Raw genomic sequence first — 72089 nt, 5'->3', positions numbered from 1 at the left:
TCGATTTCTGAGTAGGTAATGACAAAATCTCTTCTCTGGACTCGCTTCAAGTCTGGAAACTGATGGCTTGGGCCATCATTCCTGCTTCCTAAAAATATATCTTCCAGCTCTAACCCAAGTAATACCCGCTGAGGGGCCAATCCTTCAGGATCAGGCTCTAGAGAATTGCCGAGCACTATGATGAGAAATGGGAAGCCATTACAGCTCTAGGTAGCAAAATGGACATTTTCAACACATGAATACCCTAGGGCCATGTTAGGCTTGAACATTCAACTATTCACACTGATGTAGCTGCTGAAAACAAAGCAGGAAGCCGCCTGTGGGTTCCAAACAATATAATCTTTAATGACTGAGAACAAACTTCTCAGCACATGCAGAGAACAGACAGAATCTGTTGACATTATATATGTGGATCTTGGCTCCCAGAAAGATTTTTCACTGAACATTTACAGTGTGTAGTCAGCACCAGGCAAACTCTGGATGTTGCAGAACTGCCATTGTCTAGCTAATGACCTAAAATGTAAAGAAAAAATCTTATAGCAAGGCAGGTCCCTGGAAAAATATTATCAGCAGAGCCTCATCTCACCAACCCCTTTTTCCCTATTCACTGGTGAAAAGAAGACTCTTGGTCAAACAGAAGCTTACCAAAAGCAGTGTGGAAGTGACAATATCATATCTCACAAAACAGAGAACCTTAATGCAAAAGCAAGGTGCACCCTCTTTCTGACACTGGTTCATCCAAGGACTTGTAAACTTTGGAGACAGATGATTGCAAGGCAAACTCATTGAAACATTTGCCTCTGAAGATACTATTTACAGTAGCTTTGCCCAGCTTTAATCACTGCCATAATACTGTAATTACCATAGTAGACACTCGCATATTGCCATTATGGGAGACAAAAGTAGAGAAGGACAAAATTTTTCAGATGAATAGTTTATTCAACAACAAAAACACTTTCATTTGACCCAAAACTATTTGTGAATTTCACACAAATAGTTTTGGCCATTTACAAAACTATCAGAAGACATGGAGGTGCTGCCGCCACTGCCTTCTCTACTCCACCTTTATAACCTTTTATCCAGGGATTAGGGTATTCACCTTGGACATAGAAAACCCAGGTTCAAATACCTGCTCTGGAACAGACCCAAAATGAATTTCATTTTTTTGGAATTGCCACCAAACTGAAAAATCAGTTATTCAGCCTGCTCTACTTGTAAGAACTTAGTGAACCATGGAAGATATCTATCTATTATTTTCTTGATCAGATTGTACAACTTGTTTCAGAATTGTGTTAACAAATAATGTATAGATTTGTATCTATATTCTTTGTCCTCTTTGACTTTGCTGTTGTGCAGTATTTTTGCCCACTCATTGCATCCCAAACAATATATTTTATATTCCTAGAAATGTTGGTAACAGTTGAAATATTATAAATGGGCACGTGATTATAAGTCTGGGCACAGCAGCTCTAGAACATAAGAACAGCAATACTGTGTCAGATCAATGGTCCATCTAGTCCAGTATCCTGTCTCTGACAGTGGCTAGTGCTAAATGCTTCAGAGGGAGTAAACAGAAGGGCAATTGTGAGTGATCCATCTCGCGTAAATCAGTCCCAGCTTCTGGCAGTTGGAGGTTTCGGGAGACCCAGAGCATAGGGCTATGTCCCTTACCATCTTGTCTAATACACATTGATGGGCCTATTTCCCTGAACTTATCTAATCCTTTAACTCAGTTATACTTTTGGCCGCCACAATGGCCCCTGACAATGAGTTCCACAGGTTGTCTGCACATTGTGTGTAGAAGTATCAGAGGGCTAGCCACGTTAGTCTGGATCTGTAAAAAGCGACAGAGAGTCCTGTGGCACCTTTAAGACTAACAGATGTATTGGAGCATAAGCTTTCATGGGTGGCAATTACAGAAGCAATTACATGCATCTGACGAAGTGGGTATTCACTCACGAAAGCTTATGCTCCAATACAACTGTTAGTCTTAAAGGTGCCACAGGACTCTCCATTGTGTGTAGAAATACTTCCTTTTGTTTGTTTTTCAGCCTGCTCCATGTTAATTTAATTGGGTGACCGCTAATTCTTGTGTTATGTGAATAAGTAAATAACACTTCCCTATTAACTTTCTCCATACCATTCATGATTTTATAGAACTTTATCATATCTCCTTTCATCGTCTCTTTCCAAAGCTGAATAGTCCCAGTCTTTTTAATCTCTCCTCATATGGAAGCTGTTCCATATCTCTAATAATTTTTGTTGCTCTTCTCCATGCTTTTTGCAATTCTAATATATTTTTTGAGATAGGGTCACCAGAACTGCATTCAGTATTCAAGGTGTGGGCATACAATGGACTTATATAGTGGCAGTATGATATTTTCTGTCTTATTATCTATCCCTTTCTTGATTGCTCCTAACATACTGTTAGTATTTTTGAGGACTGTTGCACATTGAGAAGCTGTTTTTAGAGAACTATTCACAATGACTCCAAGCTATCTTTCTTGAGTGGTAACAACTAATTAAGGCCCCATCATTTGTATGTATACTGGTATTATGTTTTCCAGTGTTCATTACTTTGCATTTTCAACATTGAATTTCATCTGCCATGTTCTTGCCCAGTCACTGTGAGATCCCTTTGTAACTCTTATTTAAGTCCAAAGATGACTGCAGTCTTGAGTAATTTTGTATGATCTGCAAACTTTGCCACATCACTGTTTAATCCTTTTCCCAGATCATTTATGAATATGTGAAAAGATGCATCCGAAGAAGTGGGCTGTAGCCCACAAAAGCTTATGCTCAAATAAATTTGTTAGTCTCTAAGGTGCCACAAGTACTCCTGTTCTTTTTGTGGATACAGACTAACATGGCTGCTACTCTGAAACCTAGGAATATGTGAACAGCACTGGTCCCAGTTCAGATCCTGCAGGGACTCCACTATTTAACTCTCTCTGCTGTGAAAACTTCTTACTCTTTGTTTCCTATTTTTTAACCAATTATTGATCCATGAGAGAACTTCCCCTCCTCTCCCAAATCTGTTCAGCTTGCTTAAGAGCCTTTGGCGAGGGCCATTGACAAAGGCTTTCTTAAAGTCCAAGTATACTCTATCAGCTGGATCATCCTTGTCCACATGCTGGTTGACACCTTCAAAGAATTCTAATAGATTGCTGAGGCATGATTTCCCTTTATCAAAGCGATGTTGACTCTTCCCCAACATATTGCATTTATCTATGTGTCTGATAATTCTGTTCTTTACTGTTGTTTCAGACAATTTGCCTGGTTAGGTTTACTGGCCTGTAATTGCTAGTATTACCTCTGGAGCCATTTTTAGAAATCGATGTTACATTAGCTATCCTCCAGTCATCTGGTACGGAGTCTGATTTAAGTGATAGGTTACATACCACAGTCAATAGTTCTGAAATTTCACATGTGAGTTCTTTCAGAATTCTTGGGTGAATATCATCCTGTCCTGGTGACTTATTACTGTTTAATTTCTCAATTTGTTCCAAAAGCTCCTCTAACGACATGTCACTATGGGACAGTTCCTCAGATCTGTCACCGAAAAAAGAATGGCTCAGGTGTGGGGATCTCCCCACACAGCCTCTGCAGGAAAGACTGATGCAAAGAATTCATTTAGCTTCTCTGCAATGGTTTTGTCTTCCTTAAGTGCTCCTTTGGCACCTTGATCATCCAGTTGCCCCACTGATTGTTTGGCAGGTTTCCTGCTTCTGATGTTCTTAAACAATATTTTGCAGATAGTTTTTGTCTTTAGCTGATTGCGCCTCAAATTCTTTTTTGGCCTGCCTTATTATGCTTTTACAATTGACCTGCTAGAGTTCATGCTCCTTTCTATTTTCCTCGCTAGGATTTGACTTCCAATTTTTATCTTTTTTTGCTTCCAACCACCTCTTTACTCAACTGTTGAGCCATGGTGACATTTTTTATTTTTTATTTTTTTTCGTCCTTGTACTTTTTTTTTTATTTGGTGTATACATTTAGCTTGAGCCTCTATTATGGTGTTCTTAAATAGTCTCTGTGTAGTTGGCAGGCATTTCACCCATGTGAGTGTTCTTTTAATTTCCATTTAACTTGCTCCATCCTTTTTGTGTAGTCTGTCTTTTTTAAGTTAAATGCAGTTACACAGGGAACAAACCAGCTGCTGGTGCTAGTTAGTCCAATCCCTGATACTCAGTCAATATGAAGACAGATGAAATCCACCATTATTATTTTGGTTTCTGCCTTCGTACCCTCTGTAATCTCCCTGAGCAGTTCACAGTCACTATCATCATCCTGGTCAGGTGGTTGGTAATATATTCCTGCTACTATACTCTTACTGTTCAAGCATGGAATTTCTACCCATAGCGATTCTATGATATAGCTGAGTCATTTAGATTTTACTCCATGGAACTCTATGCTTTTTTTTTCACTTCCCCAGCAGTGTGACCAATTTCTTTCCTATCCTTTTCACTAGGATATAGAGTTCCCTCCCTTAAAAGATCACCCCTAAAGGATGTCTTTTCCCAAACCAAGTGCCCCTCCGCATCTGTTGGCATGCCTCTAGTTTAAAAATTCTTGACAACTTTTTAAATTTTACATACTGGCAGTCTGGTTTTGATTGAAGTGAAGCCCATCCTTCCTGTATAGACACTTGCCTTCCCCAAAGGTTACCCAGTTCATAATAAATTGAAAACCCTCCTCCCAATACCATCATCTACATGTTCAGACCCTGTTCCACGCGCAGGGCCAGAAAGATAGGCAGAACTGCAGGAAGCATTTCAGAGAATGCTACCATGTTGGTTCTGGACTTTAATCTGTTACCTACCAGCCTACATGTGGCCTCCAGAAACTCTATTCTATCTTTTGCTATGTCACTGGTAGCTATGTGTACCATGACCACCGGCTCTTTCACAGCATTGAACATCCACCTGTCTAGATGTCTTTTCAGATCCACAACCTTTAAACCCAGCAGGCAATTCACCATGCAGTTCTCTGGTCATCACATACCCAACTATCATATTCTAATAATCAAATCCCCCACCATTATCACCTGTCTCTTCCTAATAAATGGGGTCAATCCCGCTTGGGGTATTCTCAGTGCACAAGGGTATTGTGACATCATTGGGAAAGGCGGTCTTAACTATGGGATTGTTTCCATTGGCTCCAGCTTGATGTTCTCCTTCCTTAGACTGTCATCCTCTTTAGCAGCACAGAGGCTGGCACACTAGGAGTGGGGCCACTGAATTTTGTCCCTGAAAGTCTCCTCTGTGTCACCTTTTTGGCTGAAGTGGAGGAGCTAAGGGAGACAATCTGGCCTCAAGAGCCTGTACTGTGTCTCCATGGGCCATGAGCTGCTTTCACTGAATGCACACGTATACCACCAACCATACATACCACATTCAGTGCAATACCTGGGTAGCCCCCGCTCTGCTGCTGGACTCATGCTTGCATTATTTTTACTCTTACAGGGTTTTTGTTTTGTGGGGGGTTATTGGCCTAAGTTTAGGCGTATCTGGCTCTCACATGCCTTCCTTCACCTGGAGAACTCCTTCACAAAACTCTCCTCTGTACTCCTTCTGTTCGCTAGCTTCTCTCATCACTTAGGAGTTGGTGTTTCAAACCCCTGTTCAAGCTGAGTTAGCCCCCCTCAAAAATTATTTTCAATCAGAAAAAAGCAGGATTAATTAGCTTTCAAATGACCTAGCTAGATTTTTCTGAGAATCTGATTGCTATCAGGCATCCAAGAAACGAGCTAACCAGCTACACAATAATCTCATAGAGTGAAGGATGTAAAAGAGTGCATAATCTGTGGGGGGGAATATAACTTGCTAAGAGGTCAAATAGACTATTGAAATCTGGAAAGTCATTTAAATTTAGCCAAAAAATGTATTAGCAAAAATTAGACCCTAGAACAGAGCCTGAGTAGCAGAAACGCAGCAGAATAAGCTAAGGCTGTTGACAGTTGCGCAGTTATTGGCAACAGTATTGTAGAAGACTTCAGCGTCCAGTACAGGATATGATGCTGTTGGAATACCTGATACTTGTGTCAGTGATAGCATTACCTTGGCTCGCTATCCAAAAGTTCAGAATGTTCCGTGGTTAGTATTTTTATATCTTTAAAGTATCTTTAACATTAAAGGTTTCAGAGTAGCAGCTGTGTTGGTCTGTATCCGCAAAAAGAACAGGAGTACTTGTGGCACCTTAGAGACTAACAATTTATTTCAGCATAAGCTTTCATGGGCTAGTAAGCTGTAGCCCACGAAAGCTTATGCTGAGATAAATTTGTTAGTCTCTAAGGTGCCACAAGTACTACTGTTCTTTTAACATTAAAGTTATATATTTAAATTACAAAGGCCAGGAAATGAGAATATTCTATTTCTCACACTAGCATTATCTGTTTCGCATTGTGCACTCAGCACGTGTTCGCCTTACCAGAGTTAGCTTTAGTAACCATGGTTTCTTCCTATCCTCACAAAATGAGATGCTGCGGGACTTTCACTGACTGTCTATGGAGTTGCTTGTGTGTAGTGGTTTATATTAGTATATAGATTCAATCCTAGAGCTGGTGGGAACATTTATGGAAAAAATTCCATTTAATCAAAACTGAAACATTTGGGGAGGAGAGGCTCCCAGACTCTGTAGTCTGATGATTGGGGCACTGGCCTAGTATGTGGGAGACCTAGGTGCAAGTCTCTGCTCTGCCAGATTCAGAGTGAGCTGGGATGAAAAACTCCACTCTGAACCAGACAGATCAGGGACTTGAACATAGGTTCCCACATCCTACGCCAGTTTCCTACCGCTAGGCTAAGCACACTTCCCAAGTCAGAAAGCTCAGGTGTTAGTCTGAAAATGGACATTTCAACACAATTTTGGTTTTGTGATATCATTGGAAAGGTTTTATTTTCATTCTAATATGTAATAAAAACCACTTTCAAAACCTCAAACAGAGCTGTCATACGCCCGTCAAACCCCATTTGCCTGCTTCTCCACAACCATTTCCAGGCTCTCTCATCTCACTCTGTAAGCACAGAACACCCTGCCTGAGCTGATCAGCAAGGTCACTCTTCTCTCGGTGTTCAAGTCCTGCCTTAAGACAAACTTCTGTAACAGCAGCGAGAAAGAAGAGCGCTCTTTATTTAAATAAGCTACAAACCCCACTTCCTTACTCCCTCCCAGCTTGCCCAAGCCTCCACTGTGTATCCATGGAATCTCCTCAGTGTTACTCCATGTTCCCTCCCCTCGTACTTCCCTAGTACCTTGTTCCCCCTTCTTTGTCATATCTGATGTAAGAGCCTTGAGAAGGACTACATCTTGCTGCAGTTTTGGAAGGCATTACTCACTACTTTGGGTACTCTTAAAAATAATAATAATAATTAATAATGCCTGAAAAGTGTAATATTTATATATTAAGAATGTGCCTGGTACATCTTACTAGGCCAGATGCTGGGGATTTTACTCAAGTCTTACTCAGTGGGAGTTTGCCTGAGTAAACACTGAATAAAAGTGGAGTCAGAACTTCAAGATATGGTCCATTTTTGAGTCGCTAAAGAGTCTCTGTACATGGCTACCTCTTTGCCCAAGCCTCGCCATTTTTTCTACATGTGTTTCTTAGATACTTGGCTCAGCCACTGACTGTACTAATGTGTGACTTTTCATAAGTCACATCATCTTTCCTGGCATCAGTTCCTCCAGCTGTAAAATGGGGATGATGATATTTTGTTTTCCTTTGTAAATCTATGGATGGAAAGTACTACATAAAAGCTAACTTATTCTTATTTCTTATTTATTTAATTCTGCTGAAAAGCATGCGCCTTCTGAAGGTTAAAACAGAGGGACTTGAGCATTTTGCATTGGTACCCTAAGTAATCCTCCATTGAAATATGAAGTTCATGGAGAATAGGTCCATCAATGGCTATCAGCCAGGATGGGCAGGGAAGCAAAACCATGCTCTGAAGTGTCCCTAACCTCTTTTTGCCAGAAGCCAGGAATGGGAATAGGAGGTAGATCACTTGATGATTACCTGTTCTGTTCATTTCCTCTGGGGCACCTGGCATTGGCCACTGTCGGAAGACAGGATACTGGGCTAGATGGACCATTGGTCTGACCCAGTATGGCCATTCTTATGAAGTTTTATGGGACTTTACTGGTGTCTGAATCATCCATAATGACTGTTTTCTGGTCTATCTCAACTGGTGGTGAGGAGTATGGCTGTGCTATTCCTCTAACTACACCATAGGATACTGATTATGCCAAATCTCGAGGAAGGAAATTGAGGACCAGAATCTGGATCACCTTACTGTAGCCTCTTAGCTCCCAGTCCGCCACTCATACAGCACGAGCTGTTTGTGTCTGCTGCCATGTGAAATAGGACCTTAGAGTGGGAAATCCTTGCTGACAGCCACAACAGCAAAGGATCAACCCATGCCTCTCCTTCTAGGCCACATCAGTCCATCTGCCCTTCTGCTCTCGCTCCCCACCACTCATGGCCACTTTTTCAGCATCTTCATCCATTTCAGGATCTACCAAGGATTCTTTCTCTCTACAATTTGAGAGATAGATATTCAGAGGGGAGCTTTCAGAGCTCTGTCCTTGACAGTGCTTGGCAATGAGGCAGCCCAATAGCTAACACAGAATGCAGAGAAGAAGCCTTGTCTAGTGGTCAAATCACAATGCTGGGAATCTCTTGTCCTGGCTTTGCCACAGACTTGCTTCCTGACTGTGAGGAAAATCCCTTAACTACTGGATGCCTCAGCTTTAAAATAGGACTAATACCCTCCCCTCCCCCACACACACACAGGGATGTCAGAAGACTTCATTCATTAATATTTTCGGAATACTGGGAGAAGCCTCAACTGGAAAATAATCTCAAACTGTGAAGTGGTAGTATTATGACAGGTAGATGCTCCCAAAGCAGCCAGGTAGTTAGAGAGCAGAGCAAGTGGAAAGTTGCTCTGAGTCACTGAGCAGCAAGCTGAAAAAGTCAAGGTCAGAGGAGATTCATCAGGAAAATGGGTCAGTACACTGTCTGCTCTCAGTAAGTACAAAATTCATTGTATACCATGACTGAGTGGATTAAGAGATTGGCCTTTTTTTCCTGGGCTAGATAGTGCCTTTAGGCACAGGCCTCTTATGAGAGGAGTCTAAAAGAGCTTGACTTGTTTAGTCTAGCAAAATGAAGGCTGAAAGGGGATACTGTTCTCCAGAAGTACATCAAGGGGTAAACACCAAAAAGAGAGAAGAGCTATTTTAGTTAAGGACAATGTTGGCACACACAAAAAAACAGGGATAAACTGGCCATGAAAAATTTAGGCTGGAAACTGTAACGTTTGTAACTGTTAGTGGAGTGAGGTTGGGAAAATAGGAGCAGTGGGAGTAAACACCCTAACAAGTTCTAAGGTGGAACTTGATGTGTTTGTAAGCTCCTTGGGAAGGAACCATGCATTGCTTCAGTTCTGGAAGGTACTAATCACTACTTTGGTGCACTTAGGAATAATAATAACTATGTCTGTGAAGTGTAACCTTAATCTATTAGTATGTGCAAGGGGGATGAACTAGTTCTAAGATGGAGCTTGATAAATTTATGAATGGGATTATATGACAGGTGGCCTGTGCTAGCAGGGAACTGGACTTCATTACCCAGAAAGTCACTTTCATTTCTATGTTCCTAAGTTGAACCACTCCAGAAGTAGACCCAAGAGCATTGTGATTGACTTCTTCCCAGCTTGTTCCTAGGAGCAGTTAGGGAAGGGTGGTAATTTACTGCTTGTATATCTCTGCTTTGGGGCCATTAGAAATGGAGGGGCAATGTTCTGCAACAAAATAGAATTTGGAAAGACAGAATTCATGCAGACCAGCAGTAAATTACTAACTTCTGCCAGGGAACAAAGAGTTGCCCTTCTATTTTAAACACCCTCAAATAGGGTGTACAAACAATAAATTACAGTACTACCAGCCAACCACTAACTATACAGGGCTGGGAAGTAGCTCATCCTATGGACCTGTTATTTTATCAGTGGAATATCATGCACCTTCTTGTGAATCATCAGCTGCTTGCCATGGTTAGAGACAGAATACTGGACTACATGGACCATTGGTTTAGTCCACTATGGCAATTCCTATGTTCATAAGTTCCCAATGTAAAGTTGAAAAGGTTTAAATTTATAATAGGTCTTGAAAAGTCACGGGTAGAAATTTCACAGGGAGTATGGCCCTTCTTGAAGGTCCCAGTTTCACTGGTAAGGAGAGACTTGGCAACAGCACCATCAGGGTGCAGACAGATGGATCTTAAAAAGCTCCTCCTGGTCCTCCCACCCAAGCTACCCACCAGAGTGAGGCTATAGCTCTAGAAACATAAGCGAGTTACTCTTTGGTAGCCTCAGGAATCATGATGTCAACAGTGCCAGACCTTGATTAGTTTTTTGGGGGTTAGGAGATTCATTGTTGGGTGGGAGCTGTGTAAGAATGGAGGGAGAGAGAATTGAGAGGGGGGCTAAGTTAACAGGCTGGTTCTGGTTACACTTTCATAGTCCCAGACTGCAGAGAGATACCTGATTAATGGACTTTCTGCCTCTTTTGCCTGACAACTACAGGGAACCATTACTGCCCCCTGAACAGCAGCCAAGAGGGTGCGAGGACGCATGGAGCTGCAATGGTCTCTCGAGCCTATGGGGGTCAAGTGCCTGTGAGTGAGGGAGGCTTGTCTTAGCATCTGAGGCGGTTGTGGGGATTGCAGGTATTTTTTAATTATTAATAACGGCAGGTAGAAGGCCTTCTGGGACTAGTTCATACTGAAGAAGGGAATGAACTAAGCTAACAAAATAAAACAATAGGCAGCAAGCCCAGGGTTTTCATTTTTGCGGGGACTCAGAGAACAGGGCTGTTCAGGGGTTATAGTTCTAGGGAGCATTTTAAAATAACTATTAAAAACAACATTTCAGTTCTTTGAAACTACCCAGTTTGTGCATGTTTTTTGTGCCTGTGTGGGCTCATGATATGGTTAACATGATGACATTCCTCCATCCTCACTACTCCCCTGTTTGTTCCCTTCACTTATTGTCTCTGGTCTTTAATTAGACTTTACACAAATTGGGATGGTGACAATGTCTTCCTATATATTTGTACAGTTCCTACCACAATGGGGCCCTGATCCAGCCTGAGACCTTTAGACACTACCATCACAGTAAATCAATTAACTCAAATGATGACCTATGCCCTGTCTTGAGCAACGTGTGTTCATCAGCTTCACAACAAACAGACACAATGGATCCTTGTGAATGACATTGATGTAGTTCAGTCACAAATTGCTAGGAGAGATGCAAAAATTCCTTGGATGAAATTACATGACCTGAGTAATGCAGGAAGTGAGACTTGATGACCACAGTGGTGCCTTCTGGCATTAAAATCTATGAATCTCTGAAGTGGTTGAAATATCAAAAGTCGTTTCCTTTGCTTTGGGGACCATGAGTTGGCTGAGCTATCTGATCTGAACCAGTTCACCCATCCCCACTATTTGAAGCAGCAGAATTACACAGTTAACTCCCTTTTAATCCCATGGGGCAGTCCTTACTCTGACAAAACTCCCATTGACTTGCAGTTGAATGGAGCCGTATGGAATATCTGTTTGCTCTCTGTTTGGATTTGCCACATAACATCTGTGTTGAATTTTACAAGTTCCCCATATTTAATAACCCAAAAGAAACCCTCAACACACTGCAAATTAAGAACAAATACATACTGTACATCATTCAGATACATCCCTCATCCTGTGGCTTTGCAATGCTTTGGAATTCATTGGCTGCAATGGAAATACTGCCTGAGTAAGGGCTTCAGAATCACAACTGTTGTCAATAACTGCAGTCACCAAATATACTCCCCATGCATGGATTCTAAATATCTCAGACAGGTTTCCTGCTATGCTCCCCATGCATGGATTCTAAATAACTCAGACAGGTTTCCTACAACTTGATGGGGATATTAAAAATTAAATATTAATATTAAAATCTCCAGACAGTTTACTGAGACTGAAAATCTAGATCCAAAATTGTTTCTGTTTGAATATTGTAATACAATATGAGTTTCACAAATCTATGCCACATATAATGGAGACAGCCCTGATTGTGCTCCCACTGAGCTTAGTGGGGGACTTTTGCTATTGACATCAACAGGAGATGACATGAAATGTCTTAATTTCAGCTTTTTTGACACTTAGAAATGCAGAGAGGAAAGAATTATTCTACAATCCATAAGGTTCTGACACTAGAAACAGTGTAGCTAAGTAGCAAAGGAAACAATACACTGTAATTCTTCAACTGTTTTGTATACACTGACCATTCACCCATATCAAATGTCAAGTGCTGTCCACATTTCAATGTCAAGGTTGACCTTATGAGAAAAGTATACTGACTATTTAGTTAGAAGCTATGGAACTCAATCCTCCTCAGGTCAGCTGGAGGAATACTGCAAAAGAGAGTTCAAAGGTTATTTTTTCCAACAAACCTCTGTATTTTCACTTTGGACAGTGTTTGTTGTCTGTGAATATTCAGATGAGTTGTGGTGTTCATGGAAAGTAAAAGCCTTGTGTTTGTGTGTGACAGTTCATGGCAGAAGCATTTGTGTGGGCATCTTGCAAGCTCTTTCAAAAGTTTGTCATCCAGTCAGAGAGTAGAAACTATAGCATGTGACTAAGTTATCCAATCAAACACCATTACAAATATTTTGCATAACAAAGATGAATAATTCCTGAACAGCCAATATTCTCCTGATTTAGCTATGAGGCAGCGTGGATTTGGCCCTGGACTAGGGGGTGCTGGAACAATTTGTATAGTGGGGGTGCTGAGAGCCATTGAACCAAACTGTAAACCCTGTATATGATGGAAACCACTTCAAGCCAGGGGGTTCTGCAGCACTCCCAGCTCCCCTAGTTCCAGCATCTATTCCTGGACTGGAACTCAAGACACCTGATTTTGCTTCCCAGCTGTGCAGCATTGGGCAAGTCACCCTCTGCTTCTGTTAACCTTCCTTGCCCTTGTCTATTTACATTGTAAATGCTTTGTCATTCCCAATGTGTTTGTACAGTGACTAGGGGCCCTGATCTTGGGTGGGGCCTATTGCTAACCAAATACTAAATCAAATGTTTTCAGTAATTAACGCTTTTGTACAAATCATGGTTTGATTGGAGATAATTTGTGTACAGAAAAAAAAAAGATTAAATTTGTCAAATTATTCATTACTCATGTGAGCAGTCCCACCCACATGAATGACAATGGGCAGGAGTGGACCCTAAATCCTAAAAATCCCTGTATACATAATCTAAGGGAAAATTTCCCTTCTAAATAAATACATAGTTCACCAAACTAACCAGCAGAGAGCAGCACTACTTAAGTTTGGGTTCATCTTGACAAATGTTAGTTATTGGCTTACTGTGCATAAAACTGTAATATACTGTACATTAAATGTATGACTGTTACTGTAGTCACTATGATTCACTGCCAATGCATTTTAATGTAAATGCAACACCAAAATGAAATGTATTTGAATGATTTACGTATTTGTTTTTAATTTGCGTATGTTGAGGGTTTCTTTTGGGCTGTGATATATGGGGAACTTGTAAAAATTCAACACAGATGTTGTATAATTTCAAACAGAGAATTTAATTATGTGTCTTTAACAAAGAACTCATTCAATTAAATATTTCCCTCTTGCCACCTAAAATGGTATTTCACTCGGCCAGCAGATTCAGACTTAAATCAGCCAACCTGCAGAGATCATTTCATGCGAATGAGAATACCTTTATCTGAGAGCCATTATTATTGATAGAAAAATAATTGACTATCCCCTTTACAAGGCAGCTCAGGGGGCGACCAGGGGGCTGTGGACAGGGAAGTTTGAGAAGGAGAGCAAGAGATCTCGCTGCAGAACAGGCTACCAGGTGAGAGTGAGAGTACTAGCTGTTGGTGTAAGTGAGTTTGCTCAACTGTTTGAATTTTAATTTTGATTCTGATTTCAGGTGACTTCAGTTTCAGTTACAGCTGCTGTGGCAGTTGGGACTGAGTGCCTGACCTTGTTCCCTTGATTGTTCCCTTGATTGCCTTTAATTGGCCTTCCCCAGTGTGATTCACGAGGGGATGGGACTAACCTAGGCAAGCAGGCTTTAAAAGCCAGAGGCACAGTGACCAGGGGACCGAAGCAGACAGGGGGCTGCAGGCAGGAGAGTTTGAGAGAGAATTTGACAGAGGGAGGCCTACGATGGGTAGAAAGACCCACAACACCTGTGCCAGCACTACATCTGTCTCCTCCACCTGCACCTGTAGCCAGACAGCGTGCCTGAGCCTGGACGCTTCTACCCACATCCTGGTGTGATTTTGCAGAGACTGTGATTTGCAATTCCCACTTACTAATATCCAGGCTGGGGGGACCATCCAATGTGAAAGATGCCTGCTGGTGAAATCCCTCAGGCAGCAGGTGGGGGAGCTACCGGAGGAGATGGCTAGGTTGAGGAGCATCCAAAACCACGAGCAATTCCTGGACAGTATCCATGTGGAGACAGTTGAGGTAGCTGTCCCAGTACACAGGACTGCTGACACACCACTGGTGGAGGAGGAGATGGCTCAGGGTGGACACTGGCAGCTGGTTACTTCTGGCAGCAAGCAGTGCTCCACCCCTGCTCCAAACCCTCCCACCATGGTGATAGGTAACTGTTATGCTCTTCGTGATATAGGAGAGAAGGAATCACCCCCTACAGTAGAGGAGAAGAAGCCTTGTACACCTAAGGCTGGGAGATCTGCTGCCACCACTGCGAATAGGAAACGTAGGGTGGTGGTGGTCAGAGACTCTCTTCTGAAGGGGACGGAGGCGCCCATCTATCACCCTAACATTTCATCTCGGGAGGTATGCTGCCTGCCAGGGGCCCGTATCCGAGATGTTACAGAGGCATTGTCAAGGATTATCCGGCCTTCTGACTACTACCCTATGCTACATCCATGTGAGCACAAAATGATACTGCGAGGTGTGACACTGAGCGGATCAAGAGTGACTATAGGGCTCTGGGAGTACGGGTGAAGGAGTTTGGAATGCAGGTGGTATTCTCTTCGATTCTTCCTGTCAAAGGTAGGGGCCCAGGCAGAAACAGATGCATCGTGGAGGTGAATGCCTGGCTCAGAAGATGGTGTCGCCAGAAGGGCTTTGGCTTTCTTGACCACAAGATGCTATTCCAAGAAGGACTGGTAGGCAGAGATGGCGTTCACCTTTTGAGGAGGGGAAAGACCCTATTTGGACACAGAATGGCTAACCTAGTGAGGAGGGCTTTAAACTAGGTTCGACGGGGACAGGTGAGCAAAGCCCACAGGTAAGTGGGGAACATGGAGACCTGGGAGATGGGTCATAAATAGGAGGGAGAGTGGGTCAAAATGGCAGAAAGAAAGGAGGGTCAGGAAAAAACTGGAAGGCAAGATCAAATCAGTATCTTAGATGCCTATATACAAATGCGAGAAGTATGGGTAATAAGCAGGAAGAACTGGAAGTGCTAATAAATAAATACAACTATGACATTGTTGGCATCACCAAAACTTGGTGGGATAATACATATGATTGGAATGTTGGTGTGGATGGGAACAGCTTGCTCAGGAAGGACAGACGGGGGAAAAGGGAGGAGGTGTTGTCCTATATATTAAAAATGTACACACTTGGACTGAGGTGGAGATGGACATAGGAGACAGGAGTGTTGAGAGTCTCTGGGTTAGGATAAAGAAGGTAAAAAACAAGGGTGATGTCGTGCTAGGAGTCTACTACAGGCCACTTAACCAGGTGGAAGAGGTGGATGAAGCTTTTTTTAAACAACTAACAAAATCATCCAAAGCCCAAGATTTGGTGCTGATGAGGGACTTCAACTATCCAGATACATATTGGGAAAATAACACAGCGGGGCACAGACCATACAATAAGTTCTTGGTCTGCATTGCAGACAACTTTTTATTACATAAGGTTGAAGCTGTTCTAAATTTGATTTTAACAAATAGGGAGGAACTCGTTGAGAATTTGAAAGTAGAAGGCAGCTTGGGTGAAAGTGATCATGAAATCATAGAGTTCACAATTCTAAGGAAGGGTAGAAAGGAGTACAGCAAAATAGAAACAATGGATTTCAGAAAGGTGGATTTTGGTAAGCTCAGGGAGCTGATAGGTAAGGTCCCATGAGAAGCAAAACTGAGGGGAAAAACAACTGAGGAGAATTGGCAGTTTTTCAAAGGGACACTACTAAGGGCCCAAAAGCAAGCTATTCCGCTGGGTAGAAAAGATAGAAAGTGTGGCAAAAGACCACCTTGGCTTAACCGTGAGATCTTGCATGATCTAAAAAATAAAAAGGAGTCATATAAAAAATGGAAACTAGGACAGATTACAAAGGATGAATATAGGCAAACAACACAGGAATGCAGGGGCAAGATTAGAAAGGCAAAGGCACAAAATGAGCTCATACCAGCTACAGGAATAAAGGGAAACAAGAAGACTTTTTATCAATACATTAGAAGGAAGAGGAAGATCAAGGTCAGGGTAGGCCCACTGCTCAGTGAGGAGGGAGAAACAGTAACAGGAAACTTGGAAATGGCAGAGATGCTTAATGACTTCTTTGTTTCGGTCTTCACCGAGAAGTATGAAGGAATGCCGATCATAGTGAATGCTAATGGGAAGTGGGTAGGTTTAGAAGATAAAATAAAAAAAGAACAAGTTAAAAATCACTTAGAAAAGTTAGATGCCTGCAAGGCACCAGGGCCTGATGAAATGCATCCTAGAATACTCAAGGAGCTAACAGAGGAGGTATCTGAGCCTCTGGCTATTATCTTTGGAAAATCATGGGAGACAGGACAGATTCCAGAAGATTGGAAAAGGGCAAATATAGTGCCCATCTATAGAAAGGGAAATAAAAACAACCCAGGAAACTACGGTTTAACTTCTGTGCCAGGGAAGATAATGGAGCAAGTAATTAAGGAAATCATCTGCAAACACTTGGAAGATGGTAAGGTGATAGGGAATAGCCAGCATGGATTTGTAAAGAACAAATCACGTCAAATAAATCTGATAGCTTTCTTTGGTAGGATAACGAGTCTTGTGGATAAGGGAGAAGCAGTGGATGTGGTATACCTAGACTTTAGTAAGGCATTTGATACTGTCTCACATGATATTCTTATCAATAAACTAGGCAAATACAATTTAGATGGGGCTACTATAAGGGGGGTGCATAACTGGCTGGATAACCATACTCAGAGAGGAGTTATTAATAGTTCCCAATCCTGCTGGAAAGGTATAACAAGTGGGGTTCCGCAGGGGTCTGTTTTGGGACCAGCTCTGTTCAATATCTTCATCAACAACTTAGATATTGGCATAGAAAGTACGCTTATTAAGTTTGCAGATGATATCAACCTGGGAGGGATTGCAACTGCTTTGGAGGATAGGGTCATAATTCACAATGATCTGGACAAATTGGAGAAATAGTCTGAGGTAAACAGGATGAAGTTTAATAAAGACAAATGCAAAGTGCTCCACTTAGGAAGGAACAATCAGTTTCACACATAGAGAATGGGAAGAGACTGTCTAGGAAGGAGTATGGCAGAAAGGGATCTAGGGGTTATAGTGGACCACAAGCTAAATATGAGTCAACAGTGTGATGCTGTTGCAAAAAAAGCAAACGTGATTCTGGGATGCATTCACAGGTGTGTTGTGAGCAAGACACAAGAAGTCATTCTTCCGCTCTACTCTGCGCTGGTTAGGCCTCAACTGGAGTATCGTGTCCAGTTCTGGGCACTGCATTTCAAGAAAGATGTGGAGAAATTGGAGAGGGTCCAGAGAAGAGCAACAAGAATAACTAAAGGTCTTGAGAACATGACCTATGAAGGAAGGCTGAAAGAATTGGGTTTGTTTAGTTTGGAAAAGAGAAGACTGAGAGGGGACATGATAGCAGTTTTCAGGTATTTAAAAGGATGTCATAGGGAGGAGGGAGAAAACTTGTTCACCTTAGCCTCTAAGGCTAGAACAAGAAGCAATGGGCTTAAACTGCAGCAAGGGAGGTTTAGGTTGGACATTAGGAAAAAGTTCCTAACTGTCAGGGTGGTTAAACACTGAAATAAATTGTCTAGGGACGTTGTGGAATCTCCATCTCTGAAGATATTTAAGAGTAGGTTAAATAAATGTCTATCCAAATGGTCTAGACAGTATTTGGTCCTGCCATGAGGGCAGGGGACTGGACTCGATGACCTCTCGAGGTCCCTTCCAGCCCTAGAATCTATGAATCATGAGGTTTTTTTCAGTCTAGCATTACTCCAGCTCATCTTTTTCTGGTGACCACTGCTCTATTGTATTGGATTTAAGCAGTCCTCCTGTTTTAAGCAAGTTGACTGACATGGCTGTGGTGAGGATAACCAGGAGAGCAAGGAGACTCTTCTTATCCATGACATCATGGCAATTATCCCTCAGATTGTAGTCCTTCCTCATTACCCCTCCTGCAACCTCCAGTGGAGGGATCAGCTTCAAGTGAGGTCCTTAAGCTGTCCTGAGCATGGCACCTACTCCATGCTCATGATCCCTGGGCAACAAGCATCCCCAAATCAGGTAGGGAAGATACAAGGTCATAACTCACATACTCTCATCTCCACACTGGCCAGCAGAGATAGTTGGTCATGGAGAGGAGGTCATGCTGTGCCCTACTATGATGTGATACAGCCAATGTAGTCCCCTGCTGTTCCGAGAAGATTAGGCATATAGTATCTTTCAGTGTTCTCATTAAGGTAGAGCATATCTGCACCACACCCTACTCAAGATTGTGCCTGGATGGCATAATCTGGCCCTCAGTAAATCTGATGTCCTGCACTAGAGAGATCATGGGACGTGTTCTCTTGGGAAAATATTCCAACTGGTGATGGATCATGTTATAAGGTGGTATTTTTTGCAGTGGTATCTTGTAAGTGAAAGTGAGTCATGAATGGTTGTACAGGAGAATTTCTGCACATGCAATATTTGTACCACAATGGATTTTTCCAATCCCTGTTCCAATCTCTGTTAGTTTAACATTGTGCCTCTAATGAGAGCTTATCAAAGTGATGCCATGGGCTGAAAATAAAAATTGGATTCGTAGCTCATACTCCATCAAAGAGCAAGAAGTAAAAAAGTAAAAATCTTGCCCCTGCTCGCTCTACCTAAAAAGCCACCAGATGGGCCATAATGTAAAGCACAACCAAGTAAAATGAAAACAAACATGGAAATCTTTTACTATATATACTGTAAAACCTTATTTCTTTCTTCATTTGACCCCTGGGAATTGCCTTAGCTTTGAGCACATCTGGTTCCTTGGTAAATGCATTACTACAAGTTAGAACTAGGTGAGTTCTGCAACACATTTTCCATGAGTATTCTTTTTCCTATTTAAATGAAATGGTTTTGAATGAGCTCATGCTCCTGTAGTGCTAGCTTTCTTGTGAATATTCTAGCAATCACATGAATAAGTAGGAAAGTTTCACATCAAAATAGCAGGTTTTAATTAAATGTTGCTGAAGTTTGAATTTGAAATCAACTTTTTGTGAGTATTCAAGGAGTTATGCTCATCTAGGTAAGGAAGAGGAGCAATACTATGTGTGCAGATAAAACATGGCAAATTACAAATATCCAGTGCTGACAATGAACCTCATGCAGAAGATTTGCAGATCAAGAGCCAGTCGTTGATTATCTGTGGAATAAATCTGAATAACAAATCAATCTAAGAGAATCCCAGCCTATTCATGGACAACTTGCAAAACAGAATTTCATTGAATAAATGGTTTGTTACAAACAAGTTCTGCTGCTAATAATTCTCCTCCCAGGTCCACAGATGTGCATGACAATGGAGGGAATCTGGTGTCATGAGTAGAGCAGGGGACTGGGACTCAAAATTCCCGGAGTTTCATGGTGATCTACCATTCAGCTAATGCAGAATGCAATAACATAGGGAGTAGACAAAAGGGCTACTGCCAACCCAGGGCCATTGTGTTCTCATGGCTGGCTGCCTATGTGAGCATAGACTAAGACTGAGAAAACAACTTCATAAGGTTCTTCTGGCCTAAGGTTAACTGGATGATCTTGAGTGATAAGTTACTGTTCAAGTAATATGTTCTGGTTGTTTGGCTTCAAATGTGGCAGCTCAGTAATGTATTGTCTCTCACAATGTAGAGAAACTTCATTATGTATACACAGACACAGGGGTGCTGAGAGCCACTGAACCAAGCTTTAAACCCTATATATGATGGAAACAGCTTCAAGCCTGGGGGGTGCTGCTGCACTCCCCAGCACCCCTAGTTGTAGCACCTATGCACGGACAATATGTATAAACAGCTTCTGCTTCATTTCCATATTACATGCAACTCATCTCTTCTCTATAACAATATCCTCATCCTCTTTTTCCCCACCCCTCTTTCCTCCACCATTGTATCTTCAGCCACTGGAATGGGACATTGCAGGGCATGCATGTACAGATGGGGCTTGAATCTGCACAGCACAGTGGTAGGATGCTGCAAATAGAAACTCAAGCTAAAAAGTGGTGAGTGTTGAGGCAGGACAGGGAGTGCAAAGGAATCTGCAATAATGAGCACTTTTGCACGGCAGACCAAGTTGAAAGGCCTAAGGGAGACACAAAGTTAAGCACCTCATTAGCCTGAGGACAAGAATGCTTATGGTGTGTGTCATAAACAGATAGCTAAGGGTTAATGTCTCTTTCACCTGAAGCACCTGACCAGAGGACCAATCAGGAAACCGGATTTTTTCAACTTTGGGTGGAGGGAATTGTGTGTCTGAGGTCTTTGTTTTCTGGCTGCCTGCTTCCTCTGAGCTTTGGAGAAGTAGTTCTGCTTTCTAATCTTTTGTTTCTAAGTGTAAGGACAAAGAGATCAGATAGTAAGTTATATGGTTTCTTTTCTTTGGTATTTTGCATGAATATAAGTGCTGGAGTGCTTTGATTTGTATTCTTTTTGAATAAGGCTGTTTATTCAATATTCTTTTAAGAAATTGCCCTGTATTGTGTCACCTTAATACAGAGAGACCATTTGTATTTTTTCTTTTTTTTATATATAAAGCTTTCTTTTAAGACCTGTTGGAGTTTTTCTTTACTTCAGGGAAATTGAGTCTGTACTCACCAGGGAATTGGTGGGAGGAAGAAATCAGGGGAGATCTGTGTGGGTTGAATTGGCTAGCCTAATTTTGCATTCCCTCTGGGGGAATAGAAAGTCCTTTTGGTTTCCAGGACCGGGAACGGAGAGGGGGAGTCACTCTGTTGGATTCACAGAGCTTGTGTCTGTGTATCTCATCCAGGAGCACCTGGAGGGGGGAAGGGAAAAAGGATATTTCCCTTTGTTGTGAGACTCAAGGGATTTGGGTCTTGGGGTCCCCAGGGAAGGTTTTTCAGGGGGAACCAGAGTGCCCCAAAACACTCTAATTTTTTGGGTGGTGGCAGCAAGTACCAGGTCCAAGCTGGTAACTAAGCTTGGAGGTTTTCATGCTAACCCCCATATTTGGACGCTAAGGTCCAAATCTGGGACTAAGGGTTATGATAGTGTGTCACCTCAAATGCACCCATTCTCTACTCATACTTAATCTCTCTTTTTTAATGCAACTATTGAAAGTAAAGGAGCCAGCACGCAAGGAGCCTGAGATTTATTTCTGCACAGTGCAGGGAACTATGCCTAACACTCAGTCTGATCTGTGCATAGCCTTCATTTCCATATTGCATAGCCTTGGTTCACACTTGCTCTGGAGTTCAACAGTCTTTTGTTCTATCTAATCTAATCTTTCTATCTGTGTTCTCATATGGCCTCCATTACCATGACATCTGAGTCCCTCGCAACCATTAATGTATTTATTCTCTCAACACCTCTGTGAGATAGGAAAATGTTATTAGGCATATGCTAGTACTGTATGCCATGTCAGATCAAGGCAAGGATGACATGTTTATATTCTCATTATAAATCTAAGCCGTATCTTCAGCACCCCAAATACGCATTCAGTTGTAATACAGACCTTGTTTGCCTCACTGTAGACTTGTTCCTCATCAACCTGCAGAGTCATAAAAACATAACATAAGAATGGCCATACTGGGTCAAACCAATGGTCCCTCTAGCCCAGAGTCTAGTCTCTGACAGTGTTCAGTGCTAGTTGGAGGTTTAGAAACATCTGGAGCACGAGGTTTTATCCCTGACCATCTTTGCTAACAGCCATTCATCCATCGACCTATCCTCCATGAAATATACCCCATAGAAGAAGAACACAAGGTCTTCTCTGGGCATGGAGATCAGATGAAATGAGCAATTTGTGATGCATGCTATAGATGCTTATAGCAGCCGATTATTTGACCAAGCACTGTTTCTTGGATATGGATCTCATACAAGGTATATTTTTCTCCATATCACAGTGCATTTCCTCATTATTTGATACATCTGGAGGACTAATAGCAGTGATACATGTATCACAACAATATCATGTATGGCACCCGTGATTCTCACTAAAATATATATCATGGTCTTCCAGCATTCAGTAAATATTTGACAACATATGAAATTTGTGTGATTTCTGTTTGTGAAATGCCAACCAGGATATTACATGTCATTAGTTAGCTGTGGCCTGGCAAGTGGCGCCTGCTAAATGGTAAATACATTTCTTTTCCATTCACTGACATGCCTGGCACATGTAACTGAATGTGGCAGGAAACTGTTTACATTGCTGATGGTATGTATCATACTTGTGGGTCCTGACTTACATAGGGCTCGACTGTTCTTCAGACTGATACCCTCTTTCTTGCTTGCTGCAGTGTAAATGTTATAGGGAGCAACCCCATGTTAACATGTCATGAGTGTGTCTCTGAGCAGTGTTGTGAGAAACTTTCTCTAGAAGTTGAGAATGAGATATACAGATGCATAGTGACATCTTCCATGAGTTGGCAACCAGTTTTGGAAGGAATGGAAAGATACATTCCTTGGGGATTGTTTTCTCTGTGACCTTAGTGTCAGGAAAGCAATACATAAGTATAGACCAAATGACCACCCATGCAGCTGTCTAGGATCCCTTAATAAGTAGAGGATACTGGGCAAGAATTAAATCCACCTAACAGTTAGAGCGTCTTTTCTGAGAGAGATTGTTTCTCTCCCCACTCCCCACCTCCGGCCCTCAGAATTTCAAGACAGCAGAATCTCTGTTAGTGGTACCTCAGCTAAAAATTGCCCCTTTATAATTGAACCATGTCCCCCTTTGGAGACCAGCTAGAGAAAATATGGCAGGGTTGTGTAGTGCGGCTTGGCCGCGGTTCATCCCTCAGCAGGGCTGTGGGGTATCTCACCGCCTCACTCTAGTTCGCCGGCCGATGGCTCTGCGGTCGTGGGGAACAATGCACACTCGGTTAGGGGGCTCAGGCCCTTGGAGCGGCACTGAGTCAATAGTCAGATGGTGGCCCAGTCCCTAGGTCAGGGCAGGGCAGCCAGCAAACAGTCAGAGCCTCAGGCCTTTAAGCGGGGACTGAGAGTCCAAATAGCAGCCCAGGCCCTGGGTCAGGGCGGGGCAACAAGCAAATAGTCAGGGACTCAGGCCTTTCAGCAGGGGTTGAGTCACTAGTTCAATAATAGCCCAGGCCCTAGGTCAGGGTGGGGCAGCAAACAAACAGTCAGGGACTAAGGCCCTTGGACAGGGGCTGAGTCAGCAGTTCACTAATAGCCCAGGCCCTAGGTCAGGGCGGGGCACCGAACAAACAGTCAAGAACTCAGGCCTTTAAGCAGGTAGTGAGTCAGTAGCTCAAAAGCGGGAGATCTTAGCTTCTCAGGCCATGGAGAAGGGGGAGTCTGCCACCCAAGGACGGGGTGGCAGGGGGGCACAGGCCCTCCCACTCCACTGCGTCCCAGTCCAGGGCCCTAGCAGCAGCAGAAATTCGCTGCTGTCAGTGGGAATCCTGGCCGCAACTCACTGACATAGGCTCTGGCAGTGCTGCAGCCAGACTGGGGTCAGCTGCCCTGGGCTACTTCCGCACTCCCCTTGCAGGGTACCTGAGTCTAGGTAGCGTCGCCGGTGGTCTCGAACACCATCGGTTCCTCTGGGTAAGTAGCGGATGGTAGGCTCGGCTCCTCCTTGGGGTAGCGGGCAAGAGGCAGACTCGGCCAGTCCTCCCCGGGGTAATGAGCTAGGGGTAGGCTCGGCTGGCCCGCTGCAACCTCAGGTCGGCCACGGCCTTCTGCTGTCTCTCCTGAGGAAGCTCGGTCATAGACATCTGGCCTCTCCGGTGACTGGTTCCCAACTGAGCTCTGCCAGTGCGCTTTTATACTTCCGGGTCTGCGCCGTCACCTCTGAGGGGTGGGCGCAAGACCCAGTGACTCCGCCCATGTGGGTGTTAGAGGAGGGTCGTCCCTCAGCGGGGCTGTGGGGTATCCCACCACCTCGCTACAGGTTGTGTTTGGAGGATAGGAGCATCAAGGGAACCACACAAAAAGCTACCTTTCCTACCAGATAACTTGACATAGCTGCTAGTCCACCTTGTGAATTTCCCATAAGGATATGGCCCTCTGTTATCAAACAGTATAGGGATGTTAGTTAGCCAATGGTGGTTGTGTTTTTACCTACATATCTAAACAGGAAATGTCACGTAAAATGGAAGTTCAGGCACATCGCTCCCCTGTGCCAGCTTCTTTACTAGCAGAAATGAAGAGCAATTTTAAGAGTTGGGTTTTGGTGTACTGTGGAGACTCTCTGCTTGAAATAATAGCAGCCAAGTTTGGTGACTTGGAATACAGTGTGGTGAACACTGGTTTCCAGCTCTGTGCACACGTGAGGGGTGCAAGCCATTGTGTCTATTGGTTGTACAGCAAATCTGGTAAATCTATGAAATTACAAAGTGTTCTCCTTGAAAAACAGAATTGCATAATATGTTGTTTTACTACTGCACGTAGTAAAAAATCATTCTTAGGTCCCAAAGCCAGAAAAAACAACACATGAAAGGACAAACTGACTACAAGTTCACTGCTTTGGATATAAAAAGGTATCTGGCAGGATGCTGTCATTTTTAGTCCATGTGTTTTTCATTTGAATTAGTTCATGTAAGGTTATTTCAAGGGGAGAAAAAATAATGTGATAAATCTCCTTAGGAATTAGAGCTGTGCAAGCTTGGGAAACTCGCTGGGCAAGCCAGCTTGTTTGGTCCTCCAAATTCAAAGGGCTCGAGAGCCTAATGAGAGCTTAATTAAAATCAATGTGAAAAAATTAAGCACTTTAAAAGTATTGTTTGGGGGATCGCAAAAACTCAGGCCACACAAAGTTGCTCATTTATTGCTTTGAAATTTTGTTCTGTTAACATTTTTTCTCTTCATCTGTAGGCCCCTCTTGCTATCTCTTCTGTCTCCATATAAAAGGAAACACACCCATGAAAGTGCTGTTTGGAGAGGCTTCATCAAGGCTTCTCTCATCTCCTCTTCTCTTTCCTCAGTTCCCCTGTTGCTGTTAGAAACAAAATTTAAGTGATAACGTCAGGCTTAGGTGCTCTTCCCCTCTCAGAAATCTATGGAAGTCTTTCCATGGATTTCAACAGGCTTTGAATCAGCCCCACTAGCATCATCTCCTGAGAGGTGCTGAGCACCCAGAAGTCCCACTGAAGTCAGTAGAAGTTCAAGATGCTCCACATCTTTCAGGATCAGGCTCTATGTAGAGATTCTCCCTTGCCATTCAAGATTTGGGCTTCCCTTCCACTCAGTAAACCTAACCCTCTTGTTCCAAACGAGTTCCCCATTTAGTGGCTTGTTTTGAGTCTGACTATTTATCTTTCACATCAGCAATTCCCTTAGCACATCTGTTTGGAGAAATTCAAACTCTTATAAACTCAGTGACACAGCTGTGGGGGGTTGTTTTGTGTACTAGTATTCACTGCAGGCCTGACTGTGCTCCTACAATAGACCAGTGTAAATACAGAGTAATTCAGTGGGAGCCAGTGGAGTTACACCAGTGTTAACAACATAAGCATGACTAGAGTCAAATCTTATGAGAACAACATGTGGAATGGTATCACACAGAGAACACAACAGCCCCTTGAGAGGTATTACTGTCTGTAGGCTTCCGATTGGACCTCCAGTCGTCTTCAATTAATTATCTATTTTTGCATGTAACAACTTTATCAGAGATGGAACAAAAATGTTTATGATCTGTGAACAAATGACTTTTTGTTTGCTTGTTTGTTTCTTTTTTCTTTGGCAAGAGAAGCTAAAATAAAATATAAAAATGCCGCCTGGGGTAGGGAAAAAAGCCACTTCCTGGAAAGTTTAATCCTGAACGCAGAATGTTGTGAACCTAGTTTTGTGCTATTATAACTTTATTTTGTAAACTGAGTCGAAACAACAAGCTGACAGATGACATGCAGTGCTCAACTCTTTTACTCCTAAATGAAGCTGTTCTAATTAGAGATTGAATCAGCCAGACCAATAGGTGTCAGATACCTCTGAAGGTGGATGACTTTGCCACTCCATGGATAATTTTTTGAATCAACCTTCTGGACAGCACAGCAGAGCTCTGTTCTTGGAAATCATTCTCTGAGAAACCATAATGAAGGAAGAACTTCCACAACAGGAGGCTGGCCCAGCCAGAATGCTTACTGGCTGCAGGATGATGCCAGTCACAGGAATACCACTTTTTGTTCTTGTTCGAAAGCGTTACGCTGTCCTGGAATCTTTAAGATCCCATCATCCCGCGAAGGATTTCCTTTTCTTCATGGTGAATTCCAGTGAATAACCATGAGCCTGCTTCTCTACTTACTTACATCCATTTTACAGTGCTGTAAAGTCCATTACAGTCAATAGGGTTCACTTGAAACTTACAACACTGTGACTGAGAGATGCATTTGGCCCACTGAATTTCTGTAAAAAAGATACTTTCTTCATGCAAGACCAGTAGAACATTAAAGCTCCAGTATTACATATAAATGTAACATTTTATTGTTTATATTTAGCGCTCTCTCTCCTGCTGCTGTGTACCAAGTTAGATTCCTTCACTTCCTGTCCCCTCCGACTGATGGATTTGAAGAGAGGTTTCCCACCTCTTAGAAGAGAGCTCTAACCACTGGGCTATGGGATACTCTGATGTGGGTCTGCCTCAATCTCTCCTGTTGAAATTGTTACACTTTGGATAAATAATTAAAAATAATCAAAGCAGGGGGACTGGATCCCAGGTCTCTCACCTTCCAGGTGGGTTATCTCTCTTTCTACTCCAATGACTTTGTAGAGGTGACAATATCTTCCTCCTTAAGCAACAATACCAGATGCAGGGGGGCTTGCTACTTAGCTCTGAGTCAATACTACGTGTTGTTTACCCTACTTTCCCTTTCCCAAATACTATTAATCAAAATATTTGTAAATACAATATTTGTTTCCAGAGGGGGAAAATAGCCACCCACAGCTGAGACTTTCATTTTACATAGGACTTTCAGGGGTTGAGTGGAGGTGGGTTTTTTCCATTGTTTTTGTTACTAGCCTTCGTTTTTAAGCAAAGCTGTTATGTTTTATGTAAGGCTCAGCTGAGGAAATCCAGCCAGCCTGCCGCTCTTCGGAGAGTTCAGTCACATACTCCCATCAGTTCAGGGTAACTAACGGCAGTCTTATTGTATTTCTTAAACAATAAACAATGACTCCATCTCTTTTTGAATTGCCTCTGAAAACAAATCTTTTCTCCTTTGCCTATAATTCTTCATTGTTCTCTCTCTCCCTCTCCCTCTATTATTTATTATTTAACTCTGTGAAGATGCTATACCAAGTGAGACCCAGAGTATAGGGACACACATAGTCGCTGACAGTGTGAATCATTGCAGAATATGATCAGAAGGGCCAAAATTCACTCTCAGTTATACCTTGATCCACCATATTTCTTTGGAAATACCCAGAATCTGATAACCTTGTACTGGCCTCTTAAGTATGCAGGGTGTGATGGGCTGAAGCTCTTGTGGAGCCAGGAGTTGAGAGGAAAAAGAGTTGATTGACAACATGGGCTGTCAATCATCCAGAGAAACATGGGAGAGGCTTCCCTTGCATACAAAGAGTTCCGATCAGGGAAGCCTTCTGTAAAACTCCCTGACTTCCAGCCAACAGTCTGAGTTGCAGGAGGAAGGATCACCTGGAGGAACCTGGGCCTGTTGGAGTTAAGTTATAGAAATAATTCTTTCTTTCTTTTACTCTGACTCTCTTTCTTCTTGGTAGTTTTTTAAAACCCCTTCACACGGGTTCTGCCTGATTTATTGGACAACCTTGCTGCTGTATTCTGTCACACTACGATTCCTTGTTGACCAGATTATGGAGGATAACTCGGACATGAAAGATGCTCTATAAGGCCCAGAGTTAGCAGGCTTAGAGTGATGGAACTCTGCTTCCACCTATGGGACAAAAGGCAAAAGCTAGCTCTGGTTGGCTTAATTTACATATAATAATTTCCCCCTAGTGCATGACTGTACAGTTTTTCAGGTTGTATCATTTGGAGTTTGGTTGTGTTCTGCTTTGGGCCATTATATTAAATGGTGCATTTAAATGTATTTGTGTAAAAGGGGGGAAATTATGAGAGAGAGAATTTTGGGAAAGGGTTTCACACTAAACTAAAAGGCAGTGGATTCTGGCAGACATAGAGAGGAAGAGTACTGTGAAAAATTAGTATACAGCAATCCTGCGGGTTTCCCATTCAGTGATCTGGGACTTTGTGCAGAGCAAAGTGCATTTTGCAGACCAGGATAGAAGCAGCAAGGACTTGACTCTGAAGGACCAAATTCTGCATAACTGAACTGGTAGCAGCAGAGTGGAACAATGTTGATAAATGCAAAGTAATACACTTTGGAAAAAATAACTCCAACTCTACACATACCGTGATGGGGTCTAAATTAACTGTTACTACTCAAGAAAGAGATCTTATAGTCATTGTGGATAGTTCTCTGAAAACATCCACTCAATGTGCAGCAGCAGTCAGAAAAGCAAACAATGTTGGGAATCATTAAGAAGGGGGTAGATAATAAGACAGAAAATATCATATTGCCTCTATATAAATCCATGGTACATCCACATCTTGAATACTGTGTGCAGATGTGGTCACTCCATCTCAAAAATATATATTGAAATTGGGAAAGGTTCAGAAAAGGGCAACAAATATGATTAGGGGTATGAAACAGCTGCCATATGAGGAGAGATTAATAACAGTGGGACTTTTCAGCTAAGAAAAGAGATGACTAAGGGAGATATGATAGAGGTCTATGAAATCATGACTGGTGTGAAGAAAGTAAATAAGGAAGTGTTATTTACTCCTTCTCATAACACAATAACTAGGGGTCACCAAATGAAATTAATAACCAGCAGATTTAAAACAAACAAAAGGAAATATTTTTCACACAACGCACAGTCAACCTGTGGAATTCCTTGCCAGAGGATGTTGTGAAGGCCAAGACTGTAACAGGGTTCAAAAAACAACTAGATAACTTCATGGAGGATAGGTCCATCAATGGCTATTAGCAATGACGGACAGGGATGGTGTCCCTAGCCTCTGTTTGCCAGAAGCTGGGAATGGGCAACAGGGGATGGATCTCTGTTCATTCCCTGTGGGGTATGTGGCATATGCCATTATTGGAAGACAAGATACTGTACTAGATGGACCTTTGGTCTGACCTAGTATGGATGGTCTTATGTTCTGATGAGCAGGACCTGGTGCTGTTGACCTATGTGAACTGAAGCAGACAGGCAGGGAGAACCACCTCTTAGCATGGTGACATTGCAGTGTGCCCTGTTAAGCTTTTGTTTTGTTTTATTTTTTGTTAGTTACAGCTTTACTTTTCTTTGAAATGGTATAGGGCATGATCTATCTCCCATTAAAGTAAATGGAAAGACACCCATCAAATTTAAAGGGAGCTAAATCATGCCATTGCAGAGTGAATCCTTGTTCATACAGCAGTGCTTTAAGTGACTACAGAATTACACATTTTCATACATAGCTGGTTTCAAAGACATTAACTAAAGAAGACAGTGTAATGAGATAAGGAAGCAAAGAATCCCTCTGATAATCACTTTAACCTGGGTATCAGTTTTGTTGAGACAAATGTTATCCATAAATAGAGAAATGAATCTGCTATGGAGCAATATCTAGGGGCGTAAGATGACTTAAGTGGAAAAAACAGGCGAGTCAGAAAGATGGAGTGATATCTGAGGAGAATGAAAGAAAAGAGACAGGGTTGTAGGGGAGAGTGAGGCAGGCTGTCCACCAACGCCCATGCATGGGACATCCGTTTGTCATCTTCTTTCCAGGAAAAATGTTTTAAAAGCCTTTAAAGTTTGCTGTATTTATTGGAGGTTTTGTGGTGGCATTTATGTGCATTTATGTAACTTCTGTAAATCTGTTGCTAATTGTTGCCTTTACTTTATTATTCCATTGTCCGATGCCCTCTGGTTACTTTTAATAAAATGCCACATTATGACTAACGTTTACTGTCCCCCCTCAGAGGTGCCTTTGTCTCACAAGTAAAGGAGGTTTGCTAACCAGGAGTCCAACCAGCATTCCTTGTGCACCCAAACTGCCCATCAAAGTCTATGGGACCTTTGAGTCTGCTGGATGCAGGACTGGCCTTAAGTCATCCTGGTGTTGGACCAAGCACACTAGGAGAGCAGAATGGTGCACACATGCTAGGGACATTAGAAAGGGATTGTGCCCCTGGGGAATAAAGTTCTGCACTGCCACTTACTCAGAGCAGTGACCAGACATAACAATGGCCATATTGTGTCAAACCAGTGGTCCATCAAGCCAAGTATCCTGTCTTCTGACAGTGGCCAGTGCTTTAGAGGGAATGAACAGAACAGGGAAATTTCAAGTGATCTGGTCCCAACTTCTGTCAGTTGGAGATTTAGGGACACCTGGAGCATGGGGATGCATCCCTGACTATTTAGGCTAATAGCCAATGATGGACCTATCCTCTATGAACTTATCTAATTCTTTTTTGAATCCATTTACATTTTGGCCTTCACAACATTCCCTGGCAACAAGTTCCACAGGTTGACTGTGTGTTGTGTGAAATACTTCCTTATGTTTGTGTTAAACCTTCTGCCTATTAATTTAGTCGGGTGATCCCTGGTTCTTCTGTTATGTGAAGGGGTAAATAATACTTCCCTAATCATTTTCCCCACATCATTCATGATTTTATAGACCTCTATCATATTTGCCCCTCAGTGGTCTCTTTTCTAAGATTAATAGTCCCAGTCTTTTTAATCTCTCCTCAGTTGCAAGCTATTATATACCCCTAATCATTTTTGTTACCCTTCTCTGTAACTTTTCCAATTCTAAAATATCTTTTTTTGAGAAGGAGGCAACCAGAGCTGTACTCAATATTCAAGGTGTGGGTGTACCATGGATTTATGTAGTGGCATTATGGTATTTTCTGTTTTATTATCTATCCCTTTCCTAATGGTTCCTGAAATGCTGTTAGTGTTTTTGTCTGCTGCTGCAGATGTTTTCACAGACTGTCTATAATGACTGCAAGATCTCTTTCTTGAGTGGTAACCTCTAATTTAGACACCATTATTTTGTGTATATATAGCTAGGATTATTTCTGCTCCCCCCCACACTATCGATATCTCTCCATTATGAAAACTGACCTTTTTTTCCTATCCTTTGTTTCCTATATTTTAATCTGTAATGAAAGTACCTTCCTTCTTATACTGTCTGCTTAGCTTGCTTAAGAACCTTTGGTGAAGGCCATTGCCAAAGGCTTTGTGAAAGTTCAAGTACACTACATCCACTTGACAACCCTTGTCCACATTCTTTTTGACCCCCCACAAAGAATTCTAATAGATTGCTGAGGCACGATATCCCTTTACAAAAGCCAGGCTGACTCTTCCCCAACATATCGTGTTCATCTACGTGTCTGATAAGTCTAGTCTTTACTATAGTTTTAATCAATTTGCTTGATACTGAAGTTAGGCCTACTATAATTGCCAGGATACCTGTTATCCTCCAGTCATCTGGTACAAAGGCTGGATTAAAGCAATAGGTTGCATTTTACAGTCAATAGTTCTGCAATTTCACATCTGAGTTCCTTCAGAACTCTTGGGTGAATATCATCTAATCCTGGTGACTTATTACTGTTTAATTTAACAATTTGTGCCAAAATCTTCTGTATTCACACCTCAGTGTGGGACAGCTCCTTAAAAAGACTGTCTAAGGTGTGGGGATTTCCCCCACATCCTCTGCAGGAAAGACTGATGCAAAGAATTAATTTAGCTTCGCTGCAATGGTCTTGTCTTTCTTGAATGCTCCTTTAACATCTTAATAGTCCAGTGGCCCTACTGATGGTTTGACATGCTTCCTGCTTCTGATATATTTAATATTTTGCTGTTATTTTGTGTGTCCTTAGCTAGTTTCTCTTCAAATTCTTTTTTTGCCTGCTGTATTATACTTTTACACTTGACTTGCCAGAGTTTATATTCCTTTCTGTTTCCTGACTAGGATTGACTTCCAATTTTTAAAAGATTCCTTTATGCCTCTAAGTGCCTGTTGTATTCAGCTCTTTGGCCATTATCGCATTTTTGGTCATCTCACTGTTTGTTTGTTTTTTTAAATTGGTGTATACATTTAGCTTGAGCCTCTATTATGGTGTTCTTAAATAGTCGCCATGCAGTTTGCAGACATTTCATACTTGTGACTGTTCCTTTTAATAGCCATTTAACTAGCCTCCTCCTTTTGTGTCGTTCCTCTTTTTGAAGTTAAATACTACCGTGGTGGGTTTCTTTGGTATTCTCCCCCCTACAAGGATGTTATATTTAATACATTGTGGTTGCTGTTAGTGAGCAGTTCAGTTATATTCATCTCTAGGACCATATCTGTGCACCATTTAGGACTAAATCAAGAATTGACTCTCTCCTTGTGGATTCCAGTAGTAGCTGTTCCAAGAAGTGTTGATATTTACGGTATCTAGAAATTTTATCTCTGCATCCCTTTCTGAGGTGATATGTTCCCAGCCAATATGAGGATAGTTGAAATCCCCCTTATTATTGCATTTTCTGCATTTGCAGCCTCTTTAATCTCACTGAGTAGTTCACAATCAGCATCCTTTCTGGGCAGACAGTCAGTAGTATATTCCTACAGCTATACTCTTATTGTCCAGGCATGGAATTTCTAGCCATAGAGATTCTATGGTACAGTTTGATTCATTTATTTTTAAAATTTATTAGACTCTATGCTTTCTTTCAATTTAGTGCCACTCCCCCACCAGTGCGACCTATTCTGTTATTCCTATACATTTTGTACCCTGATATTACCTTTCTCATTGATTATCTTCATTCTACCAAGTTTCTGTGATACCTGTTATATCTCTATCCTAATTAAATGCCAGATACACTAGTTCCCCCATCTTAGTATTTAGCATTTATATATTTTTATATATGCACATTATATATTCTAGCATTTATATACAAGCACTTGTACATTTTGTAAATATTTAGTTGCTTGCCTTCATATGTTTTATTTAAATGAGACTCTTTTATGTTTGACTGTTCCTCATTAGCTCCTACTTGTACGTTACCAACTTCTTTCCTATCCTCTTCACTAGAATATAGAGTTCACTCTTTAATAAATTCTTCCTAAGGAATGTCTCTGCCCAAACCGTGTGCTCCTAGAATCATAGAATATCAGAGTTGGAAGGGACCTCAGGAGATCATCTAGTCCAACCCCCCCTAATAATTGAATTCCCCATTGCTTTTCCTGGTAACTGGGGTTCCCTCTCCAGAAGGGGTATCCTCAGTGTGAGTGGATATTGTGACATCATCTGGAAAGAGGGCCCCAACTATGGGATTGTTTCCCTCCGTTCCAGCTTAACGTTCTCCTCCTCTGAGACTTTAACCCTCCTTTACTGCATGGAGGCTAGCAGACTGGGGGTGGGACTTGGACTGCTGCATTGTGTCCCCGAAAGTGTCCTTTATATACCTCTCTGTTTCCCTTAGCTCCTCCAGTTCAGCCACTTGGACCTCTAGAGCCCATACTGTATCTCTGAGGACCATGAGAGGCTCGTCTCATATGCACACATACACCATCTGCCCACGAGGCCGGTAATTGTAAACACTGCATTCAACTTAGATGCAGCCCCTTTGTACCTGAGGAGTGGTGTTGTCGAACACAGTCTTCATCTCAGAGCTTTAGATAATCTTTTAGAAATCCTAGGCCCAGGCCATTAAGCTCCTTGAGGATAAAGACAGAGATCTTGAATTTAATTTGATATTCTTTAGGAAGCTGCTGTAGAGAGCAGAGGAACAGGTAGGACAGATTTGATGTGCTCATGGTAGCCCATGTTGCTAATGCAATACACTGCCTAGTTCTGCACTAAGGGCTGATAGCTTCATGTCAAGGTATATTGCTTTTCTGTAGTCCAGATGGGAGGCAAACCCCAGATCTGTGGAGATGTAAGAGACCTTAAAAAGTGAAATTCTGTTGCACCAACAAAAAAAAGGATCCACACTTGCTCTGCTTCAGGTTTTGCAGGAGAAACACAGAACTCTTGGCATTTAAAGCCCTTCATTTGTCACTAATATGATATTAAGATCACATATAGGGTTGCCAGGCATCCGGTTTTCGACTGGAATGGAAAAGGGATCATGGCGACTCTGGTCAGCACTGCTGACCGGGCCTTTAAAAGTCCAGTCGGCAGCGCAACAGGAGCCTGGGGCTAAGGCAGGCTCCCTTCCTGCCCTAGCTCCATGTGGCTCCCGGAAAAAGATGCCAGGTCCCTGCACCCCAGATGCATGGGTGGTCAGGGAGGCTCCGTGTGCTGCCTCCTCCCCTTCCCCGCACCGATGGCCAGCTACATAGTCCCCATTGGTCAGGAATTGCAACCAATGGGAGCTGCGGGGGCAGCGCTTGTGGGCATGAGGGCAGCATGGGGAGCCTCCCTGGCTGCCCATGCATCTAGGGGCTGCAGAGACCTAGAGGCTGCTTCCCAGGAGCCATGGTAAGCACCACTGGGACCCTGCAGCCCTGCTGCACCCCAAACCCTTGCCCCAGCCTCGAGTCCTCTCCCGCAACCAAAATCTGCCCTGGAGCCCACACACCCCCAGCTGGAGCGCTGAACCCCCCTGAACCCCAACCTCCTGACACAGCCCAGAGCCCCCTCCTACACCGCAAACTCCTCATCCCTGGCCCCACCCCAGAGCCCGCAGTGCCAGCTAGAGTCCTTAACCTCCTCCACACTCCAACCCTATGCCCCAACCTGGAGCCCCTCCTGCACCCCAAACCCCTCATTTATGGCCTCACTCAGAACCTGCACTCCCAGCCCAGAGCCCATACCCCTTGCCACAGCCTGAAACCTTCATCTCTGGTCCCACAACAGAGTCCGCCCACCCCCAGGCAGAGCCCTCACCCACCTCACTGCACCCCACCTCCCTGCCTCAGCCCAGTGAAAGCAAGTGAGGGTGGGGGAGAGTGAGCAACATAGAGAAGAAGAATGGAGTGAGTGGTGGGGGGGGTCTTGGAGAAGGGGAGGGAAGGGCCAGGTCAGGGGGTGGGTCAGGGGTGTTCGGTTTTGTGCAATTAGAAAGTTGGCAACCCTAATCACATACCTGTTCTAGTAGGGACAAATTCTACTCTCATTTTCATCAGTATAAAATATACTTTTTTATTTATTATTTGTATGACAACACAACTGAGACTGGGCAAGGGCGTGGTCCAGTGTGGTTGGCACTGTACATACACATAGAATGACATAGAATCTGACCTGAAGAGCTTACAGTCTGCCTTGACAAAGGGTAGGATGGGACTCAGAAGTGAACTGCCAAGGTCACACGACAGATCAGTGGCAGAATCAAGAATAGAATCTAGGCCTCCTGACTCCCAGTGGTCTTTCAGTAAAACTACACTGCTGCCCCATGGAGTCAATGGAAATCCTCTGGATTTGGACTAGTGTAAATGAGAATAGACTGGTGCTTTTAATGATTTGGATTTTAAGCACTTTTTAAATGACCTTATTTTTTAAAGCATTTAATTGCACTTTTAAATGAATGTATGTTTACTTTCAAGGATGCTGTCTGAGCAGCGCTGTTAGAACCAGAAGAGGGTGTGTCAGCTGCTCTGTGAGAAACACTGGACATTGAAGTGACAGTGAGCAAGAAAATAAACAAGCCTTGTTAAGACAATGACATGCCCATCTTCTACCTCTCTTTTGGCTGCTGGCCACATAACTTGCATGCAGAGCAAAGAGTTTTATGAATCGTGCAGAGTATAGATGTACTTTATTTGGAATGATGTGTGATCAAGTGAATTTACATAAACAACATAAAAGACATGCAATATAATATGCTCATGATGAATTTCATGCCCCAATATTTTGACAAGTGATGATGGTTCTTTGATGGCACTTTCTCTACATCTAACAGTTATTCATAAAGATGTATGGAGTCTTTGAATGTGTTGAAATCCCCTGTAATAAATGAAATACTACCACCTATCATAAACAGATAGTTAAGGGTTAATGCCTCTTTTACCTGTAAAGGGTTAAGAAGTTCACCTAGTTTAGCTGACACCTGACCAGCGGAACCAATGGGCGAACAAGATGTTTCAAAAGGAAGGAGGAAAGTTTTCCTTTGTTTAGAGTCTCAGTTTCAGCCGGAGTGAAAAAGATCAAGGAACCAGCCTCTTATTAGAGTAAGTTTTAGAAAGGGATAAAAAGGTTTATGTTTATTTTCTTTGCTAATCTCTCCCAGAGAGTAGCTGGCATGCTAATCTCTCTTTTACCTTTCTTTTCTTTAATTAAAAGCCTTCTTTTTAAATACCTGATTGATTTTTTTCCTTGTTTTTAGATCCAAGTGGGTTGGTTCTGGATCCACCAGGAGTTGGTGGGAGAAAGGAGGGGAGATGGTTAATTTCTCCTTGTTTTAAGATCCAAAGGGTTTGGATCTGTGTTCACCAGGAAATTGGTGAAGTCTCTCAAGGCTACCCAGGGAAGAAAAGTAGTGCTTGGGGGTGGTGGCAGCGATATCAGATCTAAGCTGATAATTAAGCTCAGAAGTGTCCATGCAAGTCCCCACATCTATACCCTAAAGTTCAGAGTGGGGAAGGAACCTTGACATGGTGAGCAGCAGTGAGGGATTTGTTAGGAACCAAAAGCCAGAGATGCTGGGGAAGCAGTGAAGGAGAGATACCCTGAAGGCAAACAGATAAGAGATTCTAACAGAGGGCTTTTTGTTACAAGAGAAGCTCCAGCTGTGATCACTGGAGGGTCATTAACATATTGCCAAGGCAAGTAACAAAAACCTGTTTTACTTGTTTTTTTTCTAAAGAGTCACATTACAGTAACCAAAGATTCCAAGCTGTTTCCCACCCCCTCCTCAGATAGCTAAGGTAGACCAGGGGGAAAATATCAGGCAAAGAAAAAAAAACCCATCCAACAGCAGCTAGAATTAGCTAAACTCCAGGCTGAGGAGAGCCAAATGGAACATAACAGACAGATGGCCAGGCTGAGGCTGCCCACAAAAGAGCTATGGAGGAGAAACAAAAAGAGATGGAGGTGAGAGAAAAAGAGATGGAGGCAAAACAAAAAGAGATGGAGGAGAGGGAAAGAGAGAGAAAGCATGAACTGGAATAAGCAAGGGCTAAGCAGGATGTACCAGCCAACCTTAACAACCCTTCTCCAGGTACTGCTTTCCATCCCAGAAAATTCCCCACCTACAAGGCAGGTGATGATACTGAGGCCTTCTTAGAAAATTTCAAAAGGGCCTGCCTTGGGTACAGCATCTCTACAGACCAGTACGTGATGGAGCTGAGGCCACAGCTCAGTGGACCCTTAGCAGAGGTGGCGGCTGAAATGCCTAAGGAATGCAGGAATGATTATAAACTTTTTCAAACCAAGGCCAGAATCAGAATGGGGCTAACACGTGAGCATGCCTGTCGGTGGTTCAGAGCCCTAAGGTGGAAACCAGATGTTTCATTCACCCGACACGCCTACCATATTGGAAAGAATTGAGATGCCTGGATATCAGGAGCAAGTGCTGAATCTCTGGAAGCTCTGTCCTTCCTAATGCAAATGGAGCAGTTCTTAGAGGGTGTTCCTGAGGAAATAGAAAGGTACACCCTAGATGGGAAGCCCAAAACTGTAACCGAGGCAGGGGAGATTGGAGCCAAATGGGTGGAAGTGGCAGAAAAAAACAACTACTAGCAGTTGGAGTGAATATCAGAGAGGGCAAACCAAAGCTAAACCCTATCACCAGGGACAACCCAAGGCCCCACCTACAACCCAAGGAAAGCCCCAGACACCTTATTGTCCCACCTCACCAGTCTACAGCAACTCACCTCGGCCCAGCGACCAGTCAGCTGGGTGAAGTTTTAAATGTAATGAACTGGGACATATAAAGGCCCACTGCCCCAAGAACCCCAATCGATTACAGTTCATTACACCACAGTCACACCAAAGATCCCCAGGCTCAGATGCCTCTCAAATACACTCGGAGCGAAGGGAAACCTTGAGAGTGGGCGGAAAGAAGGTTATCACGTGGAGAGACACTAGGGCACAAGTGTCAGCTATCCACCAATCCTTAGTGGACCCCAAATTCATCTACCCAGAGGCCCAAGTGACAATTCACCCATTCATGTCAAAATCTTTAAACTTGCCTACAGCTGAGTTGCCTGTCCAGTACAAGGGCTGGTCAGGAATGCGAACTTTTGCAATCTATGACAATTATCCCATCCCCATGCTACTGGGGGAAGACCTGGCCAACCATGTGAAGCTGGCCAAGAGGGTGGGACTGGTCACAAGCAGCCAGGCCAAGCAAGCTTCCACACCCATCCCTGTCACCACCCAACATACTTAAGACACCAGGCTTTACTGGTGAAGACAAAAAACATTTAAATAATAAGCATATACCAAAAATGCTGGGGAAGAGGGTCACACTGGTTAAGAAATTAAAAAGGACAAATCCAAATAGGGGGGAAAAAGGGAACATATTGATGTGCTGATTGAAAGTAAAGCTGGAGTTAACCAGACCAGTCACCACCGGAAACATTCTAAACATGGCAAACAGTCTAAAACCAATTGCTCAAACAGTAAGACTAATGAAGGCCGTAATTATTTGTTTTTTATTTATGTAAGTAACTGGGTACTTATTTTGTTTTTCTTGCCTGCTTAAAATAGAATGAACTAACATGGCTTCTGGATTTGGAGGAAGGCTAGGAAAAATAAAAGGAAGTCAGAGATCAAAATATTTACAGTTAACATTTATCCATTTGTCATATCCCAGCCCTTTCCTCTGATAATTTGGCTGCTTATCTTCAGGGAACATCTGAGCTTCTTGTGGTTAACCTCATCATTAGTTGAAAGTGCATTGGATAATAAGTTGTGTCATCAAGTGATTTGCATCACTTCTCTGTCAATGGCCCACCACGAGATCAGGGAAAACAGAGTGATGAAATATCTGGATTTATCATGCCAGAAACATTTGAAACAGAATAGTTTACTCTTATTAACACAATTTGCTTAAAATCCTGGACCCATTAAATCAAGTTTTGCCACTGCCTTCAGGGGCCCAGAATTTCACCCTCTATCTTTCCATAGTAGCTTTTTCTTAATCCCAATACTGTCACTCATTGGTGTGCTATTATTATTGTTTTTATTGCATCAGCACTCAAGAGTGTTATGCAGTGTATTAACACAGAGGCAGTCATGGTCCCTGCCTCATAGAGCTTAGAAGAGTCATCTCTCTCTCACACTCTCTTTATTAACCCTTGCATTTATTTTTACTTTTCAATACAAACAGAAAATGCAGAATTATAAACTTAAAATTTTTATCTGTAACACTCAGAAGAGTGGCAAAATACATAAGCAAAAACTATTTTTCACAAACTTAATAATAAACTATAAAATTGAAGGAATCAATACTTTGCAGGTAACAGGGGGACAACACAGACAAGCAGCAGTGCTGGAACAATTTGTATAGTGTGGGTTCTGAAAGCCATTGAACCAAACTGTAAACCTCCTGTATGATGGAAACCACTTCAAGCCAGGGCGTGCTGCAGCACCCTCAGTACGCCTAGTTCCAGCATCTATGCAGACAAGGCAGGGAGGGGATGTATGAAAGAAAGGCAGGAAATAGAGAGGGGGAGAAAGAAGGGGAAGAAGGGCTGGGCCAACTCCTGGGCCTTCAGGTGTTCCTTAGTTAAATGCCTCTAAAAATTAAGCCCAGATATCTTTAAACTCATGTAGTTGAGCCCTGCGGCAAAAGGTGGCCTTTTCTTTGGCCCTCAGGCACTGGGGTCAGAATACTATTGCTTTACTCTGTGCAGGGCCGGTGCAAGGATATTTTGCGCCCTAGGCAAAACTTCCATCTTGCGCCCCCCCCCCAAAAAAAAATCACATACATTATACACAATACACGGTCACAGAGTAACATGTTATAATTTAGAATTTATGTTTCCACGCTTTAAGTTTAGCAAATTTAGAAACAAGTTCCTCCAAGTCAATGCTGTGAGCAATGTCATGTTCTATTGACAAGGTAGATAGCCCAACAAGTCTTTGTTGCAACATTGATGTTCGCATATATGTTTTTATCAACTTGAGCTTCGAGAAGCTTCGCTCACCACTGGCCACAGAAACTGGGACAGTCAAGAGGATGCGAAGAGCAATAACTGTGTTAGGGACACTATCTGTCAGCTTATTTTCCCATATGAAGTTCAATACATCTTGCGGTGATGAACTCCTTTGGACTCGTCTTGCAATAGCTTGCAATTCACTGCACAAGTCAAAGGCATCAATATCTTTGGATTCACCATGTTGCAAAGCTTTCTCCAGATTCAAGCAATGTTCCATAATTTGCTCTGGTGTTTTATTTTGCAAACTGTAAACATCATATATGAAGCCAAATACTGAACTAATTTGCTGCATCATTGTGAACCTTTCTTCAACCGAATGTATTGCTGTGTCAATGACTGCAAAGTAAAAGTTCACTTTGAATTTTTCTTTCGGATCATAAATAGGTTCGTCATCTGCTTCATATGTGAACTGCTTCCTCTTCTTTCTAATACGGATTGGATCTGGTTCAAAAAGTGCCGGTACATCCAACTCCTCCGCAAGTTCACCTGCATCTACCAATGTTTTCTCAAAGGCTGCGTCACTTCTGCGGCCCACAAGAAACTTCTTAATTTCTCCAAGTTGATTAATGGCATCACATATATCAAATTCTTTTGCCTGAAGTTGTTCGCTAGTTGTGTTGATCTCAAACAATATGTCATACCACAAAACAAGAGAAACAAGAAACTTGAAACTAGAAATGGCTTTTGTAAGAGCCTTTGCATCAACTCGTGATGTATTGCCAGATGATCCTGTCAGAGTATTGTCTTCATAGATGTCTACCAGAGCATCACAGATGTCACCAATGAAAGCAGGATGAAAAAGCCCCCCCTTCCCCCCAAGAAGACCTAAGACATGATGGCTGGATACATAAACAGACACCTGTCCCTCACAGGCACTACCTCATAACATGCCAATTTTGCTCAGGACAGAACATCATAGAGGAATACTATGCATTCAGTGGTCTCTACACTGGCCAAGCAACAGCATGACAACTAACCTAACCAGTCCATCCAACTATTTTGACTGCTTCTTAGGCACTGGTGAGGGGTAGCGGTGCCAGACTGAGCCCAGTGATGGGTGCACTACAAATCTACAAACTGAGGCAAGGTGCTGGGCCTAGAGTCCTGCTGAGACTGCTGTCCTGCACCAAGTGGAGCACAGCCTCCATGAGGAGAAAACTCAAACAAATATCATGCTCCTTCTGCATGGTTCCCCCAAGCACTTCTTCAGGCAGCTGCTATGGGGGTCACTCACAGGCTTAGGCCTGCCTGTTGCAGGCAAAACACAGCAGCAGGGCTTAAAACTCAGACAGGGCCACCCAGAGGACTCAGGGGGCCTTGGGCAAAGCAAAATCAGGGGCCCCTTCCATAAAACATTTGCAATACTATAGTAACATGTATTAGGAAATGTAAAAAATAACTAGTGAAATACATTCAAAAATTAATTTGTAATAATTTGAAAATAAACTAAATACACTATGTAAAAACATTAAAAGCTGTAATGGTATGTATACATTTGCAATTACATAATGGGCAGTTGTTGGGTGATTGTGATAGTTGGTACCAATGGGCTGTCGTTGCCTAGGGGTGGTGCTGTTGTTGCCCACGGCTGGTGGGGAGCTGGGCTCTGGGTTCAGGGGTGCCCAGCTCACAGGGGCTGGGCTCAGGGATGTGGGGAGATAGGGTCAGGGGGGTGTCCAGCTCAGAGGGGCTGGGCTCAGAGCTGGGGGTCAGGGCTGTTGGAGGGATGGGGTCAGGAGGTTTCCAGCTCAGAGGGACTGGGCTCGGAGCTGGAGGTCAGGGCTGTGGGGGGGATGGGGTCGAGGGGGTTTCCAGCACAGAGGGACTGGGCTCGGAGCTGGGGGTAAGGGCTGTGGGGGGATGAGGTCAAGGGGGTTTCCAGCTCAGAAGGACTAGGCTCGGAGCTGGGGGTCAGGGCTGTGGGGGGGATGGGGTCAGGGGGGTGCCTGGGGGCACTGGGGCAGCTCAGCTCTGCAGGCTGCTGTTCTCTCCAGCCATCCAGGCACAAGGGGAGCAGGAGCAGGGACCAGCCAAGGACCAAGGGGGCAGGAGCACAGGCACCTGAGGCCGACCTGTGGGGAGGCACTTGCTTACCTTGCCCAATGCATGAGCGCTAGAGTCCTCTTTCTTCCTCCGCTCCACCAGACCACTTCTGAGGCTCTTTTCTTCTCCGTGCCTCTCGCTGGGGCTGACGTGGAGACTGAGCCAGGGGGCAGCCAAGGCTTTCCTCCAGAAGCGAAGCCCTGGTGTTGCGCTGCTGTTGCAGGGCCCCTGCCACGTGCCCTAAGCAGAGCTGCGCAGCTCTGCCCAGCCACCGGCGCCCCCGCCGGCAACGAGAAAAATTGCAGAAGCTGGAGCCCCTGCCCTGGGAGGGAGAGGGATTCTGAGCCTCCGCCTGCAGCTCAGGGATTCCCCTGGGTCAGTGCAGCCACCGTCTGCCCGAACCTCTTTGAGGAGGGCTCAAAAAAGAATTGGATATGTTCATGGACGATAGGTCAATCTCTGTGTATTAGTCAAGATGGTCAGGGACACATCCCATGCTTTGGATGGCCCTAAACCTCTGACTGCCAGAAGCTGGTACTGGATGACAGGGGATGGATCATTTGATAAAGTGCCCTGTTCTGTTCATTCCCTCTGAAGCATCTGGCACTGGCCACTGTTGGATGACAGGATACTAGGCTAGATGGACTGGTCTGAACCAGTATGATCATTTTTATGTTCTTATGTAGTGTTTGCAGTGTTCACTACATACTAATTTTTTGTTGTTAAAAACATAAACATCTGTAATACAATTGCCATTCAAGAGCCTGTGAAGAACACTCCAGCTCTTTATCCCAGGTTCCAGCAATATCTTCAAGACTCAGAGTCCTTTTTAACCAAAAAGCCATATATGGATCACATGAGATGAGAGAGTTTGTGGAGTATCTCTACTACACACTGTACTTCAGGGGTGTCAGTCCAGGGCATCCAGGTTAAGGTGATGTCAATAAATGCTTCAGCTGTATAAACATATGCGGCCAGGACGTTATCCTGATCTTGTAACACCTGGAATGGAACTATCCCTGCATCATCAATTGAAAGAGGTGTATATAATGCTTCTCCTCTCTATCCATTTGCTCAATGTGATTTAGTGGTTGCTAATCTGTAGATCAGAATTATTCCAGATAGTGATTTTTTTTATGGCATGGGAGATGAAAATGGAATCTGTTGGCCAAAAGGATTCATGCTTTCCTGGTGCCCAATGCAGAGAGCATTGTTTTTTCTCTATAGGGTAGAATGATGAGCCCGAGAGCCCCATTAAGGGACCAATTAATTCCCTTTCAATCCATCCATAAAGAAATGTTATTATTTGCATTGGAACCAGCGAGAGGCCTGAGACATAGGCAGAGACAATATAATAATTCTGAAGGTCTAGGAATGGGGAACTGAAGTTTCCATCAAAATAGCCAAGTGCTTTGCCCCAGACCCCATATAAATGTCTTGATAATTTTATTTAATCTCTTAAAATAAAATGGTGAGATGATGACAGGTAGCCCACTCAAAATGTACAAATATGTATGTAAGGCATTTGTCTTCACTATGTTGATTTTCCTCCAGGGGCTCAAAGAAAGTACTCACCACAGATTGCTTTCTGTAAGCTGTAGAAAGGTGGGTTCTAAAGTCATTTTTACAATTTTTTACAAGACTGCTTGGAACTATCCCCAAGTATTTAATTGCCGCTGACCAGCTATCAAAGTCTGCATGGGAGAAAGCCCTGCTATAAGGTAGCTAAGTGATTTAAAGTAGTTCCAGCTTTGCTCAATGCTATAGCCTGAAATTGAACCTCAATCTTGGAAAAATGCTAGAAGGGCTGGGATTGTGGGTTTGGTTTTCATTATAAACAAAAGAGCATCATTTGCATTTAATATAAAACAGTCCTCCAGTGGGCCAATCTGAACAGCGTGAATATTTGGGTCAGAGTGCATAGTACTGCCATGGGCTATAGAAGCAGATTCAACAAGAGAGGGGCCAATGGACAAACCCTGTCTGCTGCCTTTGAGGAGGTTCAATTAATCTGAAATTAGGCCATAAATCTCCAGAGGGGATATAGTATGTATTCCCAGTTCACTTAATCAAAGGCCTTTGTTGCATCCAAGGAGAGAAGTGTTGGGGGATCAGGGACATCAAACCACACTGCTATTATATCTGCTAACTGTCTTAAACTATCCAAGCCATGCTAGGCTTTAATAAATCCCATCTGGGTTGGATGTATGATATTGGGCACAGCTTCTTCCAATCTACCTCCAAAACTTTGTGCCAATATTTTCACATCATTATTAATTAGGGAGATTGCTCAGGATCTCATGTCATGCTCTATCCAGAGTGGAAATAACTTTTAACTAAGGCCTCCCTCACGGTACAGGGAAAGAGTAACCTCCTGCAGGGACTTGTGGAATAGGGTAAGCAGATTGCCTGCAAGGGGTTCAGAAAAATATTTATAAAAATTAACAGGAAAGCCATCTGGGCTGGAAGCCTTACACACTTTCATGAATTGCAGGGTTTCAACAATCTCAGCTGATGATTTGGTATCCAAGTTCCCCTGCTGGGCCAGAGAGTTGGGACATTTGTATTTTAGCAAAGAAAGTTCCCAGGGCCTCGAGCGAATGGACAGAATCAGAATTGCATAGATTCTTGTAAAAATATTAAAGATGTGTTTATTTATATTGTTGAGTGCAGAACATATTAAATTATGCTTACCTCAGGTTCCGTTGATTCCCACAGCTGTTCTTTGCTGTAGACAATATGCTAGCAGTCTACCTGCCTTTTTCTCCAATTGCCAGAAGTCTTGACAAAAACTTATTGAGCTCATACCTGGTTCTAGTCAGAATGTGTAGGAATTATGAGAAAGGATTCCTGGTCCAGGTCCTTGACTTTTCTTTCAAGAAACACCATGTTTTCCTTCTGTTCCCTTTTTTTAGATTCAGTAAAGCTAATAATTCTGCTTCTAAGAAAGGCTGTTAAAGTTTCCCCAAAAAAAGCTTGCTTGAGGGATTTGAGGGCTCATTGATATCCAGGAAGATGCTCATTTGCTTCTTCATACACATCTTGAAATGAAGGTCTAAAAGCAGTGAGGTATTAGAAGTAAATTGTAGGGCAACGGGAGCATGATCACAGATCACTATTGCACCAGTTGAAGAGTTACATACTGATTGGACTAGCTCCCCTGAGATTAGAAAAAAGTTAATCCATGAATATGTATTAAGGGCAGGGGAGAAAAATATGTAATTTCTTTCTATTGGGGTCATGAGCCACCACACATCATACAGTTCTATATCCATTCTCCTGGATTCCAGTGCTCTTCTGGACCTGGTTTGCTTACAATTACTATGGGATGATAGACCTGTTGGCTCTAGAACCTCATTAAAGTCACCTGCATTTATCATGGGGATGAATCTCTGTGCAGCACAGCAAAGAATCTATGAAAAGTCTCAAACACATCTATATAGCTGGCATTCCTGAAATTAACTACAAATTAAATTTTTACTTTTTATTTATTTATCTTAACTAACTCTGTGTACCAGGAATATTTGCTTTAGTCCCTAATTCAGGAAAGCATTTAAGCACATGCTTAAATGCTTTCCTGAATCAGGACTTTAGTGACTAACATGAAGAAATGGTGTCTCCTACACATATAGCCTTGTTTTTTTAAATGCCCATCTACCCACCCATCTGTCTCTCTCTCCATCCATTTGTTTCCAGTGCACCCATCACCAAGGTATTTTAAGCAAGATGATCAGCTTAGGACTCACTGTACCTCTGGTGGGTCATCAAGGATAAAGCATCAAATATACTTCCAGCATAATAAGTTCATATAAACTGTGCACTGTATAACCCAAAAGAGGAAACTTAGGTGGCTCCTCTTCCATCTTTCCCTTCCCCATACTATTGACAGAAAATGTTGTCTCTTCACAAGCATTGTCTAAAATCCTCCTACTGTAACATTTACCATCATTCCAACATTTACCAGCGTACCAAGTTGATATGGGTTTTTTAAATGGCTGAGGCAAATTTTCCCACATTCTACATGTTATGTTGCTAAGTGACACTTGGCAATGCATATTACATATTGCTGCTCCTTCTCTGAGCTGGCAACATTTTGTATGCTACGTTCCAAATGTCAGTGTAGATCGATGTCATCCTGTAAGGATGTGCATTTGAACTAGAAGAGACCAAATGATTGGTAATATCTTATGCAGTATTGTTGTAGCCATGTCAGTCCTAGGATATTAGAGTGACAAGGAGGATGAGGCAATATCTTTTCTTAGACTAACTTTTGTTGGTGAGAGAGACAAGCTTTCGAACTTACACAGAGGTCTTCTCACCCACTTTGTCTCTCTGGTAATATCTTAGGCAGTTTTATTAATATCAAAACTTTGACAAGTTATTAGTAAGGTTAAATTTTTTGTCACAGTTACTTTTAGTAAAAGTCACGGACAGGTCACAGGCAATAAACAAAAATTCATGGAAGCCTGCAGCCTATGTGTGACTTCTATTAAAAATAATGGGCAGGGTTGATGGGGGGGACGACTAAAGCCCAAGTGTGGGAGAAGAGAGCCCAAGCTCACAGAGCTTCAGGTCCCCATGGTGGCTAAGAGCTCTGCGCCCCCTCGCACTTGTGGCGGCTAACATACCCAGGGTGCCTCCTCTGCCCATGGTAGCTGATGGCTTCAGGGTGCCTATGGTGGCTCAGATGTCTGGGGTCAGCAGCTCAGAGCTCCAGGTCCCCCTGCCACCCACAATGGCTAATGGCTCCTGAGTGAAAGTTATGGAATCTGTGACTTCCATGCCCTGGGTGACATCATTTTATCCTTAGTTATTAGTTATAAAAACCTGCTGGCACCTCCTTGACAGATTTTCTCAGTGCCTTCCAGCATTTTTTTAGCAGATTTGAGTATCGGAGCCCATAACATTTACATTAAAAAGGCATGTATTTTCGGTTATAAACAAAGAGGGCAATTTCTGTCCCCAAAGATGAGTTTTAAAATTCCCTCTTTGCAATGTGACAAAATAGGTCAGTAACTGTTCATAAAATGTAGGTGGATTCTGCAACTGGAAAATAAGTTGAAACAGTATGATCTTGCCATTTATAAATATGCCCTTGAGGATATGCCTGTGCTGCAGGCTAGTCACATGTTGTGCCATGTATTGCTGCCCAATCCCCCTACTATCAACACTCAAAACCCTTATACACATGTATAGATATGGGTTGAACCCAGGCTGGCATGCTTGGCTAGGGGTAGGGGGCAAAGCATGTGTTGAGTCTCCCTTGGACTGCCCCCCGACCCCAACACACTTTGCAGTGCGGAGACAGCAAAAGCATGTGTATCTTTGTTCATGTTTAGATAGACCTTCAATGCCATTCTCATAATTCCCTGTGCCTGAAAGCTACAGCTGTTCCATCTACTCACAGCTCTCCCTCCCACCATGGACTCAGTTTTACCGGATGGTTTATAACACACACGTTCGGCATTTAACCCTTCAATTTTCCTGTGGCCTTTTCGCATTTCTGTATAGCTTAGCTAAGTTCTGCCAAACTGCAAAGTGCCCACCAGCCAGCATGCTGCAGCTGGCTGGAGGAGCACTCCAGGGTGCTGGTTAAGTTCTAGTGTGAGCACACCATGGATCAAGATTTTTGGAAGAAGCACCCAAAACATTCCCTTGCAGGCAGTACAGATGATCTGATGTCTAGACTGGAGGAAGGGAGTGAAAATGCTTGGGGAAGGCCACCAAAGGAGTCTGTGCCGGAGCAGGGGGCAGAGTTCCAGGAACAGAGAATGGAGCTGGAAGATGAGGATCAGCTAAAGCAGGCTGATGAGTTAGTGAGCATTGTAGATTGAGTTTTCCAAGAATCTGTCTGGGGAAGGGCATGTGGAGCAGCCCAGACAGTGAGTGGCACACAGACTGGATCCACAGCCTGCTAAGAGCCACCTGCCATCTTTATTATTACCATGTGGGGAAACAGTAACATGAGAAGCAGGGTTTTTTTGCAGCCAGAGAGGATATTTCTGAGACATTTTCTTGGGGATCTCAAAAGTGTAGGTCACTGTGTAATCTCCCCTCCCCCTCCAACTCAATGCAAGAAAAATTTACTGGAACTAAACTCGGTTGCAGCTCCCTGTCACTCCAATCTCTTAGCTTCTCCAGACAAACTTCTCGTGACTCTGCCAGCCTTTTACTTTGCCTTGCAGGTAACACTTGGTGCACCCAAGTTCCCAAGCTCCCTGGAAGAGTTCCCTTGGAGTATCAAGACCTTGTCACTGGACAGTCACAGAAATTACCAAGGTTGCTATATCCAAAGCAGCCAGGTACACACACCAGCTTGTCTGGTTCAAATAGAATACCCACGTTGCTTAATATTACAGCACTGAGATCAACTTATGATGAACCAAAGCTAGACAGAGAATTAAGTGATATTGTGTAAAGATAGTGGAAACAGTATATGTTATACTTTTGTTTATTTGTAACAATATCTAAGAGACTATAACTTTAGCAAGCAACAATCCTTTGGCTAACATAGTTTTCTCACTCTCAAAGATTTTCTGTACAGCTTGCTAACTTTCAATCCAACCAGGAGCTCGATTTTCATGATTTCCCCCATGTCCTATTAGTATTCTTGAAGCCAATCATAGAACCATAGAATCATAGAAGATTAGGGTTGGAAAAGACCTCAGGAGGTCATCTAGTCCAAACCCCTGCTCAAAGCAGGACCAACACCAACTAAGTCATCCCAGCCAGAGTTTTGTCAAGCCAGGCCTTAAAAACCTCTAAGGATGGAGATTCCACCACCTCTCTAGGTAACTCATTCCAGTGCTTCATCACCCTTCTAGTGAAATAGTGTTTCCTAATATCCAACTAGACCTCCCACACTGCAACTTGAGACCATTGCTCCTTGTTCTTTCATCTGCCACCACTGAGAACAGCAGAACTCCATCCTCTATGGAACCCTCCTTCAGGTAGTTGAAGGCTGCTATCAAATCTCCCCTCACTCGTCTCTTCTGCGGACTAAATAATCCCAGTTCCCTCAGCCTCTCTTCATAAGTCATGTGCCCCAGCCCCCCAATCATTTTTGTTGCCCTCCATTGGACTCGCTCTAATTTGTCAACATCCTTTCTGTAGTGGGGGACCCAAAACTGGATGCAATACTCCAGATATGGCCTCACCCATGCTGAATAGAGGGGAATAATCACATCCCTCGATCTGCTGGCAATGCTCCTACTAATGTAGCCCAATATGCCACACTGGCAACAAGGACACACTGCTATCTCATATCCAGCTTCTTATCTATTGTAATTCCCAGGTCCTTCTCTGCAGAACTGCTGCTTAGCCAATCGGTCACCAGCCTTTAGCAGTGCATAGGAGTCTTCTGTCCTAAGTATAAGACTCTGCACTTGTCCTTGTTGAACCTCATCAGATTTCTTTTGGCCCAATCCTCCAATTTGTCTAGGTCACTCTGGACCCTATCCCTACTCACCAGTGTATCTACCTCAACCCCCAGCTTAGTGTCATCTGTGAACTTGCTGAGGATGGAATCCATCCCATCATCCAGATCATTAATAAAGATGTTGAACAAAACCGGTTCCAGGACCGACCCCTGGGGCACTCTGCTTGATACCAGCTGCCAACTAGACATCAAGTCTTTGATCACTACCCATTGAGCCTGACAATCTAGCCATCATCTATCCACTTTATACTCAATTCATCCAATCCATACTTTTGTAACTTGCTGGCAAGAATACTGTGGTAGACCATATCAAAGCTTTGCTAAAGTCAAGATATAATCACAACCACTGCTTTCCCTATATCTACAGACCCAGTTATCTCATCATAGGAGGCAATCAGATTGCTCAGGCATGACTTGCCCTTGGTGAATCCATGTTGACTGTTCCTTATCACCTTCCTCTCCTCCAAGTGTTTCAGAATGGTTTCCTTGAGAACCTGCTTCATGATTTTTCCAGGGACTGAGGTGAGGCTGACTGGTCTGTAGTTCCCAGGTTCTCCTTCTTCCCTTTTTAAAAGATGCGCACTATATTTGCCTTTTTCCAGTCACCTGGGACCTCCCTCGATTGCCATAAGTTTTCAAAGATAATGGCAAATGGCTCTGCAATCACATCAGCCAATTCCCTCAGCACCCTCAGATGCACTAGATCTGGACTCATGGACTTGTGCATATCCAGCTTTTCTAAATAGTCTTTAAGCTGTTCTTTCATCACTGAGGGCTGCTCACCTCCTCCCCATACTGTGTGGCCCAGGAGAGCAGTGTGGGAGCTAACCTTGTCTGTGAAGACTAAGGCAAAAAAAGCATTGAGTACTTCAGCTTTTTCTGCACCATCTGTCACTAGGTTGCCTCCCAATTCATCAAAGGTCCCACACTTTCCCTGACCTTTTTCTTGTTGCTAACATACCTGTAGAAACCCTTCTTGTTACCTTCACATTCCTTGCTAGCTGAAACTAAAATTGTGTTTTGGCTTTCCTGATTACACCCCTGCATGCTTGAGCAATATTTTTATAGTTCTCCCTAGTAATCTGTCAAAGTTTCCACTTCTTGTAAACTTCCTTTTTGTGTTTAAGCTCACTGAAAATTTCACTGTTAAGCCAAGCTGGTCACCTGCCATATTTGCTATTCTTGCTGCACAATATTGGGCCCTGGTCTGACTGTCCTCACTGCCACACCAAAAAAATAGATCCCTCGTTTTTTTATCTGAAATTATTACCAAGGTTTATCTTTGATCTGGGTCTATCACTAGAAGGAACTTCTGCATACCCCAGTGCTTGAATATAATGAAAGTTTCAAACTGTGGCCTTATCTCGATGAAGAAAATTATATTTTAAAAAAGGAGAGGGAAGAATCCTCCAACCTTTTCCCCTGGGAGGCATGGAATAGGCTCCTTCATTCTCTTGGTAGGCACTTCCATCTCAGCGGCACCAACACTCCTTTCCCCCCGCCCCATGTCCTCTTGAGGCTAGGACTCCCAATCAGCATCGGGAAAGGAGATGGGTCACAGATGAGCTGTTCAGGGACATGGGATGCAAGATGGACAACCACCTACAGTACCCAAAAGTGAAGACAAGGAGTGGGAGGTGTCTATGGTCTCAGATTTCCTCAAACATGACTAGAGAAATAGGAAGTAGGACAGGTTGCTGTTGGAGCAGCTGTTCACCTTGATTGCCACTAGGGGGCCAATGCCAGCTCCTCTAGCATCTAACATGCCACCACTAGTGCCTGATGACTCTCCTTCTTGGTACCACATCCTGTAGCCTTGTTTGGTCAGGGGAAAGGAGAACAGGAGGCATGCTGCTGACATCCTATTCCACCACAAGTCAGAGTGACTATTGAGCTTGGACTTAAGTTAATTGCACTGTTTTGCGCTGTTGTTCACTGTCTTTTCACTCTTTTGTGCACACAACCAATTTACTTCACTTTGTACTTTTGTCAATAATTATATGTGGCCATGCCTGCAATAGTTTTATTAATACTTATTTTTCTGTTCATACTTTTGGTTTCATTAATAAATTGGTTTTGCTGCATGGTACGTTGGTGTGTGAGCACTTGGAAAAGAAGGAAGAGTCAGGAAGTTGTATCCATGGATATTGAAAAAGTATCTTATTATGTAATGTCAATAACAAACTAATGAATCAGGTAATTTGTATACAACAGTAAACACTCTTACAGCCCCCTATTGTAGCATCACATGTCCTCATCTATAGCAGCTTGCAATGCTAGGATGAAGGTTCACAAGCCATTTCTTATTTCTTGTGCCTGCCTGTACACAGCCACAGTGATAAGAGGCACACACTCTGGTTGTCTGCACTGGACCTGCAAATCAGCAGTAGCCGGAGACCACTTCATGTGAAAATTTTGCCTACAGCCCCACAGGTGTTGCGCAGAACAATGCATGCTACGAGCATATGGATGGCATTGGCCGCTCTGGCCAAGGGTGGCAGATGAAGCTTCCTCTGGGGAAGGCTACCCACCCGCCCCACCTTTTCCCGCCAAGGCCCGGTCTTTGCTCTTTGCTCTTGGTCCCTCCCCCACCATGACCCTGGTAGGGGCACTGAGGGCTCGGTTGCCACCGGAGGAGGGGCTGAGAGCTCAGCTCCAGCCAGGGTTGAGCTCTCAGCCCCCGCTTGGAGCATGGCAGTGCTCTCTTGGCCTTGGCTGGAGCCTGGAACCTCTTCCACCCACAACCCCATTCCCATTCTGCCCATGCCCTGGCCCCTTTCCACCACGTCTCTCACCTCCACTCCACCTCTTCCCCCCTGAGACCCTGCCCCCCATCTCTTCCCCCCCTTCCAGCAGGCCAAAATCTGCCACTCCTCTCCCACCATCAGCAGCGGCACCAAGTTTGGGGAGGCTTAGCCACCTCTGGCCTCCATTACATGTTGCCTATGACTCAGGCATCCAAATTGTTTTGTAGGTATCTTCCCTTTAGCCTACAGATGTATTCTCCAGCACCATATCAGAACTGCTGTGTGTAACTGAGCCTTCCTCTACCAGGTGCCTTGTGGTCAGTGTACTGTTCCATTAGCCATAGCAGAAAAGGGAGAACAGAGTGCCCCAAATAACAGTGGGTAAAGACACCCCATCAATAACAATGTCATTTGGAGCTAATAGGGTCTCTGCTTCTCCAAAGAGGGAAGCCTTAGAGCTCCTCAGCACCCTGAGCTCATGCATTTTGCCTGTACCTCCTGTATAGGGCTGGGCTTAGGACTGGCAACCCAGGCAAACACCCAGGGGCACCATGGTCAAGGACAAGTGCCATGCGGCAGTTTAGAGTCACAAGCTGCTCCCCACGTATGTGGGGGGGGGGAGGGTGCCCAGATATCTCCCTGTTTCTTCCTGGTGGAGGAACATGGCTGGGGAAGGTGAGTGGTGATACACAGATACTGGTCCCCAACCCCCAAAAGGTTCTCCATGCCCCCCAAAGGTTGGAGGGGGGAGGGAGCAAGGAGTAACACCAAATGATCTGTACATCCTGGTCACTTTCTCCACCTGGGATGCTGCTCCCCTGCCCTCCCCTGACGTTGCGCCTCACTCTCTCCCCCCGCAGTCCCCTATGCCTACATGGGGTGGAGGGGGGGAGAGGGAGGTGAGCAGCAATGCTAGCTGCTCCATGCATCCAGGTCAGGTTCCCCAGGTGGACACAGGACGGGGTTAGGAATGCAGGAGGGGGTGCAAGGATTAGGGGCACAGAAGGAGGTACAGGGGCTAGATGAAAGAGAGTTGCAGTGTACGTGCTAGGGATACAGGAAGGAGGTGCAGGGGTTAGTGGAGCAGGGAGCACAATGCAGGGATTAGGATGCAGGAGAGGACAAAAGGGGTACAGTGCAGGGATCAGTGGCACAGGAGGGGCTGCAGGGATTAGCGTGCAGGAGGAGGAATCAGGGGCAAAGGGAGCACAGTGCAGTGATTAGGGGCACAGGAGGGGTTGGGTTTGGGCAAAGGGGACACAGTGAAGGGGTTGGGGTGCTGGAGGCACAATGCATGGGTTAGGGGTACAGGAGGGGGTGGGGAGCTCACAGGTTCCAGAAGCAATGGAGAGGTACTCACAGGGGCCAGAACTAATGGGGGTGCCATACCCATGGGGGTTTTGGATGTGAAAAACCAAGTTCACCCAGGGCGCCATTTTCCCTGAGGCCCTGTCCCATGCTGGCGTTCATAAACCTGCTGCCTAACGCTTGGAGCAGTACCCTTTACAACACCACATTCACTTTGGGCAAAGAGTGCCATTGATGACCCCAGCACAGTTTGGGACTCTCGTTCTCTGAAAGCCAGCTACTATGTCAGGCCCATTTGTAAGGAATGGTGTTACTCGCCTCACAAACCACCACCGCTGCAGCACTGGTTAGCTGTGGAGCTGTAGCAGTCTGGAGTATCCAAGCTCCAGATGGTAATTGTCTATCCTGCTGCATAAACACGTTGGCCAAAAGTGGGACTAGCAGATACACACTGTCATGTAGACATACCCTAAAAGGCTTCTCATAAATTCTGTGTACCTGAATTAAAATGCTAAGGTGGCCCTGGCTTCCTTCCAAATCCAAAAGCTTCAATTGTTTCAATGTTTTGCAGCTTGGGGCAGTATTTGTTTCTATTTCTATCAGCAGCTTCATTCAGATAGATAGATAGATAGATGTCCTTCCCCCAGGGTACAATTTGGGCTGTTGAACCGCTGTGCATCCAGGGTGCCTTTTACACTACTTTGCTGGTGAAAAGCAGCCTCTCCAGACTCTGCTTACACAGCCATTAGCATGTAAAGGCACACCCAACAAAGTTACAGGAATGTCCTTTTAGCCACTCATGAACTATACACAGGATGACACCTGCATATTCTTGGCCTCAGCCTTGCGCCCAAGAAATGTGCATCTTGCACTGTCCAGCACGCTTCTGCACAGAGTAATAGTTCATCATTAATAGTGCATCATTTTATCAAAGAAAATGAATATGCCCCAGCCTTTGTTATCCTGAAAAGGGATTCCCTAAAGGGGATTCAATAAAAACACACTAGTTTAGATAAAAGAATAAAATATGTTTATTAACTACAGAAAGGAAGATTTTAAGTGGTTACAAGTGTTTAAGGCATAAAAGTCAGAATTGGTTACCAAAGAAATAAAAGACAAAACCACAATCTAGTTCCTAAACTTTACCAAGCTAAATAAGATTACAAAGTAAAAAAGTGTCTCTCACCCAAAAACTTTCAGCAGTCTATGCTACCTGGAAAGACCTGCCCCCCCTACACACACAGTTTAATAATGGTTTTTTGTCTTCCAAGTGTTCTTGCAGGCATCAGTAGAGATGGGGAGGAGATGTAATGAGGAAGCCATTATCTCTTATTTTATAACAGCCTCTTCTCCTTGAGGAACACCCCCCACTGGGGTGCAGACAATCAGTCTGTAGCATACATGCGATTCAAAGCATCTTTCAAGTGAATTGTAAATTTCTTGTTCACACCTTCTATGTAAGTGAGGCTTGAGACATCTTTGGGGATGACATGCAAATCTTTTGTTTATAGTTTCCTGTGATGGCGAATGGTTGCTACAGCAGCTAATAGTTTTTGAACACCTGTGATCAGTGCTTTGTTAACACTGAGGCTTTATGTTTCAGTAACAAACATAAAGGAAATTCTCATAACTACATATACAATGTTGCAACACACATTTTAATGGGATAATGATGTCCAGCAGATTATGACATTAAAAATTATACCTCACAAGGCATCTTTTGTACAAAATATATAATTAACATATAAAAGTGGTGAATGTGGGTTACAGGGTGTCATATGGGTTTTAGGGTGTCACAATATATATTCAAAGAACATGTGAAAAGGCCAGGACTCCAATATGCCTGCTTTGGTTTTCCCTATGCTCTTCTTGTCAATGCCACGGCTTAAGTTCTCAAAAAAGATACACCTCACATCCACCTTTCTTGGACTGGACTGTGAAGTTACCAGAAACCCTGTGGAGGATCTAGTTGGGTTTCTCAAGAAGCAGACCAAAGATCAAGCCATGACTCAGTGAACATTCAGTCCCTGGTTCTCCCCTTGCTGCAGGGGAAAGTAATCTGCACCATACCATTGCCCATTGTAGATTATTTCCCTCTCTAACTGAGACAGCTATCGAGAGCTGTAGAGTCAAAGCTGAACCCACCCCGGCACATCCATACACCTGCACAGAAGCAAGATTAGCCCCATGGAGGCAGCTCTCCTGCTCATGCTGAAACTCATGATGCACTAGTCCACATAGAAAAAATAAATGGGTACCTGATGCCTTCTTTGCACAGTCTCATAGGAGAAGCCACAATCTTGCGCTTGGGCCTGATCCTGTGACCATTACTTTGTCAAATCTCTCACTAAGGTCAGGATCAGTCCTATGTCCTCAATCCTGCAAAAACACACACACGTGCTTAACTTTTTGAGCTGAGAGCAGGTCCAGTGAAGTTAATGTGACTTCTCAGAGGGCATAATGTTAAGCACATGAATGGTCTGCGTGTTTCCAGGATGAGGGCCTTTTCCTGTAACCTAGCTGAAAATATATAAATAAGAGTAAATATCCCCTTGCCAAATGTGCTGTGGGACCTTCATTTCCTTATGTTGTATCTAGATTTGCAACAATGACAAACAGCTTCCACATCACTTTGATCATTACAAAAATTAATGCATTGGTCCAAAACCTATTATAGGGCAATAAAAGAGTATTTAACATGTGCTCCCTTCAAAATCTTATCATGCAGGAAAGTGGAATGGATCTTTCACTGCATGCTCTTATTTTGCTATAAAATGTAATATTCATGGAGAGAAACTGCTTAACAGAGCAAGACCGAACATAAATCGACTAATTTAGTAGCACTTTTTTCATGTGCAATAAGGAACTCTTAATCTCCTGATCTAATAAGAGAGAAAATATTCTGTTTTTCCTGGAAGAGGAACAACATAATTTAAGGGAAGAGAATACAAGTTAACTGTTTAAGAAAAAAAATGGAAGAAAAAGGATTTACAAAACTGTGTAATTATTGTTATAAATTAATACTTTGGTTTTAAAATATTTAGCTGATATATTCACAGTTGTATGAAAAGCGCATGCAACTAATGCATTTTAATTTCTCTAGGTGTTGATAGGGAAACCCCTCGATTTGTGGCCATGGAGGCATACGTGGAAGTTCTCTAAATGGAAGTGTTGGCGCTCACAGTGTTCCTTCCGGGCTTATGGACCTGTGAAAGGATTTTGGGCCCCCACTTATCGTAGTCTTCCAGGTCCTTGGGGTGGTTGCTTGTGGGACTGGGTAATTCATCGAGATGTTTGGGAAATTAAGCCCCCTGGCGGTCCTAACCGCTTCTTAATCAGTGCCCCAGCTATAACCCCTGACCTTTGGATAGGTCTAGGTGATCTCTGGACCTATTGGCCCTTACAGCCTCCACAACTACAATGCTTTAGAAAACTACACCCCGGAGAGGTGGTAACTGTCCATCACCGGGTATGTTGGGAGGGTCCTGGTAACCTACAAGACTTAGCCTCCCATACCCTTGTGTCCGCCAATAGCAGTTGTGTCCATGTCAATTCATCTATTATCTATGATGTGGCCTTTAACCTCCACACTAACTCAGGTACTCATAATATTTATTGGCCCGCAAAAAAAGATTATCAGGTTTATTTAGAATTTCAGGTTCCTTTCGACTGGACATCTGTTGTCCCTGACAAATTTCACTCATTGTTATCTCTTCTGCCAGAAATCCGATCTATTTCACAATTGCAAACTCAAATTCATTATTTAGAAACTGTTTATCAGGAAGCTATGAACGCCCTCCAAACTGTTCACTTAGTATCTTCCCTCTGTGTTAAAAGCGATATTCTCTGCCAATTCACAAAAAGTGTTCAGTCACCCCATCACCCCTGGTACGTATGGCTCCTCCTTGGCATTAGCACGTTTACTGTTGTGTGTATCTGCTGCTGGTGTTGCTGTTGTTGCTGGTCACATTGCACATGCCCTTGTGCAACTTCCCGTTCCTATACCCCACCACAGTTAGTACCTCTTAACCCATTAATGGAATCGACTTTAGCCAATGAGGACCACCTGCATTATGCCACGCTGAATGCTTCCTTAAAAGAAGCCACCTATGCCAACATTCCAAACTTAAAGAACCCTCATCCGGAGAGCCAGGACTTAATGGATATCCAGAGTGAGGAGTTTGATGCCATGTAAGACAAAGGCATCAAAAAGGAGGGAGTTGATAGGGAAACCCCCCCGACCCCACCTTACCCAAGGCCCCAGGCTTTTTTCTGAAAATAAAGTAAGAGTAGGCCCTTAGCTAGAAGCAAGAGTTTTAACTCCTGCTAAACTTGTTTTTCTGTACAAAGGGCACGCTGAGGCAAAAAGATGTGGTCAGGGCCCCAAAAAGAGGAACTAGAATTGGATAAAGGGGAACCAGAAAATCTGTTAAGTTATAACAGCTTTTAGTTTATTATGGTTTATTAAGTTGCTTGTGTGGGCGTAAAATATAACTCATGATTATTTGACCAAAGGTACACCAATAGGTATTTTTGGACCCAAGTTCCTCAAAATTTGCTTCAGAACACAGCTGCTGAAACCGCAAGTAGGTGGAAACCAGGTGTCAAAGTCCTGACAATTACAAAAACCCGTAAAAAGGGGAAGTAACAAAGAGCAGGCTTGCAAATTAGCTCATAACTGGTATATTAATAGCAATTGTTTTTAGCAGATGGTTAGAAGATGTTATTGTATTAACCAAATAAGGTATCATCGGATGTATGAGTTCATATGGTAATGTGCGGTTTTGGGCTTTATAAACCCAGGTATCACTGCTGTAGGGCAGAGCGACTTACCTCTTGCTAGAGGACCTGTCGTCTCTCCATGCATATGCATGTATTCTCTGATTAATCAATAAAGGAGCCTCAGGCTGTCTGATCAACTCAACTCGGTGGTGGTCATTTTCCACGACAATGTTCTAGTCTAAATATTTATGAGAAGACATAGCTGCGTCCAAATGCTGATTGGTTGCAGTTATTGCACTTTCAGTGTGACATCAGTGCTGATAGGTTGCTGCTATACTATAGTTCTGACTACCTAAAGTTTGAATTTTGGGCACAGACTAGGGTAACTCACTGGTCAGTGTCTGTTTCATGTCCTCCACCCATCCCTGTCTTTAGAAGAGATGAGGGTGTTAAAGCCAACAGCTAGAAAGCCTGCCTCCTTAGGTCAAGCTTGTTACGGTTTGATTCAATTTAATAAAAAAGATCTCAAATAGCTAGGATTAATCAATGTTATTAATCAAAGATTCTTAGTCAAAGATTAAGATAGCCTAATATGGTATGTTTCCAATCCATCTGGAAGGCAGCAGTGCCGTGGTCAGACTGCCTCAAAATTTGAGCTTTACTTTAGTTCTATATATACTGGGGTTATTTACAACAGATGAGGGTTTCACCATTTCTTTCCATTACTTTAAACCTAATATATCATTCTCCTTTATCTTCTTTTTACATGTTTTCAGAAACTTTTGCTAAGCTTGGACAAACTATGCAGTAAACAGGACAGAGATTGTAACTAGTTTATTACCTTGTTTTGACCATAGCATTCCAAAATTCAGCAAAACTTTATAAACATCCTTCACCAGGTATAGCTTGGTACAGAGGGCATGTTAGCTAAGCATTAACAAAATTGTTTGTCTTGTCTTTTCCTCAGTGTCTAACTCTGAAATTACACTAATTTACGTCATCCCTTCCTTAAACAGCTTAACATAAGCAAAACACATTTTGAGAAAACCAGAATATGAAAATTCATAGTTATATAAAAACACACATATTATATATAATAGTCAAATAATATTGATTAACACTATAAGCCTTACAGACTTTCTCTTATCTGGCTCCATAGATATTTTGTAAGACAGAGGGTCTGCAGTATAGCTAAGCATAGCAGAATATCAAGAGGCTGGCAGGCTGAGTGAATTTCTCAAGCCTTGTATTCTCTTGCTGTGTACTGCAAGGATCATGCAAAGGTCACTGCGCCCAACTATAATACAGTTTTAGAGTTATATAATTCAGTATTCTAAATATAACATCCTATGCTTATTCACTACCAGCTACTCTCTTATTTTGGTTACATAACATCTCCTTGTTTAATCACGTATATAGCTACAGCAACAAACAATCCATGATTTGATTAATACATTTTGCTTGTGAGTTGAATACATCTATTTTCTATTAGTTAGCAATAAGCAAGGTTCCTTCCTGTTAAATAATTCTGTTAGTGATAGCTGTTTTCCCAAAATATTTTGTTTACAAGAGTCAGTTACACAAACCTTGACAAAGTCCATTCCTGATCTGATACCCATCTGCAGCCCTTAGCAAGGCATGTGATTAAAAATTTGCAAGCTGAGTTTTTCCATTTTGCCATAGTGCTTTGGCTTAGTTCAGTCAGCAAACTGTAGAAGGTCAGAGGGTTTGTTGTTTTTTGTTTTTTTTGAGGGGGGGAGGGTTGCTAAGGAGATTCACCAATACAAGCCATGGTGTCAGCTAACAAGGTGGCATCCTGAAAGAGAATAATTACTGAGCGACCACTGAGTACCTTCATCTTCCACTACAGTCAGATTGACACATGTCACCGCTCATGAGAGTGCCCTACCACCAGATGACAGCTATCATCACAGGCTCACTGGTATTTTGTGGAGCCTGACAGGCCTCTGGTTTATAACTTTGTAATGGCAACCTGCACTATAAATACAGAACCGTGACAAGTTGTTCGAATTAATGGATTTTGCTCTGCTCTATGAAATAAGGCCACCTGCCACCTTTAAAGATTGGGTGAAAAAAACAATTTCATAAACTGTGCTCATGACAGTATACAATGAGAGAGACAATGAGTGAGATCTGAAGAAGAGCTCTGTGTAGCTCAAAAGCTTGTATCTACTCCCAAGAGAATAAAAGAATAAAATGCTCCAATAAGAGAGATTACCTCACCTACCTTCTCTCTCTCATATCCTGGGACCAACATGTAATTGCAGGTGGATACAATAATACTGCAAACAACAATGGAAGATACCAAATTTTGCCGTTTAAAATGGAAACTTCACAACATGAAAAAGAAGGAAGCCAGACTAAACAGTGACATTACTTCCTGAGCAAATGCAAGAACAAGACCTAAAGTAGAGTTCTGTGTAGCTTGAAAGCTTCTATGTTCCACCAACAGGAGTTGCTCCAATAAAAGTTATCTCACCTACCTGGTCTCTGTCATAGCCTGGGACCGACATGGCTAAAACAACACTGTAGCAAATTAGCAAGATTATACCATCATTAGACTGTAAATGAGTTTGGCTGGTTACTTATCTGTCAATTACCATATATTGATCTGTTTAAGTTTAAATCCTGTTCCTTACCCTCCTGTGAGTGTGTAGGTCCCCAGATGTTGCAGACTAGTGAGGTTCTACTGCATAAAGGTGAGAACTGGGACAGGCAAGCTTTGGAAATCCTCTGAAGAAACTGCACCTTCTATGCATCCAAAGCATAGCTCCATGGAGGATTCATCTGTGGTAGAGAGAAAGAGTCTTTTGGGGACAGGCCAAAGGCTGTGGCAGGGGCATGGCCAGTGGATCCATGACCACAAAGATAACCACTCCTCTATAAAGGAGAGGAGTTCAGTTGGCAAAGGAGCTTAACAGAGCTCAAAGACTGTTGTAGAGCCTCTGAATGTGGCTCTGCTGATGCTCTATAGCCTGTGAAGGAGGATCCCATCTGCCAGTTCCCCAATGGCACCACTGCACAAGCTCTATTTATTTAGGCTTTGCACTGGGACAAAGGATTTGGTCAAAAGGTGGAGTCAATGCTGAGGAGCTGTGATAAGAAACTAACTTGCACTCCAGCCCTTGTTTCTAAGGGAGAATTTTAAATGAATCATTTTAATGTGTTTTTCAGGCTTAATAGCTAATGTATTGTACTGTATTTGAATTTTATTAATGTTATTTAAATAACCACTGGAAGAGAATGCTTATAGCTTGCTATAAATATTGTTTTAAGAAATGCCTCTTTCTTAAGCAAAAAGACATAAATCGTTGTGACACCTTCTGAGTCAATTCAGTAAGTAACAATGCTTCCACCATAGCCTAGATGTTCGTTATTTGTAGAATGCAGCTTTTCCTTTCTTTGAGGTCCCCATTTCCACATCCTAAATCATAATCATCAAACACACATCAACAACTTATTCTTCATTCCTGCAATACTGAGAAAAAGAACATTGCTTCAAAGCTGAGCCAGAAAACAGAACTGCACATGTTCCAAATGTGAAGTGAGGGAAATAGATTCTTGTTCAGGAACTTGTCCAAGATGAATTGAACGTGGTACAGCTGCAACATAATAAAAAGAAATGTTGGAATCCATGGCCAGCCTTTCCTCTGTATCACAGCCGATGCCAGAGTTCTTAACTCTTCACATGCTCCTCCGGAGAGTCGGTAAACTTCCCATCCAGCCTGTGCACCTCAGAAACCAATAGAAGGAAGTTAACAGCTCCAAAACCACTGGACTAGATCTTCAGCTCTACAGATCTGATATATCTATTGAATTCAAGTGTAGATCAATGAAGTCAGTGGAGTAACACCAATTTATATCAACATAGGATACATTCCTCTCTTTTTGGAGGATCTTCCACAGCATGAAAGTCAGACCCTCCCAGGAACAAACTTCAAGGATAGCAACAGACAGCAGTTTTGTGAGAGTTTCAGAATAAGACAAAGTGACTGACTGACATCCCTGGTGACTGATTGACATCTCTGGGTATGGCTCATGTTAAAACACAGGCAAAACATAAGGATAAGCTTCCTCACCTTGAGGACCCTTGGGTTTATTCCCCACTTGGTACAAATTACCCTGAATCAGTTTACTATGCAGGGAACGCTGCAAAGCCCACTTACTTTCCTAGGCATTTGGAGGGGGTAAGAATTGAGAAAGAAAGAGAAAGGGCTTTGAGGTGGAATGGTGTTTTGGCTTCCTTGTTCTGTGCCTTTGGTTATACCAATTTAGTTAAGGCATCAGATGCTTTGGCTGGCTCTTGTGTAATGTGCAGTTATTATGGGAAAGCTAAGCCAAATACAGTTTTGTCTTTGTTCCCAAAGGTGACGAGATGTGTGGTGCATCAATCTGATGCTGTCTCAGAGTGAGTTCCCCAGCTCTGTCCACCACACTCATGAGTCTCAGGGACAGACTGTAAAGAAAAAAAAATGCCCGCAGTTATGCAAAGGGTTATAAGGAGAGTGCAACTCAAGAATTAATTTCTTCTCTGGGTAGGCCATATCCTTAATTACATCCTGAAAATGTTTGCTAATCTCTATAAAAATTTTATCTACACTTTCGGTATATTATTTTTCAGTTGTAACTAAGAGTACGGTTTAGTCATGGATTCCGTGACTTCCAGTGACCTCCGTGACTTTAGCGTATGGTGGTCGGGAGCTACAGGGTCCCCCGCCACCTAAATGGGCAAGGAGCTGCGGGGTACCCCCACCGCATCTGGCAACTCCCAGAGCTACCTCCGAGCTCCCAGCTGATGCAGGCAGCAGGGAGAACCCCTGGAGTTCTCAGCTACTGTGGGTGGTGGGGGAACCCCCGAGCTTGGGGGCCCCTGGAGATGCCAGCAGCAGGGAACCTCAAATCTCCTTGCCCTCATGGGCAGCTGGGGGACCCCCCTGAAGTTGCAGGCAGCAGGGGTACCAGACAGCTCCCAACTGCCACAGGCAGCCCCTAGCCCCTGCACAGCTGCCTCACTTCAGGCGGTGCAGGGACCTGCAGATCCCCATTTTGTCACGGATATTTTGAGTAAAAGTCACAGACGGGCCACAGCTTCTGTGAATTTTTCTTTATTGCCCATGACCTGTTCGTTACTTTTACTGAAAATATCCAAAATCTTAGCCTTAGTTATGACATTTTTGTGGCAATGCTTTAAATTTATGACACTAAGATTAAAGAGTTATGTGGTAGGAAGTTCCTCTAATATTAAGCAGTTTAGGCTGAAAATAACTGACATACCCCGGGGAAAAAGTCTGCGCTGAGGAATGACTACAGTGATTTACGGCTATTATTATTATAGCACCATCCAGGCGCCCCAAACTGGGTTGGGGTCTCATTGCGTTCTCCACCAACAAAGTAAGAGACAGTCATTACCCAGAAGAGCTTGCAGTCTAGTTTGTACATGACCATGGGCAGGCTAAAAGGGGGCCTATTTCAATGAATGTTGTAAAACAGTTGTGTATAGATCAGGAGATATGGAAACTTTTTGAGCATAGGTTTGACAAGTAGATAATGTACCTCACTGAAAAGGCACCTTAAACAATTATGGAATAGAAATCATGGGGCACAGGACTGGAAGAGGCCTCCTGGGTCATTGAGTCCACTCTGCTGATACTGCATGCAATCCCATCACATAATCCTGTTCTTAAACTTAACAAGCTTCATTTTAAAACCAGTTAGGTTGTTTGGCTTCACTACTCTTATTAGGAGGCTGTTCTATAACCTCGCTCCTCCAATGGTTAGAAATCTTCTAATTTCCAGCCCAAATTTATTCATGACCCCTTCATATCCACTTGTTTTTGTATCAACATTGTGCTTTAGCTTAAATAGTTCTTCTCTCTCCCTGGGGTTTATCCCCTGGATGTATTTACAGAGAAAAGCCAGATCCCCTCTCAGCCTTCAATTTGTTAGGCTACAAGCTATGCTTTCTCTTTCAATCTCCTTTTGTAAGATGAACTCTCCATTCCCTTGATCCTTCTAGCAGCTTTTCTCTGCACCTGTTCCAGTTTGAATTCATCTTTCTTGAACATAGCTGACTAGAATTGTACACAGTATTCTAGATGAGGTCTTACCAGAGCCCTGTACAATGGCATTCATAGTTCCCTATTTCTACTGGAAATACCTTACCTGATACATCCTAGGATCACATTTGCGTTTTTTACAGTCACATCATATTGACGGCTCATAGTCATTCTGTGATCAGCTAGTATACCCAGATATTTTTCCTCCTCTTCCTCTTATTTCCACCTAGTGAGCTCCAAGTTTATAGCAGAAATTTTGTTATTAATCTGTAGGTGCATGACTATTAAATTTCATCCCATTTCTACTACTCCAGTCCTCCAACTTTTCTTATTTAATATTCCAGTTCTCCAGTGTATTGACAATCCCTTCCAAGTTTGCGTCATCAGCAAATATCATTAGCACATTCCTACTTTTTGTGCCAAAGTCATTAATAAAAATATTAAATAAATCCCAGGACAGATCCTTGAAGAACTAGTAACCTCCCTCCAGACTGATAGTTCTCTGTTCAGCACAATCCACTGCCATCTCCCCTTTAGCTAGGTCCTTATCCGCCTTACAGTTCTTGTACTAATTCCCATCTGCTCCATCTTAACTATTAATTTTCCATGCAGTACCAGTTCAAATACTTTACTAATGTTCAGATGGATTTGGTCTACTGAATTTTTCTTGTCTAAGAAATCAGTTGTCAGACAAAGAAATGTCTGTCTGGCATGATCTAACTTTTGTAAACCCATGTTGCATTTTCCATTTACCTCTATGTCATATTATTCTTTACTTCAAAATTTGTTCTAAAGCCTTGCATACTCTTGAGGCCACACTAAGGTAGCTGTGGTTGCACAGTTCACTTCCCCCTTCCCCTTCCTTAAATATAGGTGTGCCATTAGTTATTTTTCAGTCAGACTCTCTCAGCCTATCTCTGCCAATTTGATAGGTTTACTTAAAATCCTTGCTACTGGCCTTGCATTTTCAAGTGCCAATTCTTTCAGTGTTCTGGGATGGAGATTATCCTGCCCCCCTGACTGGAGCGCATTACACTCTCAGAATTTTGTTTCTCCTTCAGATGTGGTAACTTCCATTTCTATACACTCATTCCCATGAGCCATGCTGACTTTGCCCCCGTGTTCTGCATCATCATCCTTATTGAAACGGGCAAAGTATTCATTTAGTTTCATAGACCATATCTAGATTAGCCATGTAAACAAAAAGTGAACAAGACGAGATGAAGTGGGATCACTATGTAACCAGGATGGGCTAGACATTAGGGATAAAAAACCTTTACCTATTGTTTTAATTTCCCTTGCAAGATATAACTCAGCCTGATTTTTGGCAGTTCTCACTTTATTCCTTCACTCTTTGATCTCCAAGAGGCAGCTTTCCATGATGATCAATCCCTACATCCATTCATTGTATGCTCTCTGCTTTCTCCTAATATCCTTTCTGAGGTGGTTATTCATCCATTTCGATCTAGAACCTTTCTCTACAATTTTCTCCCCTTGTCTGGGATGCAAATTCCAGATAGTTTTTGAAATTTAAAGAAATCCCAAGCTTCTTCCACATTTAAGTCCCAAAGTTCTTCAGTTCAGCTGGTCAAAACATAGGCAAGGTCTTTGGTCTTGACAGCTGCTAAGGAATAGGTGAGTGGAGTTGAGGAGTACCACATTCTTCACAGCTTTGGATAAATTTCCTTTGAGATCAGTAACCCTGCCTCATCCCCCAATGTGGGGTTTTGGTGGAGAAACCAAGCTGCCATTGAAGAAGCAGTGTGCAGATAAATGCAGTCACAATTGCTGCATATACACTTATCTGCTTCCAAGCTTCCCAGTCATGCAGGTATTCTCATTGGCTTGGATTTTCTACTGATTAGAGTGTGGGCTTCCAGTCTATCCTATAGGAGGAGACTGGACTCACCACCAAGTGAGATGAGAGTGTGAGTTCACTCTATGAATGGAGACACAGAGCGTTCCCTAAACAATGAAACAGGAAAACTCATATACATTAGGATAATAACATGCAGCTGACACCAGCAAAGGCTATAGCAGCCTATTTGACCTTTGGGTCATAAATATTATAACTGTTGTCCTGCATGTGCCTATTGCAATAAGCATATCAGGAATCAGCTTTATTATTATTTGTATTACTGTAGCACTCTGGGATTCCCAATTAAGGATCATGCCCCCATTATGCTGGGCAAGGTACAAAAAAGTAACTAACAGAACAGCCCCTTCTCCAGAGAGTTTCTGATCTAGGTTCCAGATCCTACATAAGATGTGTACAGGTGGACCATTATGCCTGCATGAAGTCAGTGGGGCTTCATGTGAATGCAAGGATCAGGGCCTAGGTGAAAGAGTTTTCCATGTAGGAACCTGATTCATGAAATCAATTACATGCTTACAATCCCTGCTCTGGACAGCACTTAACTTTAAACACATTCTTGTGTGCTGTCTTGGATAGGGAAGCTTTCCTGAATGTGGTTAGATGATTTGTTTCTTTAGCATATAGATACAAAAAAAAAACCCCAAACCAAACACATTTCCAGTCAAACACATTACTCAATGCTATGCCAAAGCCTGACTTAGTATGTTACACTGGAAGCTGACAGTAGTAAACTGACACCAACTTTGCAGCAGTATTGTACAAAGGCTCTGTTACAACATTCAGCAACTTCTATAAAATATGAAACTTCATTTATTTCAAATGTTTTCCATAAGAATTCCTTTAACAGACTAAATATCTCCCCTGAATAGCCACTTGATTTTTTTATTTGACCCTCTTTACTCATATAAACAATTTGTCCTCGAAGCTTCCTTTGTTTTGATTGTCTAAATTATATTTTAAAATCAAATGTAAAATAAAAACGTGTGTGGATGACAACAAATCAATAACAAATATCTTCCATCAAGCAAAAAAAAAGTATTGTGCAAATTTCATATGCCACAGAATTAACCCCATTTTACTGCACCCTTTAGTTAGAAAAAATGGTCAAACCATCCAAAAGGTAAAGTTTTGTGGGAGTTACAGGAACATGTTAAGGCCGAGAGTAGCAATAGATGGTTAATGTATGTAAGGGTGTAAATGATTTTTTTATCCTAGATAATTACCCCTTAAAACTTTTGATTGTGACTATTCTATAGCTCTGCGTGCCAAAAATTTGAACTACTGGCAAACAAATATCCTCCAAGAACCCACTCCGTGTGTGTGTGTGTGTGTTAATTAAAAAATATACATCTTTGTCAATTTAAAATTATGTAAACAAATGTTATCAAATTTCTCATGCCCTTCTCCTTATTGTGGCCTATCCATGCGCCACGCCTGAAGCTAGAATCTTCAACGGATTTCTTGTCGTTTTTTTTAATCGTTTATTCCCTCTCGTGTTCAAAAACTTTTGACTGCGACTTTTATGCAGAGGTGCTGCTCATAAAGATCTGAGCTCTTGGCAAACAGAATTCTTCCAAGAATGCATACTCACTGCCATTTGTCCATTAGGCTCGCGAGGAGGACTGAGCAAATATCGTGCCACCAAATCGATGGGCCAACAGAATCTTTTATATTGTTCCAACTGCAAGAGCTAATTGAGCTGTTGAAAGCATAAGGTAACACTAGAATTGAAATAACTATGCTATATGACCTCATGTCGAATGTGGGTGTTTTATTTAGTTAGTTTTGTGGGGAGGGTTGGAATGTGTTTAAGCCAAGGCTTGATTATCAAGGACAAAGGTGGGGGAAGGGATGCGGGTAGCATGGACAGAGCCCCAAAGGAGTATGTTTAAATAGAGATGAATCAAGATCAAATATTTTACATGCCTTTTCTTTTCCCTAGGGAATCAAGAAGGCTGAAACCGGAAGTGTGGGAAGATGGAAAGATCACACCCTCAAAAAAGTAGATTTCAGTCTTATTTCTCTTGAGTAGTATGGAGACAGAGGGTGAAGTCTCCATTGACTATATTCAGGCTCTCCCTTGGCTTGTAAGATTGGCAACTTCTTCTATTTTTAAAAATCAGACTGCTTTTCAGGCAAGTTTTCTCAACATTTTCTTGTTTTATGTGTTTTGGAGAAAGATCCTGGCTAGAGATGTCTAGAAGAAAGTATTTGCAGTCTTTGGAGGTTAATAATTCCTGGAAAAAAAACCTCTGGAAAGCTCTACCTCACCAAATTTTCACAGAAAATGTTTGTTTGAATTTGACCAGTTTAAACGAGTTTCTTGTGTTGGTGTCTTTACCTAGTGGAAGTATGAATTGTGTGTTGGTTTTTACACATAAAGTTAGGCAACAAGGCCAACACATACAACACTCTGCTCTCTGAAATATTTTATTTATTTACTCTGGAGTTTGAAGACAGCTTAGAGACATCTTTCTTGCCAGTGTATTTTGCAGTGGTATTTGCAGAGCTGTCCTCTCATTTTAGACTAGGTTTGTATTTATTTCCTAGACTAACACAGAGATGTAATTTTCAGTAAAGCCTCTCTTAAACATATTTAATATTGCTTCCATTCTTCTGCATGGTAACCAACCTGGCTAGCAATCTTCAATGGAAGAGACCTTGCAAGACTGCAATGTAAGATTAAAAATATAGAGCAACAATCTAGTTCTTCATGTGTGGCAAGCTGGCTTCCAGCAGTGACACATTCATTTTCAGCCATGTTCAGTTTCTGAAAAGGCAATTAACAGTAAGTGAGAGTACCCAACCTGATACATATGTATGATGTGTTGAAAGGGTCCGAAGAACATCCAGATCCACATTTGAACCTGATCATTATTTACTTAGCTTGTTAACTCTTTGGGGTCGGGACTGTGTTTTTATTCTGTTCACCTAGCACAATGAAGTTCTGGTCCATGACTGGGGCTCCTAGGAGCAGCTGCAATACAAATAAATAAGGAATAATAATAGATTCAGGATTTTGTACTGAAATAACCCACCATCAAATTCAGCTCAGATTTCAACTTCTTCTATATCCTGGGGCATCCACTCTGGAGTACTGATGCATATATATCTCTAGTATGAATGTATTTCATATGCGATATAGAATCTTAGAAATGTAGGACCAAAAGGCACCTCGATAGGTCATCTGGTCCAATCCCCATCACTGAGACAGGACTAAGTATTATCTCATCCATCCCTGACAAATGTTTGCCTAACCTGTTCTTAAAAACCTCCAATGACAGAGATCCACAACTACCCTAGGCAATTTGTTCCGGTGCTTAACTACTTTACAGTTAGAAAGTTTTTCCTAATGTCTAAGCAAAATCTCCCTTGGTGCAATATAAGCCCATTAGTTCTTGTCCTGTCCTGAGTGGAGAAAGAGAACAATTTATTACCCTGTTCTATAACAACATTTAACGAACCTGAAGACAGTTATCTCCCCCCCTCAGTCTTCTCTTCTCCAGACTAAACAAACCCAATTTTTAAACTCTTTCCTCATAAGTTAAGTTTTCTACATCTTTAATCATTTTTGTTGCTCTCTCCTAGACTTTCTCCAGTTTGTCTGCATCTTTCCCGAAGTGTGCTGCCCAGAACTGAATACAGTACTCCATCTGATGTCTTATCAGTGATGAGTGGAATTGAAAAATTACTTCTTGTATCTTGTTTACAACACAATATATATGTATACAACTTCCAGTAAGCTATAGTTTGACTGACTGGTAAGTTTTAGTTTTTGAAAGACAATGAACCTATCGTGGTAGGGTTTCACTGAAAAAAATGGAATTACATCAGCAGTGCGTTCTTTTCCCCAAATGTATTATAAAAAGTATACTACCATATACCACTCATAAAAAAGACATGGGTTCAAAACAAAAGAGAAAACCCAAACATACTGTCTTGACACATCCACTTCACACTGTATTAGTTAGTTGTTTGGAAAACACATCACTCTATAATTTATGCTCACTCAACACTTTAAGAATTGGTTGTAATTATGGCTGTCAATTAATCGAAGCTAACTCACACGATTAACTCAAAATTAATTGCACTGTTAAACAATAGAATACCAACTGAAAATTATTAAATATTTTGGATGTTTTCTACATTTTCAAATATATTCATTTCAATTACAACACAGAATACAAAGTGTACAGTGCTCACTTAATATTTATTTTTTATTACAAATATTTTCATGGTAAAAAAACCAAAAGAAATATCCGGTAGTATTTTTCAATTCACCTAATACAAGTGCTGTAGTGCAATCTTATTGTCATGAAAGTTTAACAACTTACAAATGTAGAATTATATACAAAAAAAAACTGTATTCAAAAATAAAACAATGTAAAACTTTAGAGCCTACAAATCCACTCAATCCTACTTCAGCCTATCGTTCAGACAAACAAGTTTGGTTATAATTTGCAGGAGCTAATGCTGCCTGCTTCTTGTTTACAAAGTCACCTGAAAGTGAGAACAGGAATTCGCATGGAACTTTTGTAGTCGGCACTGCAAGGTATTTATGTGTCAGATGTGCCAAATATTCATATGCCCCTTCATTTTTTGGCCACCATTCCAGAGAACATGGTTCCATGCTGGTGACGCTCATTAAAACAATAATCGTTAATTAAATTTGTGACTGAACTCCTTGGGGGAGAATTGTATGTCTCCTGTTCTGTTTTACCAGCGTTCTGCCATATATTTCATGTCTTAGCAGTCTCGGATGATGACCCAGCACATGTTTGTTTTAAGAACACTTTCACAGAAGATTTGACAAAATGCAAAGAAGGTACCAATGTGAGATTTCTAAAGATTAGCTACAGCACTTGACCCAAGGTTTAAGAATCTGAAGTGCCATCCAAAATCTGAGAGGGATGAGGTGTGGAACATGCTTTCAGAAGACTTAGAAGAGCAACACTCAGATACGGAAACTACAGAACCCAAACCACCAAAAAAGAAAATCAACTTCTGCTGGTGGCATCTGACTCAGATGATGAAAATGAACCTGTCATCAGCATGGACGCATGTCCTCTGGAATGGTGGTTGAAGCATAAAGGGACATATGAATCATAGAAATGGAAGGGACATTGAGAGGTCATCTAGTCCAGTCTCCTGCACTCAGGGAAGGACTATGTATTATCTGGACCATCCCTGACAGGTGTTTGTCTAACCTGCTCTTAAAAATCCCCAATGTTGGAACTTCCACAACCTCCCTAGGCAATTTATTCCAGTGCTTAACCATTATGACT

General features: G+C 42.6%; 1 long non-coding RNA gene across 1 annotated transcript; it reads right to left on the bottom strand.

The window, feature by feature from the left end:
* Window positions 1-25307: 25307 nt before the first annotated feature.
* LOC115651354 lies at window positions 25308-60662 on the bottom strand. The gene is made up of 3 exons (XR_004000333.1): window positions 60438-60662; window positions 56388-56508; window positions 25308-25470 (listed from the first exon to the last, which is right to left on the bottom strand). It is a non-coding gene; the product is annotated as an uncharacterized LOC115651354 (long non-coding RNA).
* Window positions 60663-72089: the final 11427 nt, after the last annotated feature.

Source organism: Gopherus evgoodei, chromosome 4 (assembly GCF_007399415.2).
Source record: "Gopherus evgoodei ecotype Sinaloan lineage chromosome 4, rGopEvg1_v1.p, whole genome shotgun sequence".
Lineage (NCBI taxonomy): Eukaryota > Metazoa > Chordata > Testudines > Testudinidae > Gopherus > Gopherus evgoodei.
Note: the sequence above shows the minus strand (reverse complement) of the source record. Positions and strands in the feature narration are given on the sequence as shown.